Genomic DNA, 60,948 nt, shown 5'->3' with positions numbered 1-60,948 from the left:
TTCGACGAATTTCAGCCTAAATGTTCTTATAAACTGGGTTCTAATAAAAAAAAAACGTGTAGTTTTGCTCACCTGGATTCCAAAGATCAGGTTCCCAAGTACCTGGAAAATCTCTTTGAGTATTAGTAGTCAAGAGGGTCGCAAAATTTGTATAGGAGAGCATATTTTTATGACACTATGTATTCCAAAAAGAACGAAAATCTTAGCGGGAAGGTTATAGGTTACATTGCTTTGATTCAGTTTTTAATTCGTTTATCTTATTATGCCAATGCTTACTAACAATTCAGAAAATATTCTACAAATAAATGGTTACAAAAAAACAATAATGTTATGCAATTTGGACTTTGCCTGTGTATCAAATTCCAATATGATAGTTTATATTTTATCTGAAGATATCATTTGTTTGTAACGTAACTCTAATAAATGTGGTACGTTTCGAAAGTTCTTTCAATTTATTAGCTCCAACATAAGTACAGGCTGATCTAATACCACCTAAGATATCCAAAATTGTGCCTTTGACTTTTCCTCGGTATGGAATCTCCACCGTTTTACCTTCGGATGCACGATACTCTGCTACTCCTCCGGCGTGCTTCTTCATAGCAGTATCAGAGCTCATTCCATAGAATAATTTCATTTGGCGCCCATCACGTTCTACCAATTCACCGCCCGATTCGTCGTGTCCAGCAAACATGCCGCCCAACATAACAAAATCAGCGCCCGCCCCAAACGCCTTACATATATCACCAGGGTTAGTACAACCACCATCAGACACGATATGACCTTTCAAGCCGTGGGCGGCATCTGCGCATTCCAAAACCGCACTGAGTTGAGGATAGCCGACGCCAGTCTTCTTGCGCGTCGTGCAAACAGAGCCAGGGCCGATTCCGACCTTAACAATGTCGACACCGTCCAATATCAACTGCTCGACCATCTCTCCCGTCACTACGTTTCCAGCCATTAGGATATGCTCTGGAAATCTTTCACGTGTACGTTTTACCAAAGCCAAGAAATGCTCTGAGTAACCATTAGCAACATCCAAACAAATGGCGTTAATTTCTGGGATAGCTTCAATGATTTTACCAAGTTTTTCCTCATCTGCATCATTCATACCACTGGTTGCCACAATGTAAGGTAGAAGCTCCTTGTTGTTCTTGGCAAACTCGACCCACTCTTCTACAGAGTAATGCTTATGAATACAGCAAATTAATTTATGGGTTGCCAATTCAACCGCCATTTCGAAGGTTCCAACTGTATCCATATTTGCAGCGATAACGGGTATCATATCATCCGGAAATGTCCGTGAAGTATGTCTGTACATGTATTGACGGCTGATTTCCACATCTTTACGTGACCGGATGGTACTTCTTTTGGGTCGGATCAACACATCCTTGAAATCAAGTTTGGTTTCCGTTTCTATTCGTGGCATATTTATTGGATATGCTGTTCTGTTTGTTCACAGATATCTAAAATCAACAGTAAAAGAGTATGGTGAAATTCTGCGAAGGTCAAGTTTCCAAGTATCAAAAAGGCCTAAACACTATTCAGCACACCAAGCCCCGATAGAAAACGGACGTTATTAAATCAACATTTCAGATATCCTCTCTCTCCTCTACACATTCATGTTTATTCCTGTATAACTCTTTGCATCAATCTACCTGCTAAGCTGATTAAGATTTTGATTCACATACATCCTTTTAAAAATTGTGAAAAGGCGGAACGTTTCAAAGTTATTCAAAATTGCTTCTTTTATACATAATGCATGGATGTATATTATTTTTTGCATTGATCTATTCCTCAAATTCATAAAAGTTCAATACGTGTCAGGATGTTAATGAAAATTCTAACCTAATCTTAATCCTATCCTAGCAGCGAAGAAATAAAATCCACTCTTTTGCTTTGGATGTTATATAAAAAAACTGATTAATCTGCAGTCTGGTTGTGAATGATATACGTTGTGTGCGTGTGGGATTCAAATTGCTGACTGGCTAGCTTAATATTGAAATGAAATAAGTCAAACTTCGTCATTTTGAACCACACACCACCACAAGATCTTGTGTCTGATATTCCTGCTTTGTGAAAATCAAACTTGAAATGGTCAATTTCGTCTCAGTTTTGTAGTATAAATATCTTATATCAAAACCTTCGCTTTGTTATTCACCCTGTTTCAACCGACGTATGTGATTAAGCAACGTGAATATAAAGCACAGATCTGACAGATTTTCATCAGAAAACTGACACTAATCACTAAATATTTTAGAGCCTTTAAAACACTTTAAAACCTACAGTCACTATTTTTATATGTTTTCATAATTCGTGCTAGTATTTTACGTGAATAGTTTCATGGGACCTTTAAAATCAATTCAGTAATCTGACTTAAGTAAGTGTTTAAATACGAACGGTAAAAAAAAGCCCTCTTAGACTTTTAAAACGGTTTTATTCTTCTTTGAGACAACAATTTCATACATTTAAAAGAACGCCAATTCGGGGAAGGGGGGGACGGACGGGGACGTGCCACTAGAAAGTAGTCTCTGTCAGATATGAATGTTTGGTAAGTTAGGAACCCTGCCAGAACGAAAATTTGACGTAAAATTGAAACACTCTCTAATTTCCACCCTGACCCTAATATTTGTTCAAATAAACGAAAAGTCGACCGAATCTTTAGCAGAACTACTGACAATACCAGCACAGACGGTCAACTAGAAACACAAAAGTAAGAAAAAATGTGTAGATATCCAGGCTAGTATACAGTACAATATACAACAGCTTGCTATAGAATGTTCATCCTTCTTTTAAATTTGACTCAAATACATTGAACAACATTTTCCTTGTATTTCTACAACTTGAAATGTGAAACCCATGCATGTGACAAATGAAATGACTTCTATTGCTTCTCAATGCTGCAATCGCTCTTGTATTTATGATGAAAATAATGACCTTCTTTTGAATAGAGTTCAAGCAAAAAAGTTTATAAAGCTACTTCATTGTGCGCAATCCATCAGTTTTTCTGTAAGAACAAACACATTTACAAACTGATGACATTTTACGGTGTAATCATGTACACGTTTTTTTTTATAAGAATATGCAACATGCAAAATTTTGACGCCTTCGAATTTTCTTAACTTAAAGCCTATGAATGTTCCTAACATGTTCTTATTTTGCCATTTTTTTAGTATATTTTTGTCCATTTTCCTAAGAAATTAGGTGTTTTAGAGTCTGCGAAGCCTTAAAATGTTCTTAACTTGTTCTTAACATTTTGGCCATCCAAGCCTTATGCTCCCATAAAGTTTGTTCTTATGAAAAAACGTGTACAGTGTGTCGTGAAATGAATATATACAGGGTAAGTAAAAAAGAGAAAACCAATACAGTTTTTTTTTTCGTACTTTCTTCTTTCTTTGGCTACGCATTAATACAAAACACGCAAAATATTTTTTCTTGAGTCAACCACATATTTTTATCTCCTCCTACACCCTGTAAATTGCTGATATAAATAAAAATCCGGTGGTGGTAGTGTGATACACCCCCTTCTCAAAGACCTACCGGGGCTCCTTTCCACTGGAAAAACTGGCCAAAAGTTCGTCCCCAGTGGGAAAATGTACTCCAATTTTTGTCACCATTGAAAAAAATCAAATAAACCAATCCTCACTACAAGATATTATGCTATTTTCCCATTCCCACTTAACTTTCTGATTTAAAAACAACGGAACTTAAATCCCCAGCCATAAAAAACATGGGGATATTTATCCCCATCGAGGCTTTTATTTTTACCCCTACTGGCTGAAAGAATCCTACCAGGTCTTTGAGAAGGGGGTATGGTGGTGGAAGTCTTTTTCTATATATCCCACGCCAATTTTTACAATCAAGTCAAAAATTGTAAAAACAGACACAGTAGAACAGTAGATTGTGCGTTATATATACAGATTTAATGCTGTTGTTTCACCTGCTCACCAACTGATTCGATGATTTAAATGTACATGTTTTTGTATGTTAATGATTGCCATAGTAATTTTGTTCTCACTGAATAGTGAAAAGACCTGTAATTACGTCCTGTAAACCTCATTCAGCACTGGGTCATAGACCTTTTTATAAGAACAATTTTATAAGAATATTGAGGCTCAAAATTTGCAAAAAATAACAAAAATCGGAACAATGCCGAGCCTGGAATTTAGATTCCAATGAAGATTAAAGGCTCATACATACCCGTACCTCGGAGCTATAGTTTGCAAAATAAAAATTTAGACAAATACCGCTAAACTTGATATTAGTTTAGTTTGCCCTACTCACTGAAAATAGCACATAACAGTTTTATGACATTTTTGACTGTCTGCGGGTTTATATTTACCGTATGGCAAAGGATCATATTCAAAAACGTAATATTCGGAAAATTTCATTTCGAAAGGCAACTGCAATTTTAACATCCCTTTCTCACAGACCCGGTAGGATTTTTTCAGCCAGTTGGGGGGAAAACAGCGGACCAACACTCAATCGGATTTAATCCATGGTTTTTATGGTTGGAAATTTGAATTCCATTGTTTTCGAGCCAGAAAACTAAGTTGGGATCGTAAATATAGCACAATTTTTTGTAGCGAGGATTTGATTACCTTATTGGGGAAAAAATGTTGGGCGAAAGTGACGAAAATTTTGAAAGGGTGACGAAATTTTTCCCCGGCATTTTATCAACCGACTAAAACTTTTACCCGATATTTTTATCCCTGACCGAAACTTTTACCCAAAATTTTATACTCCAACCAAAAATTAAATCCAAATTTTTACACCCTCAATTACAGAAATTAGTACTTTAAACGACGAATTACAAGATCTTTTTTCGAGCAAGTGAATAAGGAAACCAATTCATTTGGACAATTCAGTCGGGTGGAAGTGACTAAATTGTAAATTTGGTCAGGGAAAAATGACGAATTTAAAATTTTGGTCGGGGAAAAGTGACGAAAATGCCTCTAGGTGAGGAAATTTTTCCCCGACTAAAAACCCCCACATTTTTTTGCACGATAAGGGGTGTATTTTAGAAAGGGATGTAATGCAATTTCTTATCTAAACCTCACTTCTCTAAAAATAATCTAAGTGTTAATATTAGGGTTTAATTTCTGCCTTGGGAGAGAGAGTCTGCTTTTCAGCAATTAACTTATTGCATACAACACCAAGACTGGGCTTTTACTTAATGTCTAACAGTAAGTATTAGTGACCTCAGCAAGCCTAGATTTTCCCTTTTCAGAAAAAAAAATGAAATTAAAATCGTATTAATAAATTCCATTTCTCATAACATATTCCTTTATCAAAAACGAAAAATATACACTTTTTTTCATGTTTTACGCTTTTCTCCTCAGATTTTGTATTTCTCCTATATTTCTAAATTTTCTGGGACGTTCGTAATTTTTATAAACATCTGCCTACTGTGTTTTTTATTCCCCTCACTTTTTCTCGTTTGAAAATGAAAGTTTATCTTTTATAACGGGATGAGTTTGTAACTCTGGGTGGATTTTATGAAAAGAACACATTTTGGACTTTTATCTTAACTCTCCTACAATGAAATATCTCAAACTTTTGATTGTGTTGTCGTCAGCATGTACTCAAAAGCATCATATCTAAGGCACACTGGCACGGAGGGGGGCACTCGATTTCTAAACGACGGCATGTGCCGCCAAAAATGGCTTTCAAAACCGGATCCTTACAGTGCAGCCCTTGAGCAGTGAAAATATACCCTTAAAGTCCACTTTTCTCACCCTTACAGTGTAGTTTGATTTCTTATTCCACTTATTTTTTTGAAGCCACCTAAAAATGAGCCTGAGATGTCGGCACAATGTGAAAAACAAATTAGAATGGGTTTGAGTCAAAACTATGAAGATACATCAAATTTTTACTGTCAGACTTGCGATTCAGCAGCTCCTAAACACACCTTTACAGTGTATCCAGCTAAAAGAAGACCATTGTAGTGCACTCTATCAAGATATCAAAAATACACCCTTACAGTGCGTTTCGAGGGTCTCGAGATAAACCGACTCTTAACTTAAGGGTGGCACATGCCGTGGGTCGGATCATATGAGTCTCCTCTCCCGCCAGGACACTGGTACACCTTATTTACGGGCATTTCAAAATCAAACAGGTTAAATTTCGAGATTATGATGTAATCTTCAAGTAATCTGCGGAGTATCATTAAACCAAATCAGCCAATCAGTATTCAGAAGTGAGAATTAGACAGTATCTAAATCTATGAAAGTAAATCGTAACTGAGGCGGTAAAAGTCTTGATCTGAGTTGGACAGGTATATTGTGGCGAGCTGCCCGCAGATCGATTCAGTAGTCGGGCTTGGTTAGACGATCCTATCGTCTACACATTATCACTGAAAAAGGAAAGAATTCAGGAAACGTGATAAATTTGAAAACGAGTTTAGTTCGGGGTGGAGTAAACAGTGGCGGAGGTGTTTATACAGTTTTGTTTTGTTCCAAAACTCTACCGCCACTTTTTTCCCGTAAACCGCCCTGACGCCTTAGCTCTACCCGCGTTTACTGACCTTTAAACGGACGATAGCATCGTCTAGGCTTGGTTTGGCGATTATTGTGTGGTCCCCGGTGTTGTTTTAACACGTTGTTCTCACGTCCCCCCCCCCAAATGACGACGACGCTTGTCAGGACGTCAGGACCCGGATCGTCGCAGCCGGCCCGCATTCGAAACTAACCGGATGATGCTGACCAGTATTGAGAATATTCGAATTTCGAAAAGCGCAATAGGGGTACAAAAACAAGAGAGAAAATTTTAGAAAAATCAGAAAAAATTGAAAAAGCCAGCAAAATTATGTAAATTAAAAAGCAGCAGGTCAAGTATTTTTTGTCATTAGTTTCAATTTCTATCCTATTTGTTCTCCCAATGACTTAAAGATTATAACGAATGCACATTTCTTGTTTATTTTTTTTGGTTTGTGTGTTCTGCCTTATTTTGATTGTCAGCAGAAGACCAACACTTTCAACCTGCTGAGCTGATCAGTTGGGTGTTTAAGATAAAAACGGCAATACACCGTTTAACAGTCTCGCCATCTCCACCGTAGAGGCGGTAGAGGAAAAGAAGTTATGATTAAACTGGATTAAAAAGAATTCTTTACCTACCATTTCTCTGCTGGGTTTTCTTATGAGAACTGAATGTTTACCTACCATTTTTTACGGTGGGGGAGAGTTAAGATTCCCGTGGTTGCCAAAATCAAAACAATGGATAATTGTTCATACGCGTAAAAAAAGTAAATAAATGAATGGCTCGCCTAGTTGGCCCCGGACCATTTGGCCTACTGTATGGCCCACCTTTTGGCTCGCTGATTTTGCTGAATAAGCAGTTTAAAAAAAAAGCGAGTAAGAGTCGTTCGTCGATATAAGGGGAAAATTACAAAATTTATAGACCCAATTTATAAAGTCTGGCTTTTATTACGCAGCCCTGGCAATTCAGCTTTTTTTGCCTCAGCATTTTTTTGCTGCGGCAAAATGCTCTTTATCAAATTTGCCGAGGCAAAACAAACAGCATTTTGGCGCGGCATTTTTTTGTTTATTGAATTTTGACTAGAGAAACTCCTATACAGCCTACCGTGAGAGGTCCTAAAGCCGACAGCCCAGCCTAATTCCGACCCCCCAAATAACTGTTATGAAAAAGAATTCTATGTTTACAAACATTCCCTCTCCAAGTTGAACGATAAACTATTGCTAGAACTCTCGAAACGAAACATCTAACAAGATAGCTGTAATGTCAAGATGTCAATTAATGTAATTAAAAAGTGCGAGTTGTAAAAATAATTACCTTTTATTCTGGATCAGTTGCTCATGTTTAAAACGATAACAGTTTTGTAATAAAAGTGACTTGTGCGGGAAAAATACGAAACAACTTGGACTGGTTTCCATCAAGAAACAAACAGACTATATAAATTGTAAAAATGGCGCGAAGTTGAAAAAAGGGTGAATGCGGTAGCACTAATTTGAATAACAAACATCGAATCAATGTGGCGGCGACTATCAACGCCCTCTTTACCACCTATAAGTCTGGATGTTTATTTACGGAAAGCCCGCAATCGGACAGCTCTTCATTTAAGTGTACTATTTGACGACATATATTATCTTTACTAGAATAGGAGCAAGGTGTCATGTAATACATAGTAATTGTAATATACGTCGTCTATTTGTATTCTTATCATGTAATATATAATATAGTGTAATATACGTCGTCTATATGTATCCTTACACAAAGTCCTAGCCCCGCAATCAAGCCAAGTGCCAGTGTAAAGTAATAGAAACCAGGCTTGATTACGTAACGTTTCAAAATGAGCACGCTCGTACACAGACCTCTTTTATATTTTCGTGTGCTTTGGTAAATCAAAACATCTCGTTACTTTTTATGATGCTGTTACTACTGTTGTCATTTATGACGTTGTGCATATTGCAATAAAAAAATATGTTTTGTTATGAGAAGCAATTATTGTTATTTGGTTCAATTGGTTCAATGTATCAAATCTCTCAGTTTAGTTGACACTTTGGTATCTTTGTTGCGTCACAGCGAAAGGTTTGTTTTTATTTTAGTTTGTATCTTTGAAAGACCCCATCGGCTTTAGGCTGGGCTGTCGGCTTTAGGACCTCTCACGGTATGTCATCCAACAAAGTACTAGACGTCTCCTATATGATCAGAAAACAAAGAACTTAAACGATTTGGCACTTTTGAAGTTTCTTTGATTTTATTAACATTTGTCAGAAAACTCGAAAATTTACCGCGGCAAAATTTTGCAGCGGCAAGCAAGGAATAATCAAATTTACGGCATCTTTTACCGCGGCATTTGCCTCGTGCTGCGGCCAATTGCCAGGACTGTTACGGCACAATGCTGATCAATTTCAGTCAAATCCGCCAAATCCGCCAAATTTTCTTTCCGCCAAAATTTCTTCCTTTAAGGTATATAATTTAAGCTCAAAAAGATTTGGAGAAAGCCTATTAATCAAGGTAACAGCTGCCTTCCTTCCAAAAAATGTTTTACGCACAGGCTGAATCGTTCATATGTTCACAGGGAAGGAGTCAGTAGTCATGTTTCACGCCCATGTAAAGATATTTTCTGAAACAAGCTAATCAAGCTAAAAGTCACAAGAAAATACTCAAAGACGGAGGTCGATAAAAATTGAATAATTTCGAACAGGTCTAGGAAATAGCAAATACACGAATGAGGTATGGAATGACCAATGGGACTTTAGTAATAGGGTACCAAAATTCATGCAAAGGACATGAAATCTTCTCTACCCTAGCACCAAAAGGTGGGCCATATAGTAGGCCAAATGGCTCTTTTTTTAAATTACACTGTGAATTTATAATAAAGGTAGAAAAGTATTAAGAACTTCAAAAGTAGACATTGGCTGATTAAGTAGCCTATTTGTAAATTCAGGTATAACTTGGAAACGAGATATAATGGTTTATCTGGCTATGATGAAAAGTTTCAATTCTATTTATAGATGCCACCTTTTGGGGGTAAACCAAAACTCTACTGTTGTCTTGGTAATTCGTTATTGATCTCTAACTGTAAAGATAATAGTCTTATAGACATAGATGTTTTTCGACTTCTGATAAGTCAAGATGGATATATTTCAGCCACTGATAATTGTAGATATTTTGTTTTTTTAATTTAGTAGAATTTGAAATGGCAAAGTTACTAAATACTCTTACTATACATACAAAAGATGTTAACTGTTGTGCTTTCTCTGCAAATAGTAAGACCCTTGCATCCGTATCTGGTGATAAAACAGTTCGATTATGGAATGCTGATTCAGCAACTGAACTCTCATATTCACCTTTAAGCCATCATACATACAGTGTAACATGTTGTGCTTTTTCGCCGTTTGGATCAATGCTTGCAACAGGTTCACAAGATTACACTCTGGCTATTTGGAATGCTGAAGATGGTGAACTGATCAAAACAATGCTTGGTCATAAAGGTGCTATTCGGTGTTGTACATTCTCTTCAAATTCTATGCTGTTGGCAACCGCGTCGAGTGATGAAACAATTGGAATTTGGAATTTGAAGAACTACTCATTATCCAGAGTATTGAAAGGGCCAGATTCTTCCTTAATGACTTGTAGATTCACACCGGATGATTTGTATCTTGTATCTGGGTCGGGGTATGGAGATGCGAGGATTTGGGATATAAGTACTGGACAATGTGAAGGGATGGTAGAGGGCCATGATAGTGGAACAAGTGGTTGTGGTATCACTGGATGTGATTTCTCCCTCAAGTTTGGATCAGCAGGTAATTACTAAGGAGATTACTCAATCATATAAATTTTTTTAAAGTAATCAGAAAAGTGAATAAGAGAAGAAGTTAAAACTCCTTGTGGATTTTACTTTTTTTATTGTACATAGTTTTCTATAAGAACTGGTGAAGATTTAGCTGGGAGACCCGTCTACTGTTTGTGTGATTTCGAAGTGTAACATAGTTAAAATGAATAATAATATAGAAGTAACAGAGTGGCCGGGTATTTTTGTAGATGCCAAATCTGGTCGCATAATTCTATTGGCTGTTAAACAATTGTTGAAATCACGTGATATTGTTGTTTTTTATTTGAAGTGCGCGACCCTGATTCTTATTTAATCTTATCACGGCTTTTTTGGCACAAAATTCAAACCAAATGTAAACAAATTCAAACTGGGTCAAAAATACCATACTCTCGTGGTGTAAGTTTGAATAGAGAATATGGATCTCCAGACTAGTGAAGATCATTCTTTTGGATATTTTGACAATTAAATTTTACTACTGAAATACAGACAGAAATGTATTATATATAGCAACTATACTGTTGATATTTCAGATACAGCACAAAGTCTTTCAAAAGTTGGTGAGTCCCCACGATTTCTTCTAGCAACATGCGGTGGCGATAACTTGATCAAATTATGGCATGTCTACACTGCTTCTGGTAGGCAAATACAACGTCCAGTCATTGATTAATTCCCCCTTTTTCCAACGTCTTAGTTCATATTGTCATTTTTTAGATATGACTGTTCTCCTGCAAAAATCATAATTATCCAGCCTAAATGAACAGTTGTTTTATGAAACGTGTGACTTTAATTTCATGTATTTTCTCACTCTCTACACCATAGCTTATTCAATGAAATGTAATTTTGAGTTCGTGGTCAGTTTGAAAGGACATGGTGGACATGTTTATGATTGCAAATTCTCTCAAGATGGAAAAATGTTGGCTTCATGGTATGATAGGATTAATAAATCTTTCCAATAGAAAATGTTTTAAATGTATAATTGTAAAAGTATTGGTCTTTTTTATGTTTGTTTTTTCATTTTATTTAGCACTTTCAGTACTTTCTACCTTTCCTTGATGTCTTGATCTTCGCCATATGATAACATCTTTTTTGTATTTTCGACAGCTACATAATTATTAAAATTTTAAAACGAATTCAATTCTTTTTTCAGCTCATCAGATAAGACTGTCATCTTATGGGACCCAGTAAGTACAAATACCATTTCATGATTGATAAACTTTTAAACGATCTAAAGGTCTACTTAGACTACACAATATATTGGTAATTCGTGATATGCACCATTGCAATGTCTTCCACCGACCTATTGACTAATTGGTTGCAAGTGATGTATTGACTGATTTTACGTCACTTACAACCAATCAGTAATTGGGTCCGTGATGTAGTGTTAGAAGACATTGCAACAGTATACACCATGAATATGGTTTGAGGAGTAAACGACTGGTGCTCTGTAATGAAGTGGGATTTTCTTTCTATATACTACAGTAACCTAAATATATTTGGAATATTTCAAATGTAGCTTGTGATATATTGTTGACAACTTTTCAATATATTGTGAGCACTTTACAGCATTATTAATTGCCAGTATGTCGCCTTACAATAGTAGTAATTTTAGCCGATTGGTAGTGTGAATGTTTCGCTCACAGACTTACACCACAATGGACTCTGTTCGAACCACAAGCACTTCCAGACAGTGTGTTAGAGAAAGGGACTCTCTTCCTTCACTCAAAGTAATTTATCCCTTCACTCTAATAGGCTTATAAAGGCACACACCTCTTTCCAAGAAAAACCCGAAGTCATGTTGCCATATTGTTTTATTTTTTGTATGTTTTAGGTTAAATATGAAATCATTGCAAAATTGACTGGCCATACAAGGTATGCTAAGATTTCAATTGTTTAGTCCATTTAATCTCAATCAGAAGTTTGAACTTCTAGCTGTAAAGCTAAGAAGTCTTTATATGAGCACGCATACTTACTCTTTTATTTTTTACTTATTTGAAGGCCAACTTCTGACAAAAGGAAGTAACTGCATTTTTCTTATTTCGAGATAATTGCATAAACGAGTTGACCTTATTCAAGATTAATGGTATCGTTTTAAGATCAAAACTTTTGCTGATTGTGAAAGACCAAACCCTAGAAAAGTATAATTTTTAAAAGGAAAGAGTTAAAAGGAGTTTAACATCTTGATTTTGGAAAAATCTACACACAAGTTTTACTCTACTCGAACTCTTTCAAGCTAAACATTTTAAAGTTACTTCTTTTTGTCAGATAATAAACTGCAAAATATTACAAGCAATTTTCATTTTCAGGCTATAAAAAGAAGTAAGTGACTTACTTCCTTTTGTCAGAAAATAAAATGAAACTTTAGTCAAACAAAAAATTTGATAAAAAGAAGTCTTTTACTAGAAATCAACTACTGGAAAACACAAGCTGGACTCTTAGTAGTTGAGTTTTGCAAAAATATGAATTTTCAAAAATTGATGGTTACTTCCTTTTGTCAGATCACGGTAGACTTTTTACCATGGAAAGCGCCCAATGTTTTAAGGGCAAAACAATACAAAATATATAAGTTCTACTCGATGTAGCACACAAAACTGTGTCATGTTATACATTTTCTGTTAGGCCAATTATTCTTGAGCCTGAAAATTTAAGAATCGCAATGAAAAAATTTGATGAAGAAGAAAACGAAGACTTTTGCGAAGAAGAGTATTTCAACTTTGAGGAGCTTAGTTTCGGCGAAGAAAAAACATTTTGAAAATTTTTTGTGGTAGATGGTGTATCTTTTATCGAAGTAAAATTATTTTTTCGGAAAATTTTTCTAAATGCTTATTTGCTTTAAAATCTTGAAAATAGTGCTTTTTGACAAATTTTCCATCCCAATTTTTCATAGAAAAACAGCCATAACTTTTGATGCATTAATTTAGAAAATTTTTCCGAAAAATTTAAAACAGTTCAATTCTTTGTGGACAGTTTGAAAAAACTTCAAAACAAAAAGGTTAATTACCCATTAAAACTTGGCACTTTTTATAGAAGAAGGTGATGCAGCATATTATTAACGTCATTTTTGCAATTAAATTATTAATTACTCTTAAGGGATTTGATTAAAAAGCAATTTATAAAGGCAATTCTTTGTTAAAAGTGTTAAAGAACCTTAAAGCATAACTTTTATGTTCAAATACTTAAATCAATTTTCCGACTATGTATGGTCAGAGCCCTTAGGAGGGCGGTCAATGTAATATCTCGTATAGTAAAGATTACATCATTAATAGCATAAATAGCGCTAATTATGCTCCAACCCTGACCCTAACTGGGAAGATCGATGTTCTTATAAAAATGTCTCTTATAAAACATTGATATTAATAAGAAGTGTTTCTTATAAAACATCAATATTCTTATAAAAAATGTTTCTTATAAGTTACCTTCCTATCCCCGACCGTTAGAAGTGACCACCCTTACGTCTTCTTTTCTAGTATTATATCGCTTATGGTATTAGTTTACGCATGCGCATTATATATGATGTAAAACATTTATATAACATTACGCAATGGTTTCTTCCAAATATGGTAATACGAGATTTCGCATTGAACTGACTGTTAAGTAGAGCGCGTTACATAAATAACAGAGCATTCTTCTTGTTTTGTTTTTATAGATACATCACTACAGTATGTTTTTCACCAGACGGGAAATATTTGGCATCAGGATCAAATGATAAGTCTGTTCAAATCTGGCAAATTGATGATATACGAAGGACTGAAAGCACTGGTGAGAACATTTCATGCATTGAAGATAGGGGATCGATTTTATCACGCTCCTTACCAAGTATGAGTATACCAAGTATGAGTATACTCGTAGTAGAGTAGAGCCGTCAAATTACCAGCAGTATTTCAAAGATCCATGACTTTTGATACAGAAACTTTTGCTTGCTTTTCTAATACATTCTGAAATTAATACCAAGAGGTCAAATTTCCGATTTCTGCAAAGGGCTCGGTAGTGAATGTGTAAACTGATATTTTTATTTTCTGAAGTTTTCAATTGAGTCTTGGAATAATTTCATTTTCACTTCATTGAATCTAAGGCAAGCAGTCAAACTACTTTTATCGATGTATAATGACTCCTACACTTTATCCAGGGCGTCAGAATCCAACCCATGCTATTGGTAATTCACCAGCGGATCAAGTGAGTCATTAGTCCCGAAGTTTTCAAATTTTGAAAATACTTTGGGCGTACAAACTTTCGCGAGCAGAAACTTTAGCGGTATTCGTGAATTTTTGCCTTTTTCGCGAAAGTAAATGCTTTTGAAAATTCTAAACAGGGCATTTCACGAAAGTTTATGCTCGAAATCTATAAAACCTCGAAATCGTAATAAATTTTTGGCATATTTTTATCCTTTAATGCTTTTTTACAGTCGAAGAGCAACCGTCTTAATCGAATTTAAGGAATATTTTTCACTTTTAAGGCAATTTTCATTCGAAAATTCTCATTTTTATTCAACGGTTCGCGAAAGTTTATGCTCGCGAAAAACATTTTTTCCTCGAATTCACAAAAGTAAATGTCGTAAATTTCGCGATTTTTCGACCTCGCGAAAGTTTCTGCCCGCGAAAGTTTGTACGCCTAAAGTATATACAAATAAAACAAAAATTCTGTCTATACAAAAGGGTATTAAAGATGATACTGCATTGTATATTGCTTTAGGTGTACAAAGCTTTCGCGAGCAGAAATATTTGGCGATTTTTGCGAGTTTTAGCTTTTTTGCAAAAGTTAATGCCTTTGAAAATTCTTTTTAGGGCCATTTGCGAAAGTTTATGCTTGCAAAAAATTCTTGACAAAATAGAAAATCTGTCGAACATCTAACTTAAACTAAAATGTAAGATTTATGACACTTTTTAGCTTGTTATAGCCTCATAAGTCAGAAGACAAAAGCTATAATAGCGAAACTTTGTACGCCTAATTTAATCTGTATGTCGTTTCATTTTACTTTGATCTTCTCATTCAGCCCAAACGAAAACTGATACGTAATTGGTCGATAGATGATGTTTGTGATTGGCTGAAAGAGTTGTCACTCGATCAATATTGTGAAGTGTTCCGCTACAATGCGATCGATGGGATCGAACTTGCACAACTCAATGATCACACCCTCTTGAATGCGTTGCAAATTGGTAAGAAATTATGATATCGTTTTTATCACCCTGAAATTGATTTAATTTTTTGCATGGATTAATTACCTTCTTTACCTAATTAGTTTTTGCGGATTTTAGTCCACACTCAATTTTTTCTGCCTTTTTTGTTTACTTAAGCAGTTTTGTGTGTTTTAAAATTCATAAGACTTTTCTATTTCAACTTGCTACTGTAAACAGACGTTTGAAATATTTTATGACACTTTTCATATTCGTATAAGTATTATCTTCTTTTTGACGGAGGTTTTGAAATCCACATTAATATACATTTCCCTATTAATGATTTTGGCATGCAAAAAGAAATCCTACAAAACATCTGCTGCAGTAAATAATATGAATTGGACGACCATTTTTTAACTTTTCTAATGATCAAAAAAATATTACAAGATTTCTGCTTCATTTTGATAACTTATAACTTATTCAAGTCAAGCCAGACATTACTTGTGTTCTTGTTTAGCTTCATTTTTTCTTCATTTTTCTATTTCGAAAGAGTTTTATTTGCTTTCTCATTTACTACTTTGTAAGAGAAAGTAGTCTTCATTAACTTTTCATCAACAAACATGCAACCTCCATCAAAACCCTTCACTCTTCAATCGTTTAAAGGGTTCTTACGCTGTTGTATATTGTTGGAAATGAAAATTCAAAGGTTTTATATTTCTAACTAGATATTCGATCATTCATGAGATCTCATTTGTAGTACAGAATACTACTATTCTGGGCACATTAGACATTTTTCATATGCAATAATTGTGTAGCTCCTGAATTAAAATATTTTCGTTGGTGTTGACGTGACAGTCAGTGAGATGGAAGTTTTAACCCCCATTGGAATACTCAACTTGTTCGTGATTCTCATCTCCGCATTTTTACACATAAGTGTATTAATCTGTATCTACAAAAAGAAGAACTCCTCATTCGATATTATCTTGGCTAACGCGTATATCAATAACGTTTTCGTTTTACTTATCATTGTTAGCTCTTTTGTGTTGTTTTTCATAAGCGTAGACTACCTCATGACTATTCTAGCTGATCTGACCGTCGTTTTACTGATGTTCAATCACAACCAAAGCACTATTCAAGTCTTCTTGGTCATACAGTTATATTTAGCAACTCGTTATCCACTGAAATTGAAAATTTGGATTACCAAACGGAAAACACATATTGGAATTGTCATCATCTATATCACCTTGTTGATTTTATATACTACAGCATTGTTGTGTTCAAGAATGAACCTAATTAAGCTTGAATCTATTTTGTTTGTGGCATCAATTGCCATGTGTGTTAACTTTTGCGTCAGTCTCTCCGCTTACGTCTACTTATGCACAATCTTCATTCACAAACATATTATTTTTGCCAAGAAAGAGAATAATGACCGTCGGATGGTGAAATATCGAAACACTTTTCTAATTATTGGAATGACTGTTGTTTTGAAAGTGATCAGCTATACACCAAGTGTCCTTTTTTATTTGAAGATCAATTTTGTAGTTGGTGAAGATTTCATTTTCCTTTTGAGCTTTATCGATCAAATTATTTCACCTTTGCTCTATGTTTTTTACTATCAATAGTCATCAATACAACTGTTTTGTTTGGTTTCTGAATGAATTGTTGTTGTTGTATATACCAATACCTAACAATATCTTCAATCTTAAACTTTTCCTGTGGAAGGAGGCTTTAGACGTGATTACGTGATGAAAATTAACATTGTAAACTATATAGTTGAACCCCATAACAATAACAGTAACAAATCTCTGGTCTTCTTGTTTCAAACTAGAGTTTTTTAAGGAAAAAAGGTATGATAAGAATTAATACATTTTATTAAGAAAATATTTGTTGAATGGATTAATTCGAGCCTATGAGAATTTTCTGAGCTTTTGAAAATGAAGATGAATATGAAGACTTTTAGGAAACATAATTGTCTGACCTTTAGTTAGATAATTTTGTATAATATGATGTCCAACTTCCATTATTTTACAAAAGCGTGTATAATTCGAAGTGAAATGATAGTCCTTTCCATTGCAAACTCTCTCTAATTCGAAAAAATTTCTCTAAACAGAAAAAAAGTTTTGATCCCTTTAAAGACGAGTACATCCTTTTTTATCAGCATTTCTTCTATAAGAATATCAGGTTGAAAATTGCCCAAATCGTAAAAATACCCTAAAGAATACCATCTAGGGTGAGTTTCACATATTTTAATAAGAATACACTCATTTTATGTTTTGGTTATGTTAAAGTTTTTTATTAGACTGGAATTGAATTTTTGAGGCAGAAATATAATTTTAGCTCTCAATATGACCTCAAAGTCTCAAACTCTCAAATTGATCATTTCTCATGTTTGTATAAAAGTCAAGTCTAAAAAAGTAAGAATACTTTAAGAATATTTCACTCTCAATTTTGTTACTTTCTTAAGAATACTTGATTCTCATCCAAAGTACATATTTCTATAAAAAAAGGGTCAACATTACTTTGCAAACAAAAGCCTCTTTCAGCAGTATCAATTTATTTTCTTTTTTTAGGACCATTGGGCCACCGTAATAAGATAACACGAGAATTGAACGAATTGAAGCGCATTGAAAGTGAAGGGAACATACCTGATGAATTTTTGTGCCCCATCACAAGAGAACTAATGGCTGATCCTGTACTTGTTGCTGGTAGGTCAGATAAGATTTTCTTTATCTACGTCCAAATAAGTCTTATTACAAGACTGGAAAAGGGTCGTTTATGGGGTTTTATTAACCATCCAATTTTTCAGAAATATAGGCCAAACCCCGAAATTACATGTGGCATTACAGGCTTGGGAAATAGACACTTCAGGTTGAATTTTCATGAACGAATTTCAGAACATTGTAAAAAATATAAACTTTATAAACCCTCACTACTTAACTTCTCGCTTTCAGATGGTTTCACGTACGAGAGATCGTCCATTGCATCTTGGTTCGACTCTGGTAATATTACCAGTCCAATGACAAATAAACCGTTGCCTAGCAACCAACTCGTTCCCAATCGTTCACTCAAGAATGCTATCATGAGATACTTTGGACCTGTTCCACTAATACCATGAGATATTTCGAAACGAGGTTGGAGTTTGAGAGGAGATTTCGCACTTTATTTTGCTAACAAACGGATCATTGATTACATTTACCAAGATGTAATACAAGCTCAGAGATAAGCCCAATGAAAGCCAACAATGACAAATATATGCAACATTTCAGTAGTGCAGTACTTAACTGTCAAGCGTTTTAGCCCGGGCTACTACCCTTACCGATCGACGTGTGTGTTCCGCTGAAGTTGAAAAAAAACCGGGTGTTTTAGCTTCTATTGCTATTCGTATATTCATGACTTGTACTCGAGAGTATGGAGAGTACGGAAGTTACGAAAGATTTATGGATATGAATTGATATTTCTTGTACTTAAAATCGTACCATCGCTTAATTCAAGACTGATTATTTATCATCGAACCGATGTTTTGTATAGAGGAACTTTTAATGAACAAAATGACAGATGTTTAAAAGTGATTCAACTTCAGAAATAATATGTAAATTATTTTAGTGTTCAAAATTTAAAAATCTTGTAATATACTATATAAATATGAAATATCAGATTGAAAAATGTAAATATACAAAATAAATTATCATTTTCAATAAATTAAAATATAAAATTAAACTGCAGCAAAACTTTATGGTGCGTAACATATAAAAATAATGTCTGTTCCCTTCTCGCAGGGAATTTCTTGGAAAAGTCTGCAATATAAATATTTTGTTAAGGATTGAACAAGCCCTCCATTTTTAATTGTGAGGTTATTCTACAGGACATTGACATTCCCACAAAAAAAAAATGTTTCGTGTCAATGTCTTTTAGTTGAAAATGCTTCAAGTATAAGTAGAACATCAATAAATACTATTTACAAAATAGTGATAAGCGATAATTAAGAGCTGGGAAGGTCGAAAAACCTCTTTTTACGTCAATGTACCGAATTTTTTGTACGATCAGATAAATCCATGTAAACACAAAACATTTCAGTTCGGTTTGTTCATTGTAGCATTTTTCCATATAACAGAGCTTTGACAAATCATCTGGAAAGGCTTACTGTAGAGTGATTCCCGACGGGAGATATTTTAATTTTGAAATCCGTGAAAGGCATTGGGCCCAGTTAAGCTCTATGACCACCCAAAAAGCGTCCTAAAAATCTTATATAAACAAGACAAAAAGTCTGCTATGATGACTCTCATTGAGATATAAATAAAAAGAATCTTCATCGATTGGGATAAGCTGGAGTTTTTACAAGATGCTTAACTGATTGGTTATTTTTTAACAAAAGGGATGACGCGTTCTTTGGAAAAGTAATAAAATCGTTTGTCTCAACATTTAACGACCAACAGAGTCATCAAAGAACTTGTAAAAACTCCAGCTTGACCCCATCGATTGGGATTTGACTAAGATTGGAATTCAGGGAATTCAGTTGATTAAAAGCTACAGGTTAAAAAATTGCAAGTTATCATGCCAAAACATTTTGTATTAATCAATCATGAATCTTCTGCGTAGGCTCTTGATTCTTTTCTCAACTTGTTCAAGCGATCAGCTAAATATCTTTTCAATTGCTCCAATAGAAATAACACCAGCTGAATTAGCAAAACAGCGAACGCAAAAATCAAAACAACAAAACCTGCATGTCCAGGGTGGTCGATAAAATTGATATTGTCATATACCACGTGACCTGTTGACACGGTGTACACGATGTACGTAACGAAATACACGATCACCGTGACGAGAGGGTACACGAAATGTAAAATATGAATTGGAATATCATTAAAAATCACTTCAAGTAAAAACCAGAAAAGTATAATTACACTTCCGTCAATTTGTATATATGACGTCAAATTCAGTAAAATTGGGATGTCGTAATTATGAAGCATACTCCAGTAAGCGATTGCTATTACGACGCTCAAGTTTCCCGATACGTTAAAAATGCAATACGTCATTTTATAGAAAATCGGTAATTGATATCCGACGCTGATGACGTCATCGTCAATATCTATTACGTCATCGTCGTCACTATCACTCGCATCGCTGTCGTAGTTGAAAATAATCTCTTTCCCATCCAGTAAAATGATCGGTATTGCATTACCTGTACGCTGAGCAGGTTCCGTCAGCTCCCCGTCCTCATGCTCGCGCGGTGAAATACTAATGACCGAATAAGAAGAAATCGATTGTCGTCTCTCACTGAACAATTCTTTTAGACCGATACCAATCACCAGTACAAAATAAAGCGTTGAGAGAATATAGTTCCATGTTGTGATATGTAGTAACCACATTCTTGAAGCTTCATAAGAATAGATGGAAAGACCCATAAACACAATGCTGTAGATTGAAATGAAGACACGAAGTCCTAACAACAGGTAAGGATGAATGTGACGCCACTGAAAAATAGAAAATCAAATCAGAAATATATTACTACCTATCTTAGCTTCACTGCACGAAGTTTAAACATGAGTCCAATTAAAGCACGAGTAACGGGAAACAAAGTTGTTTTCAAATCTACCCTATGGGCACGAAACGTCTTATGGACATTCAATTGACGGCTTTATGACCTTTGGACGTCCTAGAAACGTACATTAGACGTCCAAAAGACGTTTGTGCCAATCGGGTAGAGGCTTATTCGGAAAAATAACTCGAAAAATTGACACTACAAAATATACATTGACTGAAAACTCTACAAGACTGAGTAAGTGAAATTTGAAAATTTAAATTGGTAAAATATTTTAAAAATGAATTTGAAAAATGAAAACGTAAAACTGAAAAATATTGTTTAAAACTTACTATTGAGAGATAGAAGACTTTGCTGGATCGAGTGTTCAAATATAAGATGGAAAAAGAAATTTCTCTTGCAAGTTTCAATTTCATCTTCACTCAAGCTATAAAGAAAACTTTTAATCATATATAAAAATGGAAAATCAAAATCAAAAGAAGTTAATTGAACATAGAGTTGATGATTTTGTTATCAAGTCCAACTTCTGACCATCACTGAATGAGAAGTACGTTAATTAATGATTAGCTTTTGATTGCCAATTAGTGAGGTCGTTAGCCTACCAACCCTATCAATCAATTCATTATGAAAACGACAAGTTCAACAAAACATACTGACAGTTATTTCTTCCGTACTCTTACAAAAAGCTTGTTCAATTTTTTTTTCTCAAAATGAGCAAGTTTTATATAGCTGACTGTGATCTGCTTTTCCCGAATGTTATAAAAGCAAAACAATTAAAAGGATTTCCCCTGAACCACTGCTGTGATATAAAAAAAAAATTCAAATTACTAACAATTTTAAGTATAGCAAAACGAGATTGTTTTAAAAACTAGAAATAATTTTTTTTTTTTCAAAAGATAATTGTTTGAAACCCCTGTTAGGATGTTTTAAATAAGTTTTATTTTGACTGATAGTGTTTTTATTGACAATAACCTGAAATTTCTTGACAAAATTACTTCTTATAGAAAATTTAAATCAAGGCGATTAAGAACCATGACCTTTTTAATATACATTACAACATTGACATAAAAGTAACAAAATATTTTCATAAAATTTATTTTTACAAAAATATAGTGTGCCAGAATTGTGAGAAATTCATTGATAAGTCAACATGATAGCATTCATTTAAATTAACTTTTATCCAATTGACAATTTATAAAGTTGGCTATAAAAAAATTTAGAGCATTATGCGAGATCTCTAGACTTAATCCAACATGAAAAAAAATCTAAGTTGATGTTAGAGTATTTCGCTTGCTATTGAGTCTTCTATATTTTCTGCAATGATAAAAATATAAATTAGAAAAAAATATGAATTGAATAGAAAATCTCTGAGAAAAGGTCTGTATGTAATCAGATCGGATTAACGTTCGCGAGATTAATTTTCGCCATTTCGTGAATTTTAGCAATTTTCGCGAAATTAAAACTCGCGAAAACGCGTGAGATTCCTGACTCGTGAAATTAAATCCACTGTTTGGTGTTTGGTGTGTACGATTTAAAAGCGTAAAATTTTATAAAAATAATACAAAACCTGTGTAAAAAAATAATCGTGATTTAGAATTTACTAACTTGCAATATTTACATTATAATCTCTTCAAATTTAATTTTGAAATATACAATTTACAAATAGTTTTTCAACAAACACAGAACAAAGGAACTCCAAAATAGACAGCAAAGATTGCTACATGTTTTTGTAAAAAACTAAACAAAAACATTTACAAAATAGCGAGATTAAGAACATTTTAAGAACATTTTAAATACGTCCGAAGGCTCAAAAAACTTTAGATGTTTTTTATAAAAAACTTCTACTGTATTTGATAATAAATCTCAGGTAGAGAGTCAATCAAGCAAGGATGTCACTACCCTTCTTATTATTGGTACAATATTTTATCTGATTGGTGTTTGTTTCGATATAGTGAAAACTATTTCCATGACAACCACTTTCAAAATTAAAAAGAGAATGGATTTCAAAATTCTCACCAAATTATACAAGACTGTTGTTGAATTGTTGAATTTCTTCCGTTCGGTTGAATCACGAAAAGAATCCCCTCAACAAGCCACGATTAGGCCTGAAAATTAAAAATCATAGTGAAAATGAAATTTTGATTTGAAAGGTCCAAAAAATTGGTCGCTGCTGGTCGCTGTATAAATTTCTCCTCTCAAACCTACTCCAAACTAATTGACTTTATTAGCGAACTATTTACACAACAACATTTATCTAATGTTATATGGGTGTGAGAGGGTGGTAATAATAACGAAGTAGGATCAGCTTACCTGTACTCGTTGATCAGTTTTTTGATTTCGTCATCATCAGCCGCCTCTGCGGGCGTCAAATCCGAACTATTCTTTTTCAATCGGCAACCTTCAATATTGAAGCTCAATAAATATTTGACGATTTCTTTTTGGTTATTCATAGCTGCTAGGTGAAGTAGTGTATTCTTATCTTCATCAACATAATCCAAAAGTGATTTATCGTGTTCGATCAGCAATTTCAAAACATCTAACCGGCCGTCACATAGCGGGTAATAAACACACGATTCCTCTTTATATACTCGAATGAAATACCCGGAACGAAGCAAACCTCGAATCGAGTTTAAAGGGATGTTATTTTTGGAACAAGCTTTAAAGAACAATTGCGATTTCTCGTCTGTTCTTAATAGCGGTGCTTTGTTTTTGATTTCTTTGTCAAAGGCAACCCAATTCTCATTCCTCAGCAAGCCAAAGAGCACTATGGGAAAAATCAAATAGAACATCTTTAAATTTTGGGAATCTTGGCTTCCTCGTGAATTGATATAGATCAATAAAAGTAACGATTATAGTACGATAATCAGCCATTGTTAGTGAAATGGTTCAGAGGTCGTGTATGTTCACTACTGCACATGTCCAGCTCAAAACTAGAGTGACATGATGTAAGAACCAGTCAATGCACTTTCCCACAAAATATCAGACGACCTGATGTATTCACCACTGTATAAGTTCGTCCTTTTTTATGTTTGGATGAACTGAAAAACACTTTTAATGCATTTTTAGAACTTACTTTTTAAAGTGGCTCCTTGCGAGCTGAAAAAGAAGCAAAAGATTTCATTTCAATAAAATAAACAAAGATAAACGTTAGAGGTGATCTCGCAGTCCTTAAAAAATCTATATGAAAAGTTTACACTTAGGCGATGTTACAAGACGCGATTCATCCACTCAAAAAAAGAGTTTACCTGTCCACTGACTCCAAAACGGGAACTGCAGTTACTGAAATCTTCTTCACAACACCAACAGCTGCTTCTGGCCGTGGCCGTGGCTGTGGCTGTGGTTGTGGTTGTGGTGGTGGTGGAGCTTGTGGTGGAGGTTGTGGACGTCTTATCGAAGTCTTTCTCATTTGTTCCTGATTTCTTTGATGTTTTAGCAAAACATCATTTAAGTTCCGTGCCCTGGCTTGAAGCAATTTTTCTTTGTTAGCAAGTTGGTCAGTCAAATCCTTGTTCTCATTTTTCAACACACCAATCTCACTTTCAAGAGTTTCGTTTTGATGTCTCCAAGCCACATTTTCGCTTTGTAATTCTTTGAATTTGGTAACGAACGTATTAAGCATTTGAGCATGCGATGGACTGTTAATATGTGATGACAATTGGCAACGAGGAATCTGTTTAAAAAAAATTATCAACACGACAGTGAACACCTTTTTATTTAATACAATACGGTTCAGCAATACGGACTCGGTTGAGGGAAATTTCCCCACCGGTAAAATTAAATCCCTGTCAAATCATACAATTCTGCCATCCTCTAATTTAAGTGCCTGCCAAAAATCGCATTTTGGCTGACCGCCAAATAAAGTACATGCCAAAATTAATAAACTTAAGATATTCTGTCAAAGGGACCTTTTATCATCATAGTGTGCAGGGGGGTCAAGGTCCCACCTAAAATTTCAGGTCCCAGCACTTGAGAAACTCCCACCTGATAGTTAACTTTCCAAGTCCCACCTAAAATAGGGATTTTATTTAATAAAAATTTTTTAATTACCAAATTTCGATGTGCTGACCTCCCCTTCAATTTTTACTTGTTCACGGATAGGAAATGTAAAGCAATTCAATTCAACAACAACAAACTGTGATATGAATTTAAGTTTTTAATGCAGAGTTCTTTATCAATCCTTCATTTATAATCTAAGTCTTGTAACCTAAGGTTAACAAGAATCAAAAACTCAACAAAAATATTAAAACCTATATATGTTTTGGAATATTTTTAAAGAATTCTTAAAATCATGAAGGTAAACTTTATAGAAAAAAAATGAAACAAAAACAACTTTTTTGCATATTTGATTGGCAAACAGTTGGCACTTCGGGCAGTTTGGAATGAAAATTCCAATAAAAAGTTAGGGGAATTTTCAATGAAAAACAGATTACAGGATTCAAAGACAAATATGTAAAAATCTAAAATTTAAAATAATTTTTCTTTCAAGATTTCCATAAGAGTCCCACCAAAAGATTTCTAGTCCCACCTCAACCTATTTCCCCCACCTGAAAGTCCAAAATTTCAGACTCCCACCTGGCTGTTTTGGACCCAAAAATCCAAACCCCCCCCCCTGCAGAGTGGGGGGGTGCACACTATGATCATGCTACGGAGTGTACCCGGGGGGGGGGGCACTCGATCTGAAAACGACCATACGTTCGGCCCAAAAAATTTGGCTTCTAAAATCGGACCCTTACAGTGCAGTGAATTTCCATCAAAAATCAGTGCACTTTTTAAAAATTTCTCGCTCGTAAGGGCGAAAATTTTGCAATTTTCCAAGAAAATGTGGAATTTTTCCTCCAAAATTGACCAATTTTGTGCCAATTTTACCAAAAAATTGGCGTTTTATCACAATTTCCTACCCTTACAGTGCAGTTCAGTGCAGTTTTGTAATTTCCTACCGTTACAGTGCACTAGCTGAACTATGAAAAACCTACCCTTAAGGGCCGAACGTCTGGTAGGTCACTTACCTTGAGTGCCCCCCCCCCCAGGGGAGTGTATCACTTACTTTGACATTACAACCAACTTCTCGATAAGGACAAGCAACTTCCCGATTGCCACACTCTTCATCAGTATGTTTCGTCACCTTCAAAAAACGTTAAAACTGATCAATCTCCACCATAGTGGCCGTGTTTTTTTATATCAAATAGTCAAATTAATAGGAAAACGCTGTTCCATAGACTGGAGTCGTTTATAATGGATATAGAATCTATATATTAATACGCTAAAACGTGTGTGTTTACAATGTTTTGTAAAAAGTTTCGAAAATCTAACCCTACAAAGCCTCCTCTTCGTGGCGTTGAACCATCATCTTTATGCACCTTATGCAGATTTCCTACCACAAGACTAACTTTTCGACACCAAAGTACTATTTTCTATACAGGGGCTTGGAGCTGGAGGGGCTAAAATCAACCTTCTTCCTAAAGATAATTTTTCATTTTGAAGAATTCTTATTCAGATGCTCTTTAAAACTTTCTGTTTACAATAGCGGCTCCCTATCACTTTCAAAACTTTTCAAAGTCTATCAAAGTCACCCTCGAATGGCTAGCCACGATGGCTAAAAAGATCTAAAATATAATTCTTCTAAGCCATTTACTTAATCGTGGTTAAAAATTGCAATGCAATGATTTTTTTAGATGAAAAGTGATTCGCTGGATTGGGACACGCAGCGTGCGACGCTGCGCACATCTGAGAATGCAGAATAAGTTAGCCTCTTTCGATAGCTATCTACCCGAAAGTAAAGAAACATAAAATGCATACTTCTAATGGTGGGATATTTTGTCCACATTTCAAAGGACAGGGAATCTTGCACGTTTTTGCATGTTTCTGAAATGTAAAGAAAAGATGAATCAATATGTAATATATTGTACTTCTCGGTCAAGAGAACCTATAGATATTTTATCTGCAAAAAAGTTAATCATCAAAAAGCAAAGAAAAAAACCCTTATCACCTTATCACCTCAGTGGTTTTTCCAAGCACTCAAATGCCTCCGTTAGACGGAGGCATTAAACTCAATTCAAATTGAGTTTCAGAAACTCAATTTGAAAGAAAATTTTCAGAAAAGAAGTAAAAGATCAAATTTCACCATAATAAAATACTTTCTCACTCTTTCTTCCCCTTATTTAAGCCCATTAAAAGGAATAAAATGAATAAAACTTGTAGTAAAAGTTATTCAGTTATCACAGCTGCAGTTGATTCTTTTAATTGAGTTTTATATACTACCCTCCTTCTATATCTACAGTTAGGAACATTTGGCGAGTTCCTGTACGCGACCGCGATCTAAAAAATCATAACAACACTCATTAAAAAATGACGTTCGTGTGTCTTTTCGCACTTTTTTTAGCCTAGACGATGTAGCAAACATAGTAAATATAAGCACAATGTGCTTTTAATTGGCTGAAGTTTTTTTTTGCGTCGGAATTTTTTTTTCAAACTTTCAGCAATGATTGACCAAACTGTTACAATGAAAATTATCCAGCGCATTTTTTATCTTCTTATCTTCTTAATATTCAATGAAGCACTCAAAGTTTACTGAATTTAAGCACATAAGATATTCTTATAATTATTGATATTCACTAAAACACCGTTCATTGCCTGCTGCAGTGGAGTGTATGACGTAACTCGCGCGGCAACTAACTCGCTTTTTCTTGGAAGATCATATTGGGCGTTTTGGCGTTACCTTCCTCGAAGCTAGCGGGCGCCCCTGTCTTTCCGCAACTCTTTCCACCATTTTAGATGGCCATAATAATAGATCCAAAAGGGCGCCATAATCTTGGAAGATAATTTGTTTTGGTCTCCAGCTTTGGGAAGTAGCAATGTTTTTGGTTGTTTTTTATGGAAAATAGTAAGAAACTTAAGTTTAGAAGTGTATCATTTAGTTTTGCTGGCTTGAAGAATGGCAGGATCCTGGATGGTTTCCCTAACTGATCTACAATAAAGAAGAATATTTTTAATTGAGTTATTATATACTACCCTCCATCTTTATCTACAATAAAGGAGAAGATTTTTAATTGAGTTATTTTCTAATCTGAAAGTTTCTTATCGTTTTTCATTTGTACATATCTATATTTTTCATTGGTACGTTCAAGTAAAGTAGTGTTCTGGTTTAGAGGCACCACTTCCTTTTTTGGCATTTCTTTTTTGGCATTTCTTTTATCCCCCATTTTGCTAAAATTAGCTCTAGATATATATAATTTGTTGTTTTATTTTTTATTTTTTTAAAAGATGAAATTAGTTCATCATCCTCCTCACTTAGAGCTGGATAGTGAGACCTTTTGAGTTTCTTTTGAAAAACTTTTTTGAAGGTAAAGAACTTAGTTCTATAATGCTAAAAGTGCAAAATACATAGAAAATACATCCACTTCTTCTTCTTTATTTTTGTAACTTTTTTCTAGAGTTGAGAGGACTTTTTTTCAGTAATTCATTCATTTTGTTCATCGCTAAATTCTAGAAATTCATTCACTTTTAACCGTTTTAAAGTGCCAGTTAAGGCCAAATTATGCTCAGCTTTAGGGGGCTTTGCCCCCTGAACCCTCACCAGGGCTAGCCCTGGACCCACTGGGGGGCTCAAGGCGCCCCCCACACCCCCAGCCTCTATTATCCAGCCTTTGGCTGGATATCACGGCTTACGCCTTTGATGAAAACTCAATTTGCAAGTACAAACGGAGGCATTGCTTAGTGCTTGGAAAAACCCCTGCACCTTACAAAGAATAAGCTTCCGATCAAATGTAATTGAAGGCACCGTTTCAGAATAAAGTAATGTGTTGAGAAGAATTTGAGAGAAGGATTTAGTGTTAAAAGGCTCTTTCTCTTTATCCACATCGAAACTGTCTTACATCGATAAGCTTTCGTTTGACATTTTTGTTGCAGTGTTGGCATGGTGAAACATGGTATCCACAAGTTGCCAAATGTTGATCAAGATCTTTTCTCTTCACTTCTTCCTTACAAACATGGTTGGTGCATTTCACTTTCTCCTCTGGACAAACCTTTTGGTGACTTTCCTAAAATTTAAATGGAACCATTGCAAAAAATTGATTTCCTGTAATTGTACACCACACACACAAATTTCACTAATTTTCCAAAAAGAAGCGTAAGAAACTCTTTTTCCACAAAGAAACTAAAATACTGTATTCAGGGCCATGAATCTTTCATTAGGAACTTTCTCAATTCGATAAGCCACCAGACATCATACATTTGAGCTTAACCCATTCAGTACTGTGGGAAATTGAGATTTAAGGAATTTTTCAAAGACACGGTACGTCAACTTCAAACGCAATTCTCTCGGCTTTGGCTAGAAAGCAACAAATTGTTCACGTTTGACTTTATTTACAACGCAATCCTTGAAGTCGTTTATTTGAATAAGGTCCTTAATCAAAATTACCGGCAACCAATAAAATCAATCCTAGATGAAATGACGAAAATTTAGCTTGCCAGTACTGAAAGAGTTTGAGTAGACGTCACTTCTCTTACCAAGAACTGATTGATAGTCCCAACCCACGAGCATTCGTCATCATTACGACAAACAATTTGAACGGTGTCTGTGATCGTATTGTCCGTTGATTGGATTTGTATCACCTGACAAAAGAAACAAAAGAGAATAGATTAATCATACTGGAAATTGTTAAAACTAGATAGACTTTTTCCAACAGTTTCTAAATTCTGAGTGACTGACCAAGTTAGAAAAGTTATTATTTTCAAAGTAACTTATCACTGTTTCAACATTCTAGCAACTTTTTACAGCAGCTAATTGGCTGATCAACCTCGGCCAAATAATTCTCTGGTTACCTTTTCTTCAATGTATTGTTGATTACATAATGGGCATCTAAAACGGGAAAAAATGATATTTTAGACGAAGAACAATTGTGACTGGGTAGCTTAGTCGGTAGAGCATTTGCCTGATAATCCAAGGGTTGTGGGTTCGATCCCCGGTCACCGCCAACTCAGCGAATGAGTAGCTTAGATCAGGTAATCTGATCCTAGCGGTAAAAATAAGTAGTTAACATGACATCCTGACTAGCAAAAGGTCTATGTGATGTTATAATTGAAAGAAACTTAACAACAAAGTAAAATATAAATACTTTAAAGAATATAGAAATTAAGTATTTAGCTTAAAATCCGAGACAAAAACTTGCCAAACAACACTAAAGAAACACATGCCTTAACTAACTTACTTTCTACCATTTCGTTTCTGTAATTGCAGGCGACAAGAATTTCCAATCAATTTTGTACAACATGGCAACTGGACAGCCTCTCGAATCATACCAAAACAAACGCAGCATATGTAATCTGCAATCTTTTTATCCTCCACCATATCAAAATCATAACACTTTTGGTAGTTCTCGTCATCATTGTTTTCTTGATTTCCACCGGAACTTTCTTCTTCTAATGATGAGCAACAAGGCTCTTCTAAATGGTAAAAAAATGTGTTGAATTTTCGAGTAAATAATACCATCATATCTCAGTAATTTCCAAATGTGCAAACTTGACAGAATGAAATAACCTATGTTGAATGTATCGAGTTTCAGGAAGGGCATTATAAAGGATGGAGGTTAAACCATTTTGTCAATGTTGTCATTCCTTTTGGAAATATTTTGCCGGAAGCTGGGCAATGAGTTTTAAAAAGATATAAAATTATCGATTGAGAAATATTCCTTTTAGTATGAAATTAAAATTTTGTAATTTACCAATATTACAGGCAGATGAGACAGGAGAACAGCTAAAGCCTTGGTCATCAGGAGGAAGTAAAACACATTTCAGCTTCTTGTAGGTGTTTGTTTTGGTAGATTTATTCAAATAATTCTCAATTTCATACGAATTCAATTGGGGTATATCAATGTGGTTTGAAACCAACAGAAACTTCTGATCTTGGTATTTGTCTGAATGAATCTGACTTGGATCATCAGGTTTGAGCAGTTGAATTGTAACTCTCTGCGTGTTGAAGGGAAAAACATATCCAACGTTTGGTAGGATTCTAAACTTTGATGAATCAGTACTTTTCAGTTTGAAAACAGTCAATTGTGAAGTTTTGTTTGTTAACTCCAATGTGATAGATACATAGTCATTAAATGGTCCTTGAAAGTATAACTCTCTGAAATCAGTGAGATTTGCTGAGATTGGTGCAGCACTGCAAGCCATTTTTTAAATAAACTACCCTATAATGTAGTAAAATATAATTATCAAGATAATACGCAAATCTTGTTTTGGTCTCAATTAATCTATGTTCTGTGTCTTTTTAAAAAAGAATTGGAAATTTAAATACTGTTGTGTAATTATTTAATGAGATTTATATATATTGGCAAGATATAATTAGACCTCAAAATCAGTTAATACATTTTAATACTAAGTGAAAGGCAGTGGTGGTCCTTTTCAAATTTATCAAAAATCAGTTAGCACTCATAGTGTTTCAGCAAATATTTTGACATCAAAATGATAAAAGTCTTATTTGAATTACTACTATCCATAACTGGTCAAAATTTCAAGTTAATAGCTCTTTCCAATCATGAGATACATATCAGAAAATATATCATTTAATATAGGAGAGAATCAGAAAAAACAAACCCTTTTTAAGGCAGTTTTGGCCCAAATCCCCCCAGATATCTTTTCGAAAATCGGACTCCGTGACTGTTTGGGCATTACCATTTGGCATAATTAAGCAAAAAAAATAGAAAAAAATAATGAGCCAATCCCAAAAAGCTGGTAACAGACAAACATACAAATAGAAGAACATTATCAGTTAGTTAGGTGATGTAAATTACAAATAACTTTTGGCATATAACAAAAGCATTTCTACTTTTTTTTGTCAATAGTTGCAAATCATGTGGTATACTAACAAATTGTTGAATCTGTGGTACTTTAAATCTCAGGGGACGGAGCTAATATTTTTCCTGTCCTATACCATTGCTGACGCTATGAATGAGCCTACCTAAAAATGAGCATTTTAACGGATTTATCCCTAATTTGCCAATAATCATTCAATAGGTGTTTTTTTCCTCCCAGTCAGGAAGGTCCTAACAACAACATTGAGAGTTCTGGGGGGCTAATTAGGAAACTGTAAAATACCCCCTCACTATTGTTTTGGTTAATAAGTTATAGATTTTTCTATTGAATTTATTATCTCTTACATTCTATCAAAATGTAGGCTAAAATGGCAGATTTCTACCCTTAAAATTCCAGGTGGGCAACATTTATTTAATTTTTCAATTTGGACCCCCAATTTTTTTTAACCCCGCATTTTTATGATGTACATGAATTCTTTCTTCTCTTCCTCAGTTGGTTGACGTCCCATGTTGATACGTAAAAAAACTAGTAATAATACTACCAGAAATGACAGTAGCTTTTTTTGCTGGGACCTGAACCTTTATATTTCAACTGGGACCTGAACCTTACTGAAAAGTGGGGGGACCTAAATCGTAGGGAGGACCTAAATTTGTTGGGGGGACCTAGAACCCCATTCGGAGCCATGGTCAACCAGGGGTTTTTCCAAGCACTAAGCAATGCCTCCGTTTGTACTTGCAAATTGAGTTTTCATCAAAGGCGTAAGCCGTGATATCCAGCCAAAGGCTGGATAATAGAGGCTGGGGGTGTGGGGGGCGCCTTGAGCCCCCAGTGGGTCCAGGGCTAGCCCTGGTGAGGGTTCAGGGGGCAAAGCCCCCTAAAGCTGAGCATAATTTGGCCTTAACTGGCACTTTAAAACGGTTAAAAGTGAATGAATTTCTAGAATTTAGCGATGAACAAAATGAATGAATTACTGAAAAAAAGTCCTCTCAACTCTAGAAAAAAGTTACAAAAATAAAGAAGAAGAAGTGGATGTATTTTCTATGTATTTTGCACTTTTAGCATTATAGAACTAAGTTCTTTACCTTCAAAAAAGTTTTTCAAAAGAAACTCAAAAGGTCTCACTATCCAGCTCTAAGTGAGGAGGATGATGAACTAATTTCATCTTTTAAAAAAATAAAAAATAAAACAACAAATTATATATATCTAGAGCTAATTTTAGCAAAATGGGGGATAAAAGAAATGCCAAAAAAGAAATGCCAAAAAAGGAAGTGGTGCCTCTAAACCAGAACACTACTTTACTTGAACGTACCAATGAAAAATATAGATATGTACAAATGAAAAACGATAAGAAACTTTCAGATTAGAAAATAACTCAATTAAAATCTTCCCTTTATTGTAGATAAAGATGGAGGGTAGTATATAATAACTCAATTAAAAATATTCTTCTTTATTGTAGATCAGTTAGGGAAACCATCCAGGATCCTGCCATTCTTCAAGCCAGCAAAACTAAATGATACACTTCTAAACTTAAGTTTCTTACTATTTTCCATAAAAAACAACCAAAAACATTGCTACTTCCCAAAGCTGGAGACCAAAACAAATTATCTTCCAAGATTATGGCGCCCTTTTGGATCTATTATTATGGCCATCTAAAATGGTGGAAAGAGTTGCGGAAAGACAGGGGCGCCCGCTAGCTTCGAGGAAGGTAACGCCAAAACGCCCAATATGATCTTCCAAGAAAAAGCGAGTTAGTTGCCGCGCGAGTTACGTCATACACTCCACTGCAGCAGGCAATGAACGGTGTTTTAGTGAATATCAATAATTATAAGAATATCTTATGTGCTTAAATTCAGTAAACTTTGAGTGCTTCATTGAATATTAAGAAGATAAGAAGATAAAAAATGCGCTGGATAATTTTCATTGTAACAGTTTGGTCAATCATTGCTGAAAGTTTGAAAAAAAAATTCCGACGCAAAAAAAAACTTCAGCCAATTAAAAGCACATTGTGCTTATATTTACTATGTTTGCTACATCGTCTAGGCTAAAAAAAGTGCGAAAAGACACGAACGTCATTTTTTAATGAGTGTTGTTATGATTTTTTAGATCGCGGTCGCGTACAGGAACTCGCCAAATGTTCCTAACTGTAGATATAGAAGGAGGGTAGTATATAAAACTCAATTAAAAGAATCAACTGCAGCTGTGATAACTGAATAACTTTTACTACAAGTTTTATTCATTTTATTCCTTTTAATGGGCTTAAATAAGGGGAAGAAAGAGTGAGAAAGTATTTTATTATGGTGAAATTTGATCTTTTACTTCTTTTCTGAAAATTTTCTTTCAAATTGAGTTTCTGAAACTCAATTTGAATTGAGTTTAATGCCTCCGTCTAACGGAGGCATTTGAGTGCTTGGAAAAACCACTGGGTCAACTGCTCTAACTTGGGACTATCTGACAAAACATGGGAAGGCAATTCTGCCACCATTTCACTGAACCTCCAAAGTCATTTGATTTGAGTTAATGAACGGCGTATTAAAAAATGCACAATTTCTCTTTGCACAGAGAAGGCTTTTAAATTGAAATATGAAAAATATCTGTAGTGGAACACATGCGAATGTCTGAAACAAAGAAGACCAAATTAGTGGCAATACAATGGAGCGTTTTATGTCACTCGTGTGATTGATAAGTTACACACTCATTATTTGTTAATCCCATTGGGCAATAGGCGGTTAGGCGACAGGCGCTCTCTATATTCTCCAATTGGTGTCTGGTCATTTTGAATGAAAACAAAAAAGTTAAAAAGGGCGCGCTATCAGTGAAAGTTATCGTAACCATGTTATGACAGAATGATTGAAAAACTTGGTGGAGTTATCAAAACAAATTTGTTGAGATTTAAGAGATTTAAGAGTAAGTGTAAATACAGGCCAGATATCAACAGTCCCATGTTTCGACCAATTGTCCCAAGTTAGAGCAGTTGACGGTATTATGCTATTTTTATTTAAACTTGGGGTCCAGGAACTGTTGAAATGGCGATCGCGTGCTACAAACTAATCAAACTTTTTACTGGCCAAACTAGCTAATTGAACTCCTGTGTACTCCTGTTAGTTGCTCCAAAAATTGTGAGTGTTCGATTAGGCTCGATTAATTTTTTTGATTGAACTTTAATCATTCAATGGAGTTCGATTAGTTCCATTGTTCGCTTGATTGGGTCTGGTATACCTTGAAGTCGGGTAACTAGTATCAGTGGAGGAAACTTGCATAGCCATCAAATATGACTGACCAATCAAAGCAAAGCAGCAAAATTTCAAAACAAATGAACGAACTATGACGCAGTTCCCCTCGCAGCTCTAACTCTACCATTTTTGTTTTGATTTAATTTTGTACTACAATGACCAGCCAGGTCATTCATTTGAGGGCTATGCATGTTAGCCTCCACTGATGCAAGTTACCCGATCTCACGGTATACATACAGTACAGTACGGGGGGTACAAGAACAAGAAGAGAAGACTGCAACCACGACCCTCGACATGGCCCGAGAATTCTCGGGCCAAAACTTTTATTGGAATTCGCGTAAAGCCCGAGTATGGCCCGAGAATTCGGGCCACACGCGGGCCACGCACGGGCCACACTCGGGCCAATTTTTGAAAACATGATTTAAACAGGCGTGTAATTTCAGGACTGAATTTTTTTAACATTTTCTTTGAGAAAAACTTGGTTTCTCTTATATAATTATATTAAATATATGAATGTTGTAAATTCATATAAATATTAAATGTCTTATTTGGTATGAAAACATTGTTATAAATATACTTAGGGTGGAAATATTTGCTAGTAAACTGGTCCTGGTTTTAAACTGAACGTTGTCCACGGGAAGCTCGTAAAAGTTGTTTTGAGCGATATAAACAAAACAGACAAATCTAATTTTGTACTACGGTATTTTGTTTGACTGGACATGCTGAATCAATTTAACATTTAACGGAAAGAGTTATATCTGATCACCCAAAGTTACCTTCATTTTTTTATTTTTCATTTTTTTATTTTTTTATCCACGGATCGCTGATAGTCACCTTTCCGGGGGTTTTGTTGTTTTGAATTGATTAACTAACAGTTAGGTAGGGTCAGGGTTGCTAGTAACGGCTTGTCACTGCGCCAGGTGCATACTCGGCGCCTTGGACCCCGCAGGGTTGCTAGTAACGGCTCGAATTTCAGTCAGGTTTAGGTACTTTTACCCATATTATAATAACATTACCCCCGTCTTTTGCCAGTTCGGTATAATATGTTATGAATTGCGTGATTTTGCTGTGCGGCGATGGCTCAACTGATAGAGCGCTGGCTTCCGAATCAGAAGGTCTTTCTTTGGTGGTGGTTCGAATCCCACTCGGTGCGAAAATTAGGTTGGTCGAAATTGATGGACAAATGATTGACAGGTATGAAAACTCAGTCAGAAATGAGAAACTAAGTCTCAGAAACTCAGACAGTCAGAAAAGAGAAAGACAGGATCAGAGATAAGAAAATAAAATAAAAACATGAAGGTACTTTGGGCGATCCGATGTAACTCTTTCCACATTTAACATGGCCCGAACATGGCCCGAATGACTCGGGTCATGTTCGGGCCAAAAGAATTGATAGGGTCTCTTGGCCCGAACATGGCCCGAAGAGGCCCGAGAATTCTCGGGCCATGTCGAGGGTCGTCTGCAACCATGCCATGGGTTGCCATAAAACTTTCACAAGCAAACCTTGAACAAATCACGAAAAAATTTGGATAGAAAAATACATTCATTAGATTATTTGATTCCCTTGATTAAAAAATATATAATTCTTTACCTTAATCTTTAGAATAGACCTTTTTTCAAAGAGGACGTCCTGTTGAATAATTATGTAGTCCAGCCATAAAAACAAAGATAGTATGTATGCATTTGTATTGTAATAATTATGCATGGTTTTATCATTGTTTTTCTGCTGGACTACATAATTATTCAACAGGGTGGCCTCTTTGAAAAAAGGTCTATATATACCACCCTTTCTTTCTAGAGTTTACACTTTCACTACTTGGTACTACTTTCACTTTCCGTTACTCGGCTACCATTTTGGTCAAACGGGAAAAGCCCCATTTAAATCAAATACAGTGAGCTAAGTTCGGAAATTCCCGAGTGACACCATTTTCGAGGTAAACGTCAAAAACTTTCGAAATCGCCTGCCTACACTTAGTCTAGCAAGCTAGACGACTAATTCAGACATATCAGAAATAAAGCAAAAAAGTAAATTTTAGTCGTCTAGAAACCTTTGTGCACTAACTCCAAACAAAAAAAAAGTGTCAATATCGCAATTAAAATTTTTTCCCGCTCAAAAAAAGTTCTTGAAAATAAAATGTGTGTGGATTTGTGCGTTAAAAATGTTTCATTTGAGTTGATTTTATTTTGAGAGTTTGTTGTTGCTTGATAAATTGTTTTTTCGCTACGCAAGTTTCTGCGTAGCTAGGCCCGGTATCTATAAGGCTGGAACACCGGATTCTTCCAGTCGTTTATACAAACTAAATCCCGTATCATTATTTGTGTTTATTATTAGTATTACATGCATTATGACTCCAACGACTCCAGTCTAGCCTACACTTAAATTCAATCGTCAAGGTGACGAAAATGCCCGGGGGGCACTGGGTTTGCGGGACTGACGGTATGTGCGGGCCAAAAATTGGCTTTTAAAATTGCACCCTTACAGTGCAGCAAAAATCAGTGAAAGTCATACCCTTAGAGTGCATTTTCCCCCAAATTTTCGATCTCTTTCGTGCAAAAAATGGTCAAAATTCTAGCATTTTTGGTCAAAATATCTAGGTTTTTCAAGAATTTTCTGAAATTTTCTGAAATTTCTACCCTTACAGTGCATCTCTAGTTTTCCCGACCCTTACAGTGCATTTTAAATGCACTTGGAAAAGGTACCCTTAGGACCCGCACATACCCGTCGGTCCTTTTGCCCAGCTGCCCCCCCCCCCCCCGGGCGAAAATGTTCTTGTTCTCTAATCCTCGAGAAGTTTTTATTCGCATTATTTCAATACAACATGCTCCATCCGACCAACTCAAGAAAAAAGTGTGTGTCCCATGGTTTCTTTTGTGTTTCATGAGACAAAAAGGGAAATATCCACAAGTTGCCCCTAGGACAAAAGGGAGATTTCACTTTTATTGGTAGAAAGAAAAATGGGGTGGAGACACGAGAAAGCGTTTCAGGTTGGTGGGCACCAACGAAAGAAACTTCTCGTGCCCCCAGGCCTTTATACTTGTAATTCCATGAAGAGATTTATGAACAGTATTATACTGTAGCCGAAAGAAAAATAAATACAATGGACTCTCACATCGAAAGTTAATAAAAAATGCCATTTTTGGATACTACTTATTCAGGGTTATCCAGCTGTGGGGATGATTTTACGCCGAAAAGATCCACTTCGATAGAAAATAGTGCTTTGGCTGAAACGTGTTCAGGTAGGAAATCCTACCTAGGTCACGTGACATTACAATAAAATTTCAGCGGTCTTGACCAATCAGTAAAAGACAAAAGCAACAATTATTTTACGATCACTTTGTGATTGAAGAAACTCAATGCACGCCATCTACTTTTTAGGCGTACAAACTTTCGCGAAAGTAAATGTCTTTTAAAATTCTAGGAAGGGCCATTCGCGAAAGTTTATGCTCGCCAAAAATTCTTGACAAAATAGAAAATCTGTCAAACTTCAAGCATTGAATAAAATGCAACTTTTATGGCACCTTTTAACCTGCTTAAAGACTAAATAAGCCAAAGGACAAATGTTTCAAGCCAATCCAAGAAGTATTTGTCCCTCTAAGTCATTTTCTCATGCGAAAATTCTCTATTTTACGTCTTGATTTGCGAAAGTTGAGTATATTTTTTCCGTAAGATTTGAAAAAGTAAATGTCGTGAATTTCGCGATTTTTTCATCCTCGCGAAAGTTTATACGCCTAAAGTATCCCTTAGAAACATTCCAAAATGAGAAATAGCATGTATCATTGAATGAAGGTTCCCTAGTAATGTGTTTTAGATGGTGTTTGCTAGTAGTAGTTCTTTACTGATTGTTTTGAGGCATTTAAAGGGACATAAAAGTACTGGCGAAACTTGTAAACTGTATGCAGCGGATACAAAATCAAAACAAATGTCACATGTCAAAATAAAAAATAAAACCAAATATGGCTAACTTTGATTGTTCAATTGTTTTACAAGTTTGTTTTGGACACGTGATTTTAATTGTTCTCTTTAATGACACGTGGTTCGCACAATGTTTACATTTTACGACTTTATGTCCTTAAAATATTTTGAAGATGCAGACGAAGACTTTTTCTCACCAGTCCAAAGTTCTCTTTACTGAAACTTCGATTTTACTTTTCTCCTTCAAGAGCAATTTTTCTAATGTACAAACTGTCAATTTAGTACACCTGTGGGTGTTTGTTTACTCATACAAACAGAAAATGGCAGAACTCGGAAGCTATCAAAGCAATTACTGCACACAGCCCAAAGTCGATCGACGCTGAGATGCCTAAAAAGGGGAAGACTTGAAGGATTTTTAAATGATTCTGAATACCTTTAAAATAGCGGATAATAAAAATAATTAAAGTCGAATTGACATAGAAATAGCAGTTTGTTAATATTCATTGACAAAATTCGAGATGTACATAAAGATAAGAAATAACGATAAAGCTGTGGTGAATGAGAATTTAAATCTTGTTGAAAGCAGCGATATCCATGGATTGGACACGCTCTTCGTCTTCCGTAATTTTCTCTTCTAACCAGTCCGTCGAAATCTGGAAAAGGAAAACATTTTTCATGATGTATGAAACAGCATAAACCGAAATAGAAAGGTGGAACAGCATTATCAGTAAATCCTCATATTTGCAGAATATTTTCACGAATATCAAAGAATGTGTGTGATTTATAATAATCATTGGATTATCTGAACAGAATTCAAAACTGGTTAGACAAAGTAAAAAGACCTGACAGTAACTAAAACTTCGCCCTGGTTCTCATATTTGCAGAATATTTTCACAGATATATCAAATAAGTAAATGTGTGAGTATATGTAGTAATCATTGAACAGGACGATACACGTTTTTCTTTTATAAGCATAACGTTTATAAGCATACTAATACTTGGATTTGGTGAAAAATAAGCATATCATAAGAATATCAGTGAGCTTTGGTAGTGGGTCAGTAGTCATGGGCTGTTTATTTGGGAAGATTCATTCTCTTTTCCATTTTAAATGAATCAAAGAGCTAAGAATAACCGAGCCTGTTTTCCAAAAGAACATGCTTATAAACAAAACAAGCAGGATTAGTGTAACATAAAAAGGCTGAAGTCTAAAGAAATACAATGGGAGCATTATTGTTCAATCCTCATATTTGCAGAATATTTTCACATGTTTCAAATAAGTAAGTGTGTGAGTTTCATCTAATCATCGGAATGAGCAAGGAAAACAACATCTCAACCTAAAACAAACTTCATTTACTGACCTTATCGTCTACGATGACGGCGTTGATCTGAAGTTTCTTGATTCCGTATCCGACAGGTATGAGTTTGCCTAAAGAGAAAAGTGAAGAATAATAATGATTCACCACAGATAGAACTTACATCAAATAAGAACATAACGTAAGTTTTAAACATGTTGCAGAATAAAAAGCCTATTTATGCTTATAAACCCTCCAATAATAAACCTAATTTTGAATAGGGGAAGCATCTTTGGTACCTTAAGGGAAGAAATTTTCACGGAAGAAATTTTCACGGAATTTAATTTCACGAATTTTGATGAAAATTATGAAAAACACTTTCTCTGTAAAAAAAATTCTTTTGAAATTTCTCAATCGCAAAATTAAATTCCGTGAAACTTTTGAATTCAGCTCATTCGCGAAATTAACTTCCGCGAAATTTGCCATTTTGAAACTCTCTTACGCGAAATTAAATTCCGCAAAAATTTCTTCCCTTAAGGTAGATGAAGATTGTCAAGTGACATTGACCTTTTGACCTGTGGTAGATGTTGGGAATTTTGGCTGGAAGCTTTTGTCATGAATACTTAATACTTTCTAATTAAACAGTAACCTAAGGATGATTTAGGCAAATTTGTGTTACATGGAGTAGCCTCGTAAATTTTGAGGGAAATAGTTTGTAATATTTCACAAAAAGATACAAATTCACATTTCAATTCAATAGGGTGCAGTTGTGTAACGGCTAAGCCTTAAGGCCAAGTTCAGTGTCTTTCCATCATTTTTGGCATCCCCTCACATGTTTTCTGTATTTTTCTGTTTTCAGTGTTCACCATTTTGGATTCTATTCTATCATGTTGATCAATTCAAATTGGGCATTTTTCCAATTGGGCATTTTTCCAATTTTAGGTTTTGGTCAGTAATTTATATATTTTTCTCATTTAAGGTGATGCAAAGGGTTAAGAAATAAGTTATTGGAAATCTTCAAGAACAATTAACGTTTATAATTACATATCAAGAAGAAAAAGATACTCACTTGCACCCCACAAAAGCCCTTCGGCTTCGATCTTTCGAACTTCTGCTTCTAGAGCTTTCATGTCTAAAAACATACAAAATTCATACATTAAGCAAGTTTTTTGTGTTTAAAGCAATTAAAAAAAAATTGAAAATTAAAACACAAAACAATTATTCCTAGGAAAAAACATCTAATAAAATCAAATTTTATTAGCTAATATTTTCATAAAATACTGTATGGGTTACTTACCAGTTTCATCATCCCATGGTTTGACGTCGATTAAAAGACTTGATTTAGCGATTACAGTTTCTAAATGGAAAATTATAATTTGAATCAATTTAAGGCATATACCAAAAGCTGTACGTAAAAATAAAGAACAGCCGCATAAAAAACAACTCAAAAGTGGAATGGAAATTTAGCATGATGGTTTGCCATGTTCAGTAAACTTACTCTTGTTGGCTTTTTTGGCAGCATATTTGGCAAGTCGTTCTTCTCTGACTTTCTTTTCTTCTTCAGTCTATGAATTGATTTGGGAATAATGATAGTTTCAGTAAGTAAGAATTGAAGTACTCTTGGGTTTCTTGGTTTATTCAAAGCTAAAATTTTGAATTATAATATCAGCTAGAGGTAGAAATTTAACAGTTAAAGACTGTTGAGTTCCTTAGTTCATTTAAAGCTTTGGAACTTTTTTCCCATAAACTGATTTTTACCATCCAAAGAAATATCAAGAAGATGACAAGAATGCTTTATAACGCAGATCAAGCTTTCAACACTAAAATAATGGTAAATATACAAAAATTTATCTGGTTACATCATCCAGAAAGAAAATTCAAAAACCACTCAAAACCATACCTCTTCTTCTTCGTCAGAGTCAGACCCAAACAAATCCAATTCATCATCGTCGTCTTTCTTAGCTTGTGCAGCTCCTCTCACACCATGATCACCAGTAGCGCTTGCAAAGCTAAATATAACAAGCTAGATGCTGAATGGACCTACCTGATGATGAAAGTTAGATAGCAATGCAAGGAGAAAAATGAAAAAAAATCAGTCAGAAAACATAGCGTTTAGCGAAAATGCATAACGCAAGAAATTCATCATTGATTGATGGTAGGGGGAGAGGGAAGGGTTGTAGGGAAAAAATAATAGAAAGTTCTGGTCGCAAAAATCAGTTTTATTGACAATTGAATCATGCTTGATGGTGAGCATTGTTATCAATAATGTTTTTGTGTGAAAAACATAGAAATATAAGGAAAAAATCCAATGAAAATATGCAAAAACGGAGATTTCCGGAATTTTCAACCGGAAAAAATTTTTTCTCAAAAATCGAACTCGGCCATGTTTTGAGCATTGCGAATACGCATCTTTCAACAAAAAATCAGAAAAAAATGAAAATGAAAATTCGAGAAAATGTCAAAAAACCGGTTTTTCCGGCATATTTCTGACATTTTCGGCCGGAAAAAAATGTTTTTCGAAAATCGGGCTCCGTCACATTTTGATATTATCATATGGCGCCAGTGTGCAAAATTTCATGAAAAAATATAAAGTAAAGCTCAAGAAATTCAAGAAATACCGTTTTTCCGGCGAAAATAGGCTGTTCCGGCGATTTTTAGAAAGTTCCGGCTTCAAAAATCACTTTTATTGACAATTAAGCCATGCTTGATGGTGGGCATTGCTACAAATAATGTTTTTGTGTGAAAAAACAACGAAATATAAGGAAAAAGTCCAATGAAAATCTGCAAAAACGACGATTTCCGGGATATTTCCGGCATTTTCAGCCGGAATAGAATTTTTCTCAAAAATCGGACTAATCCATGTTTTAGGCATTGCTATTACGCATCTTTGTGCAAAAAATCAGAAAAAACTAATGATGAAATCTCGAGAAAATGCCAAAAAACCGGTTTTTCCGGCATATTTCCGGCATTTTCGGCCGGAAATGAATTTTTTTCGAAAATCGGGCTCCGTCACATTTTGGGCATTACCATTTTGCATCTTTGTGCCAAAAATTAGGAAAAACTAATGAGCCAATCCCGAGAAAAGCTAGTAACGAACGAACGAACGAACAGAGGTTAATTTATAGGACCTCCACCGGGGTAGGTCCAAAAAAGGTAAAGAAAGTTTATTTTCTCTCATATGGAATAGATAAGATGAACATTCCTTGATTTAAGAAGCCAAAAAACAGTATGCAGGGCCTGAAATAATGGTCGGACATCGGACATAGTCTGACCCAATCAATGAAATGTCCGACCAAAATAGATTCCACCATCAAAATATTGTTATATATTTCAGGCCCTGCTATGAAAGAAAAATTGTCCTTGAAAGTTCGTTATTGGTCCCATCAAAAGCTTGTATCTATTTTAACTAAAAATTACCTTTTCTTTTCATCACAAGAGTAAGAGCGAATGTGATTGTACCATCTCAAAGCATGGGCAAACTCTGTTCCAGGGGCTGAAGCAAGAGCAGCAAAGACAGTGACATCAGCTTGGGAAGGAATGTATCTGAGATAAAAAAAGCATGGATAATCACGTTATGATACACAGAAGTAACAAGTAATTTGAAAACAAGAACCAAAACTTTATAAATCATGCAGTGGTGTCTAATGTCTTGATGTTTAAAACTGGTATAACTTTTTAAACTGATGACATATTTTGACAAAATCACATATTTCAATTTGTTATGAATCTACAATCAGTGCCATAATATATCGGCACTTTTAGCTAATTTACCATTTTTTGAAAATTGAAGTTCGAGCGAGAATGTCAATTTCAGGCCTTCAACTTGATTTCATTGATTATTTCGATCTTAGAGGGATTTATTGGTTTCTAGGCTATATTTCAAGCCCTACTAAACCATTTTTGAACTTTTGGATTCTCAGATCCTAAGGTCCTAAGTCTTAAGTCTAGCGTTAAAACTCAGAGTTAAAACTCTGCCCTTCAAACCTACTTTAGAGCACTTGCAAATCGATTGTGGTTTTAAAACACCCCGGTGAATTTCCCTTTTGTGCCAAGTATTTTGTCACTGATTGTCGAGGTGACATCAGTCTTTTAAATGCAGCCATTTTTACAAAACTTTTAATTCCTGGCTTTCTTTAATATATATAACAAGTAGTTATTGAGTTAAGTGTCTCAAAATCTCTCATCTCAGAGCAAATTTCGACCTCTTCACATGACAGGTTTTTACTTTAAAGGCTTTGGCTCTGTAAGAGAATCTGCACAGGTTAGTGTTTTGATCTTTTTCATCCAGATTTGGAATAAATATTAATTGAGCTTTTGCACACGCTGACTGGCTAAAAAGAATCAGGCAAAACAATCGCACTAATTCAACTGTCAATTGTACATAAAAAAAAAAAGTTACCCGACTTCACAGTAGCTAATAAAGCTAAGGCTCAGGATATATAGTTGGACAGAAATACTTATTTCTTCACATATATATAGTCTAGAAGTATAAAACCTTGAACTACTCAAAATGGAAACACTAAAGACAAAACTCACAAAACAAAAAGACAATACAAATTACAACAAAAATCTAGAATGAACATTCACAGTACAGAAAATCGATCAGGTTGGAGTTGAAAAGAAAAATGTAATGACATGGAAGTCCGTCAATGTAAAACTAGTGATCTAAAATGACTATAAGGAAGAAAGCAGCTCAATATGAGTTAAGATGGAAAGAAGTATATATATATCTTCAACCCTTTTAGCCTCACGTCGTCCGTCCTCTGTTCCAAGTATTATTATTACTTTTTAACTACAAGGAAATAAAATCATTTATTACCCTTCAATATAACTCTTATCGGCTAAAAAGCAATTTAATTCTTTGACACCAGCAGCACTTTTAAGGTCTCCAAACATGTTGATTGTGATGTGTAGATTTCTGTCTTTAAAAGCTTCAGCACCCTTTTGAAAGTAGAAGTGAAAAGATTGATATTTCGGTGAGAAACCAAAAATACCACGAGTGCCTCTAAAATGGTCACACGGCTTAGAAAAACCCTCTTACGGGAGCCATGAAAATAAGAAAAACTGTGTGACCATTCATAAAAAATATTCAAAATAAAGATTTCTAGCTGCTCGCCAGCGCTAGAAAGAACGAAAGAACGAAAAAATAAAACGAGAACAAGAGCCGTGAGAACGTGGAGGAAACCGAGGCCAAATTTAATAACTGTCATCACATTACCCTGGGTACCAGAGGTCAAGTTTTCATCAGATAAAATATTGATATTTATTTGAGCTGTGATACTCAACGTCATATAGTGTATGCTCCAATTCAAGTCCATATAATGCGCATGCGTAATTTGCCATACTTTCGCCAGGGAGGATAACCATTAATACATAAGTCTAAAACTTTAGGATACTTTTGCTGTTGTTGGAACCAAAAAGACTTGATTATTTACTATGCTCTGCCTGGCTCCGTCAGTATGTTTCAGATTGTCGTGTTAGAACAAGTTTTGAATTCAACATGATCATAAACTACTCGTAACAACCCTCAGAACACCGAAGTCAGCACTCGTTATATAACTCGGAAACCTAAGAAAAAGAAAATAACTCGATTTCGATTTATTTATGAATGATGAACTGATACAGCATAATTTTGTTTGAAAATCTAGAAGAAAAAAAATTTAAATTTAACGACGAAATTACTTCGATCAATGAAATGGATGCTGAAGTTATTCACCGTCTTAAGGAAGCCTTGGATAGTCACATTCCTTAAACTTAATCGGAATCATAACAGTCTTCCCTGGCGTAATGATCCTGAATTGAGAGATCTACTCGAAAAACATAAAGCCCATCTGAGCGACGATTCAACGAACATCATAAAGGCTTTGTCTCGAAGAATCTTAAACCACCATAAAACTTTGAAGAATGAATTCTTTAAAGCTGAAGCTACACAAATTAACCACTACGCTGTTAACCGTCAAGTTACTAAGCTATTCAAAAAACCCAAAGCTCAATCACCTCCATCATCTTGTCCACCAGAAAAACTTACCAAACATTTTACAAATCATTTTAATCCACCCATTCCAAAAGAGAATGAGCTCCCGCGGCCAGAATTATCAACGGATGTCCCTGAATTTGTCATCAATCTTAAAAGAATTATAAGGGTCGGATACAGGAGGTAGGCTATCTTATTTATGGAGAGTAATTAGTTTCCATATAAGGTAATACGATAATAAAGTGCACTCTCCTCCATTGGTTATAGCCTCCCTCTGTATCCGAGCCTGATCATCCCGTCAATAACCATTTAGTAACGGTATCCCAGACCACGAAGAAGTCGTCAAAAAAGTCTACTTAACCTAAAGAATTGTAAAGCATCCAATGACATCCAGAAATTCTGAAGGTCGATGTTCTGAAACAAGCGAAAAACTCCTCCCATTTCATGAACTTTTTTATGAAACTTATTGAACAAGTATGAAAGGAAAAACTGTCCCTGAAAGTTGGAGAAACGGTAAAATTGAAGCCCTGTGGAAAGGCAAAGGATGAAGAAGTGACCCAACAATGTATCGTGGGCTTAACATAGGATCCATTGTCAATATAATTCTATTATATCGAGACTTCAGCCGTGGTATAATCATATCAACTCTCTGATAATCAATGTGGGTTTCGCCAAAACCGGGTACCAATGATGCTACAATTGTAACTAAGCGATTTCAACAAATTGTAAAGGATCAAACGACCACAGTTTTTCTACTTTTTGTCGACTTATCAGCCACGGGTTCGTTTATATTACCCGATCCTTGCTTTGGAAATCAATACGTCTTCGGCTTCCATAATGAACTTGATATTTTTTTCAAAAACGACGATCGACATCGAGGGAAAAACCGTTCCGATCATTGTCGGTGTTCACCAAAGAGGACCTAAATTACCTCCTTTGTTTGATTTATACATAGGCTTTGTAATGCGTATTTTCATGACTCGTGCAGCGGAAGAATCGATACAATTTTTCAGCTTCAAATATAGAAGTCTACTCGTACCGAGCGTTCTCAACCTGATCCTAATTCAGGAACATGTGAACTTGATTGGGCCGGCTATGCTGACGACATCGTCTTGTACCTCGTCTCACTTGCCTCGCTCCAATCTTAGTAGTAAGTGGTAAAATGTAAACATTGCGCAATCCACGTGTCATTAAAGAGAACAATTAAAATCACGTGTCCAAAACAAACTTGTAAAACAATTGAAACAATCAAAATCAGCCATATTTGTTTACATTTTTTATTTCGTTGACATATGATATTCGTTTTACAATGAAGTGAATACAGTCGCTCTCATGTTGTCTTTCTGACTAGCCACCAGAACCAATGGATCCGGCGAGACTCGAACTCATAACCATGCCATTCGCGGGCATATGCTCTACCTTTGAGCTACGGGTCCATTTGGAACTCGATGAAGCAATTGCCACTTGGTAGAGCTGGAAATGAATTGATGGTTGTGAGTCCGAGTCTCGCTACTCTGTACCAGAGTGCATCTCACGTTTATCGCTTCGTAGTACAATGAATTTTGAAATTAGTCGTAGATATCGGATCTCTGTGTCTGTGTTCAGACAAGAGTGTCGCCGGATCCGTCGGTTTTCAAACGATTCTGGTGGCTGGTCAGAAAGACAACATGAGAGCGACTGTATTCACTTCATTGTAAAACATAAGGGCAAAAATTCATGAAATTAGTTTTGATTTTGTATCCCGCTGCATACGGTTTGTTTACAAAGTTTGTCAGTAATACTTTTATGTCCCTTTAAAAGACTCTTTTTTCATGCGATTTCGACTGAAAGTTAACCCTAAGAATACCGAGACCATGACTACTAATCGAAAATACATTTACGAGGAGGATGTCTATCAAATTATTGTTATTACCCTTGATGAAAAGCCTATCAAAAATGTTGAAATATTTCGCTATCTTGGATGTCAAATTGTCCATAATAAAAATACCACAGGAGACTTGGAGGTAAACATTCGTATGGAGACTGCAAAGAATAAAGTAGCATCGATATGAAACGTGCTTCTCAATTATGATATTCACTTACAAACCCGACTGAATTTTCTTCGTGTTTACGTTCGTTCCTTCATTTGCCAAAGTTATGAGTTTTATCTTTGAGTCAAAATAATCGAATCGATGCTACCTGGAGATCATTTCGGCTCTTGTTAGACGACTAATACACTCTTCTCGAGATGCATAAATTTATTGTTGTCCTCGTTTTCAAACAGATTTCGTTGCTATGAAATTATACATTTAAACCAATTTAAATTCCCAAAAGGCAAACATTAACTCTAAATGTCTCACGAGGTGTAAACAACACAATTATCATTGTGAATATGTAATTTTATAGCAATGAAATCTGTTTGAAAACGAGGACAACAATAAATTTATTGCATCTCGAGAAGAGTGTATTCAGACATAGTAGAAATGAAGCAAAAAGTAATGGAGGGAACAAATTTTATACAAACTATAAATTCCGTAACAATAAGCGTAATGTCATATAACACCTATACTACTGTGTTACACGCATTATAAACGAGTTTAGCATATATGAGGCATTTTCGGCCGGAAAAAATTTTTTCTCCAAAATCGGAATCGGCCATGTTTTGAGCTAATACGCATCTTTTTGCAAAAAATCAGAAAATGCCAAAAAACGGGTTTTCCGGCAAACTTTCGGCATTTTTGGCCATAGAAGAGTGATTTTTGCTTTTCAAAAGAATTTGCCGGTGTCTTTTTGCTTTTTCCTGGTACAGGCTAAAAGCATATATGACAACAAGCGAAAATGATTTGAATTATGATATGACTTAATTGTCATGCTCATACATGTACCTTTAAATTTACCAGCCATAAGACGATTATGTTAATGGATATGGAGACAAATCATGAAGGATAAATTAAATAGAACAGAAAATTATAGCGGGAAAAATAATTTGATGAACAACCCCTTCTTACAAATCCGCTGGGACCCGTCTTCCCACTGGAAAATATTTTATGTATATATTATACTCAAAATATTGTCCCGGTGGAAAAGGATCCTCCAATTTTTGTCCCCGCCGAAAGTAATCAAATAAACCATAAATAAACCAATCTTCACTGAACAATTCTATGGTATTCTTCCCGCATCCCCACTGAATTTTTTGACAAAATAATTGAAATATCTAGCCATAATAATTATGGGAAAATCAATCCCCATCGAGTTTCTGACTGACTGAAAAAATCCTACTAGGTCTGTGAGAAGGGGGTGTAATCAAAGATAAAGTCGTACTAAGAGCCACTTATGTACCATATTTTGATTACACTGATTGACGTGATACCTTTTGTGAGCATTATCAGAGCCGTATAAAAAGTGGCACTAAGGGACTGAGTGCTATGAGAACATTAAAAAGCGAACTATGGGACTGGGTTCCAGTTTGAAAAATCCATAAGCTGAATCTCAGTATTTGATTTTTGAAATACATTCTCAATCTTAGGACACATCGAAGAGGAGGAGGTTAATAATTTATTTGTCCTCGCAAGATTGCAGTTATTCAAGGGCAAAAATGTTCATTCATATATATTCACATTTGTGCCAAAATTGCAGTTATTCAAGGGCAAAAATGTATTTTCGTTTCAAGACTACAGACACCATAATAAACTGTACATTATACAATACAAGAGATTTCGCATGGTATTGCTGAGTGTAAGACAAGTAAGTGTGGAAAACTTCTCCTTTCTTTCCCCGTTGCAAAGACTCCTAAACGCGCACAAATAGGTTGATGAACTAATTCGTGAAAAAAGGTTTTGATTAGATTTTCATCCTTGCGTTATGTAAATGAGAGATTCGTATGGTATACAACAAATCACGTAAGCTTTTGTGAGCAAACACAAACAACCTCAAAAATGACAAAAAATGATGGATATCTTAAATCAGCAAAAAAGAAAACAATACCACGATGCAATAAAAAGAGAGACGCATCGCCAAACCTTTAATGATGTCAAGATTTTCAATTACGTCATTTAATTGATTGGTATTTATAATGAGATGTGACTGAATGATTGAAAGTTTTTATTTTAGAAGGCTGCCAAAGAGGTTAAATCGTTAAATGTTGAAGGTTTGGTTTTCTAACAGAGTAAAGAAGACATCTTGTATGTAGAATCGTTAGTTTTGTTGAGTTTGTTGTCGATGGTAGTATTGAGGTTTTCGGGAGAAATAATTAGACTTCTCTGTCACCAGTTAAATTTATGAAAATTTCTTAGAATACTGTAGGACCCGTTAAAATCAAAGGAGGAGAAATTTAGCAATAAGAAATTTTCATTTTCTGTAAATAATATTGATGAATTTCCACAATTTCAATTTTCTTTCGGCTCTTTTTACTTGTAAAAAGTTTTCGTTCGGTTTTATTCTCTGGACAAGAAGACTGGGTCTATATATGTTAAGTTGAGGGTGAAACGAGGAGTTTTCAATCAAACTGTCAAGTAAAACATGAATACAATTGACTTTTTGATTCGATCTGCAAGGGATAGTGAACCTTCTTATCGGATAAGAAAAAGATTCGAAATACAGGAGTATTTAACACCAGTTTCCAGCTGAAGATGCCGATGATTTAGTTCGAATTTAAGAAAGATTTGAATTAACAGAAGTTCGAGTTAGAGACAGTTGTCTGTTTTTTACTCGGTATCGTGTTGTATTGACCTAGAGCGGAAAATAACGGAACTATTTTCACACCTTTCAAAAAAATTTACGCAAATTTAACAAGTCGCTAATCGGTTAAACACCGTTAAATATTTGACTTCCAGTGGATTTGAACTATTACAATAATCTAATGGTAACATAGGAGACATGCATTTATCATTCCGTGGTCGTCACTAAAAGACGAAGATGGATGGATTCAAAATTTTGATTGATTGAGTGTCTACAAAGTTTTGTGTAAGAGCAGAGATTTGGGAAAAGAGGATAAGAATTGCGCTATTCAGCTATAGAAATATAGGCTAGGGAACCTTTTGTTCTATTGAAATATCTGCGCCCGATCGATTGTTTTAGTTCTGAACCAATCGGAGCGCTTGATTATACTATGCGCACAAGACTAGAAGTCCAAACAAAAAATGGCAGCCGTGGTTGATATCGAAAGTGAAATAAAAATATTTTTAATATCGGGTATTTTGGTATTTTTTTATAAGCATTTTTCATTTTGGACAGGGCGGATACAGTGTTAGTCGAGCCAAAAACTTTCAGTTTTAGCCAAAATACTTTCCTCAAGGAATGCTCGAACCAATGTCACAGATTATATTGTAGAAATAGAAATAATTACTAGTGAAAAAGAATTTAAAATTCATTGCATTCAAATACAAAACGAAGCTGGTAAAACTAATATAGTTTTTCGTTACTTCTCGGGCTAAAGTGTTTTGACAATCATATAAAAAGAGCTAGCTAGGTTGAATATTAAAACAATGAAGGAGAAGGGAAAGAAAAAACAGGACTAAAACAATAGCAATTCATGATATCAATGACAAGAAATCAAAAATATCATGAATTTTTTTGTAAGAACTTTTTGAAGTTTACACAACAAAGCGAAAAATAATAGCAATATAATACAAAACAGTAGCATACATTAAAAACAAAAATTATATAAAAATCTTTATTTGGTCGCGTTTGTTGTAATAACAAAAAATAATAATAAACTGGTTAAATTTCTGGATTAATTTTTTGATTCTTGTTATGTCAATTTTATTTGTCTTATTGCTTCCAAAAAGTTACTTAAATAATTGCAAGAAAATTAATTACAATAAAAAAACTTTGACTTGATCCTTCCTCACTAAAAGCACCTTGGAAAATAAACATATATTGTGAAACAGTATATGAAAAATCGGTCACTCTTGGATTTAGGGGGGGGCTCACTAATTCCAATAGAGGTGTGGTTTAAGATAAAAAGCAATTTACCCTTTCAAATAAAATTTTAGAGAAACAAAGTATGAATATAACCAGACTGTTCATCAATGCTCAAGAAAAGAGTATTTCATAAGATGAATAATTATATAATGTGATGTATGAAAATAGTCCAGTGTCCACTTCCAATTCCAAACTGGAATTTCTATTTGAAGCATTTTTTATATCTATATGGTTGGTTCATATCAATTATCTTGTAATTGTAGTCTAGCCCCATTCTGGTGTCTTGTTTGGGACTATTTGCGTAATCAAGCAGGAAATCCTGGTGAAACAGGGATAAAAAGACCTTAATCCAACTGCAAACAAACCATGACATCAGATTCCATTGTTGTTTCCTTTGAGTTTAAACATGCTTTTCACCTGTCCATCTTATTAGCAGAATTTATTGGTGTTTGCAAAGATATTGAACCTTGTACGTGAGAAATTCAGACAAATTTTAAACCAATTCTCAATGTATACCAACCACGTGAAGGTACAAAATAATTCATGGATCTAGGTTACTGGGGCAGTATGATGGTAACTAACCTGAAAGTATATAATAATGAAAATGGGAATTAGGATTTTTGCAGCAAGCTCTCATGAACAAATACAGAACACAAACAACAAATCTTAATTCCACCGACCACAGACAAAAACCGGTGAAATAAATCTTATATAACTGGAAATTAATCTATTAACCGGTCAGAGCCAATCTATTAACCGGTCAGAGCCAATCTATTAACCTGTCAGAGCCAATCTAAACCGGTCAGAGCCAATCTACTAACCGGTCAAAGCCAATCTATTAACCGGTCAGAGCTAATCTATTAACCGGTCAGAGCCAATCTATTAACCTGTCAGAGCCAATCTACTAACCGGTCAAAGCCAATCTACTAACCGGTCAAAGCCAATCTATTAACCGGTCAGAGCTAATCTATTAACCGGTCAGAGCCAATCTAAACCGGTCAGAGCCAATCTAATCTACTAACCGGTCAGAGCCAATCTACTAACCGGTCAGAGCAAATCTACTAACCGATCAGAGCCAAACCGGTCAGAGTCATAGTTTCATAAATTTACATAAGTATTAATATTAGAACTTTGGTTGCAATTTTCTGTTACATACAAAAACTTGAAATTTCAACCCCAAAAAAATGTTTTTCCTCAGTAGGAGCTAAAAAGTCATCAAGGATAATTTAGCGTACTTACCAAATCTAAAATCCATTGTCCATTGCCATCAAGCAAGTTTTGCTAGGATAACATTATTTTTTCATCTAAACTGTAGGAAAAAAAAACAACATTTTTAGTAGATTTTGCCCATCTGCCCATCTTCAATCAAAATGCTAAGAAAGTTTGAAGATTTGCCATGTAAAACTAAGCTATAAGTTGTCATTTAATCAACCTTACTGCTACCCATAAAAATTATGTTTGCAACACAAAAAAAATTAATTTTATTCAACTTAACAAACAAAAAATACACTTTTTAATATAATTTTTCAGCTATCTTTGAAGGATGTGCCAAAAAGATCTAGAAGGTGCCAATAAAAACCAAAGCTAGGCTAGTCACCTACAACCTTTTTCCAACCCAAACCACTTTATTTTGACTCTGAAAGACTTTCCAGTAAGGCAAACTAGCTAAAAATAAAAAGGTCCCATTTCACATCCAATTTTAGCATGCCTGCTTCCGCCATCTTTTTCTCAAAAAATAAAGCATGCAACAGCAGATTTTTTTGTCAGTGAAAACCCCAAAAGATCGTTATTAGCTTTTCATTTGTTTATATCAGTAGGAAACCCCTCCAAAGGAGTAAATTCAGACAGTTTTTCTTGAACTGTTATAATACTGCACATAACGCCATTTTTTTCGCAGTACCTTCTTGGCCAAGTTGTTCCCTAGCCTAGCGACATCAGACGACGCCGAATTCAATGGTCAACAATGAGAAAACAGCGAGCGGCAGCGGCGATTCTTATCCTCTTTTCCCAAATCTCTGGTAAGAGTTATCAGAAAAAAAACCATTCTGTTGAGAAAGAAAATTTTTTCATAGATAGACAAGAGTAATTGGGGAATAATTGTATCTAGAAATGATTGTTTGAGATCGTAAAGTCGTTTACGTAATTCAGGTTGCCAGGCATTTTTATGTGGTTGTAAAGGAATTCAGAAAAAATTATTGTGGTGTCAAGTTGCTATTTTTCTTGATACGGTCATAACGAGGCACTATTGTCCAAAGACCTTTTCTAAAAGCAGGCAGTTATTAGTAACTCAGGAACGAACGTCAGTTTGGGTAAGATTCCTCTGATTTTTCCGAAATATTTTTGCGGTGTTTCCAGGACAGCCGGCTGAAGATGAGGTATGGAAAATAACTTTTCGAGATTTCGCTAGCGAGTAGCAGTGGATTCTTTATTCGGGAATTGAAATGTGACGGAAACGACGATGTAAGGTAATAAGATCTTGCTTGACCATGAAATTAATGTAAATTGTGATTAATGAATTGATTTTATTCACCCAGATGTATTTTGATTCAATCAAATCAATCCTTGTAAATAAATTTTATAGAATCTAAATGGTGGAAATCAATTAATTGTGCCTCATTTCCGATGTTAATTGAATAAGGGCTTGACTGTTGCGGTTAGGATCTCACGCAAAAACTGTATAAAAGAGAAAGTTCAATAGTTAGGATCTAGGGAGAAAATTATGTTGTTTTTCTTATTAAAAACCAAAGCTATTTTAAAGATGTTGTTGTTTTAGCCAAAATAATTTTTGACAGAAAAAAATACTAGACATATGACATATTTCCACTTAGCTGCTCAAAGAGTTGGGTGGAAAGCGATGTTTGTTGATAGTTGAAAGGTATGCTGGATGTTTTGAAATTATGTCTGAAATTGTATATTTGAAGGCTCTTTGGTTTGTAGAGTGGAATATAGAATCTTATAGCTTTTGTTGTTTATGGTGATGATTTGAGCTTGACCATGTATTCTCTATTGCGTTGCACAAGTATTCTGTTGCGATGTTTTGCTTTGATGAAAGATAGCTTTTAATAGTTTACTTGGCTTTGGTTTCACTGAGCACTCTGCAACATCGATCACAAACAAAACTATTCTGAAATTATATGAAGATGCTGAAATGCAAAAGAAGACAATTTGTGCTATGTAAATGGGCTTTTCCAGAAATAGTCCGTGCCCTGTTGAGGATATGGGATATCCAGGGGTTAACGATTTTTTGTTCAAAAGTGGATATCCAGGGGGTTAAATATCTACAAGGGAGCGGATATCCAGGGAGTAAAGTGTCTTTTCAAGTAAAAAATACGATATCCAGGGGGTTGAGCAAATTTTAAAAGTGGAAAAATCAATAGTGGGAGTAAAATTTTTTTCTGGAAAAGCCCAATGATATGGAAATCAACGTTTGGTCACTATGCTGGACGATTTGAGAACTCTTATCTCTCCTTAGATATCCCTCTTTTTTATAATCAACGCAAATATACCTTTTTAGAAAAGTAAATTTTAGTTAAAAAAAGTATCGCGCGAAGATGAAACTTTCTTTTGAATCAACAATATTACTGCTGTTTCTCGTGTTGGCTTATTTTCATCCAAGTTCAGGTAAGTGAGCTTTTGTTACAACATCTTGAAGACTATTGGCTTCAGAACAAGTTGAATTTGAATATATCATATATTATTATTAATACTTCTATATGAGAAGGACCTATATAGTAAAGCAAACCAAAAAAGGTTACAGGGTGTAGTCTATCGGACAACGATTCAATTTGCACCTAAGTTTATGGAAAAAATCTCTGAAAGAAACTCCAACTAAAGTTCCAGAATTTTCGGAAAATTTACGAGGTTTTCCTAAGTTCTTTCCAAAAAGACACCCTTCTAGGTACCAATGAGATCAGCTATTACGATTTTCGTGTACTTTTGTGAGCCAGGCTTTGACCTATGATAGTGAGAAAGTTACCATACATGATACATCTCCGCATCGTGCCTTGCTTCAAAGGACAGTGTTAAATGCATTTTTCACCTCTTATTTTTCACGCACGGTTTAGTTATTTTTCCGTGGTGAAATTCCTTTAAAGTCCTTTGAAGTTTAAAAATATGTTGTGTATTTAAAGATTTGCACCAAGCTTCCGGAATTCCTTTAATCCATTCTTTTGGTCTAAAGGTACTAATCCGCAAAATGACTAACGAGAAATGCAAATTATCAATACGTCAGTGAAGTCAAATATAGGCTTTTATTTGTCAACATTAAGCTTCCTATATTTGTTTCGTTTTCGTCATGCATTAGCATGCTTTAATGAAAATAGAAAACAAGCTCATAGTCTAACTATAATCTCGCAACAGAAAAATAAACGGACGTTAGAAATGCTACATTAAGGTTAAACAGACTTTAAACCTGGAAACGTAAAATTGTCAAATGTACCGAATCACGAAATGGAAATTTGCTGATTTGAGCAGAAGGAAACAAGGTAGAGAAAAAGAATTCCAAAAAGTCGAATTTCTAAGAATGTCTACTGTATGAAAGACAAAAAATGAAACGAAACCCATTTCAGCAATATCCGGTAATTTAATTCAATAGACATGACAGAAATGACATCACGTAAAAACTGTAATCTTTGTCTTTTCTCGTTAACACAAGTCTTGGCAAGTGTAACAAAATAAAGTTTTTATCTTACTATCAGCTGTTCATGCGGAATACACGAGTTGCTAAATCCTCTTAAACTTAAAACACCCTTGTTCATGTTGAATATAAATGTTGCTGTTTAATTTTTCCCTTCCCCCCCCCCAAAAAAAAAAACTAAACAATTAAAACACTCTTAGCATAATTTTTCCGGTCAGCAATTTGAGCAAGATAATCAATAACAAGTCGCGTAATGACATTCTACCTTTATATCATCAAAGGCCAGAACATTTCGTGTTTTAGAGCTGATAAAGTTTCCCTTTCTCATGAAAGTTACTCCAATTAGCAGAATTCTTAAACAAGTTGACGACGAAAAATATTTCGTACAACTGGATGGAGTTCTGGAAAAAAGATAGGGAAAGTCTGAGACAAACACGTCTAACAAAAGTTTACCTAAAGAATATCATATAATATCAATATAATAGCCGCATTCTTTTTCACCGTTCAACATACAATAAGAATAGTCACTAGGAAGAGCCATTACTATAATGAAGAAGCCTCGTGTGGTAACTTAGCAATAACACCAATCTCTTTTTCTATCCTAGCAAAGAATCCATGCACTGCGCACAGTGATTGTGGATCATGTTTCAGAGCTAACGGAGATTGCGCGTTCTGCAAAGACGAGGTAAGCAAAAATAGTTCCAATTGAATTTGACTTTTGTTTGAGTCTTCTAAGGTTTATATATAAATTACAGTAAGCGTTTAAGTCAATAACAAATATAAATGATAGATATCTTTTCCCGCGGGTAGATTTCCGTCTGAAAAACCATATCACGAAGTCTTGGAAGAAATATTGACCCGGTGGGAACCTTTCCACTTCAAAAGTTGACCAAAGAATCTTCCCAGGTGGGAAGAAATACACTATGGAAAAACTTTTAGCAATTGAAGGTTAAATGGAATAAAGTGTATTTCAAAACCGTTTCAGCTTTCAATTAAACATTTTCCGCTCCAGTCAGGAAAATATTTAGCCGGGGTTCTGAGAAAGGGGTATCAATTGACCCGGATTCGCTTTGAGGTAAACCTTTTATTTAATTTTTAGGATTTCTCATCGAGTGGTGTGAGATTGGACAGGTGTAATTATGCAAATGTTCTGAAAGAGTTGGGATGTAAGAGCTTGATGAATGTTCAAGGAGAACACAAAGTAAGTAGTCTGAATCGCAGACCTTTGCAAAACCGCAAGTAGTTTAGTACAAGGCTTTACTCATACAATTCTGACCCTTTGTCTATTTGAAATGAGGCTAACTCTGACCACGATATCACGTATTTTTTTGTCTTCGATCAAGATCTCGTTGGATAATCATGCATTCCTTTGAAAAAAGTCCAAATCATGCACCACGGCTCAAAAATAACGATCACGTTTTGACCTCTGATCACGCAACCACGAAGAAAAATTCCCAAATCACGTAATCACGCTAGAAAAAAGTCTTCGGGGGCCTCTGAAATCCTAATATAATTAATCTGTAAGATCGCCTAGTTCGTCATGGACGGCTGCAACACATCTACTTACCAAACCTGTTGCAAAATAATGTTTTATATGGAACTGGGTTCCAGTCTCTGGGTTCCAGACAAGTGAATGCAAACGTCACATGTCCCCAAGTTTCAGGATCAATATTTCATCGAGGCTCTAAGATTCAAAAGGTCATTCGATGACCTGGGTTGATAGAGATTGATTGCACATAATAAAATAATATTTTATCGAAATTGAATGTTTACTTTTCTTTATCCCTTCAGTTTGAGAAAGAAGAGAACTTCACTTTCTTTCGCCAAGTGAGCCCACAAAAGATCACACTCAACCTTCGACCAGGTAAATTGTCCATCTGTCCGCTCTCCATATGTGCTTTTGGGACGCTCTTAGATCAAGTTTTCGAACAAAGAAGATGTGACATTAACACCGAAATCGTTTTTTAAAAGGTTCTGATAATATTGTGGTGAAACAAAACGCCGCGTCATGTTTCCATTCCTTCCTAGCCATTGATAACCAAAATGTAAGAATGTAAGATCATTCTCAACCATCTCTTTCAAGCACAAACAAACAAGTTCAAGATCAAGGTGAAGCCTGCCAAAGGATTTCCAGTGGATTTATATTATCTTATGGACATGTCCAAATCTATGGAAAATGATCTGAATGAACTCAACAAACTTGGAATCAAAATCGGTAACATTTACTCATTGACATTTCGCTCCAAAAGGCGGGCATCATGCTTCATCACATTATCAAAGTTGGCTCAAAACATCAGATTGGGCTATCCCAGAAAAAATTTGTACCCCCTATGTTGAAACTTTTAGCTAATTCTTAGCAAAAAAAGGTATACTGCAACATGTCTCATATTTAAACATACGAAGAAATAATATCTGTTCGATTATAATCCAAGCTAAATATAACATCCTCAATAATATTTATCCAACGAAGCTGCTATATACTATTCAAACTTAAAAACCTATTCAAAATTCTCGTTTAGCCGATGAAATTGGTGAAATCACACCTAAATACCGATTGGCGTTCGGATCGTTTGTCGATAAAACGGTCGCTCCATTCATTCAACCAGCTCAGTTGTAAGTAGCAATGGTGTCTGTTTTTTTCTAAAACCGGCAAAACTCTCTATGACTGTATCTTAAACTACAAAAGGCTCATTTCGACTTTATATTTTCAAAGACTCGGGTAAAAGAAATTCTCTAAAATATATAAAGGGAAAGGCAATCTCATACCTTCTCATTCTTAAATTTACTGATGGACGCTATACAATCGTATATCTTTTACGCTAATCAGAATTATAGAAAAGCAAACTAAGGGACTAGGTTCGAGTTCGAGGGAGAGAACGAAAAGAAAGACTTTATAAAAAACTTCGTTAACTAAATTTTGATTTTGATTCCCCTTTTTTCCAGAAACAAGCCATGTATGCTTGAAGATAATGTGACACCATGCAAGCCCACGTTTGGATACAATCATATCTTTGACTTCAATGACAATAAAACGAGTTTCCAGGTAAAATGATTAGTAAGCTAACGCAGTTGCAAACGAACTGACTGAGCATTATCGAGAAAATGTGTACCTTTTACAAGAGGCAGACGAAGGAAATACGAAACGTAATATTGCAACCACTAACAGTGACGTCTCTTACTCTGGAGGTCTCGGGTGGAAAATGAAAAAGTTCAAAAAATTAAAAAGGGGGCATTTTATACACACCCAGGACCAGGAGACACAGTAAGCCAAGACCTAATGAAATAACATTGGTAAAAATTTTTTGTAGGGATAGAATAAGAATCTTTCATTTAGTAATGAAAACCTTCCTCCAATCCCTAGGAACGAATCAACCAACAAAACATTTCGGGAAATTTGGATACGCCCGAAGGTGGATTTGACGCCCTGATGCAAGTAGCTTCATGTAATTCAACACTAAATTGGGAGCCAGTGGATCGAGCTCACCGGATTGTAATCTTCGTTACAGATGCTACCCCTCATATCGCAGGCGATGGAAAGGTTTGTTTTTGATCTTATATAATCTTGCAAAGAGTTCTACAAAGAAGGCTCAGATTTTGATGGGAGTTTTTTTTCATTTTAAGGTTATAATTTTTACATAGGTGTTCCCGTTTCATATCAGACACATATTTCATATCAGGACAGTGTCTGCCTATTGTTATATTATGGTGATATAAGCAAAAAAATGTTTTTCTTTTCATCTTTCTGACCAATCTTGCTCCACATTTGTGTCGGCAATTCAATGCGAAAAAGCTTGTGAATTAAAATTGATGAGTAAGCAAACGATATCACTCTTAATTTAAAAACAAAACATTGCACCTGTGAAGATGAAAAAATTTCTGCTATGCGTTTTCAAATGAACCAAACCAATAAGTCTATTTACTCACATCATATACAATGGGAATGAGTGATCCCAACATTTTTTCATTTTCTCGTCGACAGTTGGGAGGAATCATCCAACCAAACGATGGATTGTGTCATCTTCAAATATCCACCAATGATCAATCGACAAAAGAATACACCCAATCTAATAAACAGGTAGCGAAAAAAATACCTGGTACCTAGACTACCATAGTGAACTTTGGTGCAATGGGTGGTGTACCTTGCAAGGAATCACAATCACTTTACCTTTTATTAAAAACACCAATATCTCGCATGACCATTCTATGGGTTTTAATAATTCGCAGATTGTAAAAGAGGCTCGTAATCTTT

General features: G+C 35.0%; 6 protein-coding genes across 6 annotated transcripts in view; 2 read left to right on the top strand and 4 right to left on the bottom strand.

Annotated features, from left to right (window-relative positions):
* Positions 1 to 230: 230 nt before the first annotated feature.
* Positions 231 to 1,492, bottom strand: LOC136808860 (GMP reductase 1-like). Its single transcript, XM_067065421.1, has one exon. It carries the CDS (start codon positions 1,424 to 1,426, stop codon positions 383 to 385), a length of 1,044 nt encoding a protein of 347 aa, XP_066921522.1. The 5' UTR covers positions 1,427 to 1,492; the 3' UTR covers positions 231 to 382.
* An 8,159-nt stretch (positions 1,493 to 9,651) lies between these two features.
* LOC136808858 (WD repeat, SAM and U-box domain-containing protein 1-like) lies at positions 9,652 to 18,888 on the top strand. Its single transcript, XM_067065419.1, has 10 exons — positions 9,652 to 10,265; positions 10,825 to 10,929; positions 11,114 to 11,219; positions 11,442 to 11,475; positions 12,123 to 12,163; positions 13,938 to 14,050; positions 14,418 to 14,464; positions 15,282 to 15,444; positions 17,973 to 18,107; positions 18,354 to 18,888. The coding sequence occupies exons 1-10, from the start codon at positions 9,659 to 9,661 to the stop codon at positions 18,515 to 18,517; spliced, it is 1,515 nt and encodes a 504-aa protein (XP_066921520.1). The 5' UTR covers positions 9,652 to 9,658; the 3' UTR covers positions 18,518 to 18,888.
* A 1,021-nt stretch (positions 18,889 to 19,909) lies between these two features.
* Positions 19,910 to 21,364, bottom strand: LOC136808859 (uncharacterized). Its single transcript, XM_067065420.1, has 2 exons — positions 21,274 to 21,364; positions 19,910 to 20,873 (listed from the first exon to the last, which is right to left on the bottom strand). The coding sequence occupies exons 1-2, from the start codon at positions 21,355 to 21,357 to the stop codon at positions 19,980 to 19,982; spliced, it is 978 nt and encodes a 325-aa protein (XP_066921521.1). The 5' UTR covers positions 21,358 to 21,364; the 3' UTR covers positions 19,910 to 19,979.
* A 743-nt stretch (positions 21,365 to 22,107) lies between these two features.
* On the bottom strand, positions 22,108 to 31,130 carry LOC136808857 (uncharacterized). Its single transcript, XM_067065418.1, has 11 exons — positions 30,661 to 31,130; positions 30,148 to 30,382; positions 29,762 to 29,798; positions 29,447 to 29,551; positions 28,813 to 28,977; positions 26,738 to 26,803; positions 25,986 to 26,063; positions 24,187 to 24,611; positions 24,015 to 24,037; positions 23,252 to 23,705; positions 22,108 to 23,046 (listed from the first exon to the last, which is right to left on the bottom strand). Exons 1-11 carry the CDS (start codon positions 31,109 to 31,111, stop codon positions 23,010 to 23,012), a joined length of 2,076 nt encoding a protein of 691 aa, XP_066921519.1. The 5' UTR covers positions 31,112 to 31,130; the 3' UTR covers positions 22,108 to 23,009.
* Positions 31,131 to 39,367: 8,237 nt separating this feature from the next.
* LOC136808856 (elongation factor 1-beta-like) lies at positions 39,368 to 45,162 on the bottom strand. The gene is made up of 8 exons (XM_067065416.1): positions 45,008 to 45,162; positions 43,606 to 43,731; positions 42,089 to 42,197; positions 41,687 to 41,753; positions 41,486 to 41,545; positions 41,258 to 41,320; positions 40,255 to 40,322; positions 39,368 to 39,549 (listed from the first exon to the last, which is right to left on the bottom strand). Exons 1-8 carry the CDS (start codon positions 45,082 to 45,084, stop codon positions 39,463 to 39,465), a joined length of 657 nt encoding a protein of 218 aa, XP_066921517.1. The 5' UTR covers positions 45,085 to 45,162; the 3' UTR covers positions 39,368 to 39,462.
* A 10,413-nt stretch (positions 45,163 to 55,575) lies between these two features.
* Positions 55,576 to 60,948, top strand: part of LOC136808855 (integrin beta-1-like) — a 12,768-nt gene continuing 7,395 nt past the window's right edge. Inside the window, exons 1-9 of the mRNA XM_067065415.1 lie at positions 55,576 to 55,684; positions 57,305 to 57,384; positions 57,799 to 57,900; positions 58,491 to 58,563; positions 58,783 to 58,914; positions 59,219 to 59,312; positions 59,643 to 59,742; positions 60,061 to 60,237; positions 60,679 to 60,774. Coding sequence (XP_066921516.1) covers positions 55,615 to 55,684; positions 57,305 to 57,384; positions 57,799 to 57,900; positions 58,491 to 58,563; positions 58,783 to 58,914; positions 59,219 to 59,312; positions 59,643 to 59,742; positions 60,061 to 60,237; positions 60,679 to 60,774 — 924 coding nt within the window. The 5' untranslated portion in view covers positions 55,576 to 55,614. The remainder of the gene's footprint in view (positions 55,685 to 57,304; positions 57,385 to 57,798; positions 57,901 to 58,490; positions 58,564 to 58,782; positions 58,915 to 59,218; positions 59,313 to 59,642; positions 59,743 to 60,060; positions 60,238 to 60,678; positions 60,775 to 60,948) is intronic.

Source organism: Clytia hemisphaerica, unplaced genomic scaffold, assembly GCF_902728285.1.
Source record: "Clytia hemisphaerica strain Z4C2 unplaced genomic scaffold, Clytia hemisphaerica genome assembly, whole genome shotgun sequence".
NCBI lineage: Eukaryota > Metazoa > Cnidaria > Hydrozoa > Leptothecata > Clytiidae > Clytia > Clytia hemisphaerica.
This window is presented reverse-complemented; position numbering and strand designations above follow the sequence as displayed.

What these genes read in the sequence shown, in the direction of transcription:
- LOC136808860 (XM_067065421.1), bottom strand. Translation starts at nt 1,426, where the DNA reads ATGCCACGAATAGAAACGGAAACCAAACTTGATTTCAAGGATGTGTTG.
- LOC136808858 (XM_067065419.1), top strand. Translation starts at nt 9,659, where the DNA reads ATGGCAAAGTTACTAAATACTCTTACTATACATACAAAAGATGTTAAC. An exon ending in GGAAAAATGTTGGCTTCATG is followed by an intron (nt 11,220 to 11,441) that starts GTATGATAGGAT and finishes TTCTTTTTTCAG; the next exon opens with CTCATCAGATAAGACTGTCA. An exon ending in GTAATTCACCAGCGGATCAA is followed by an intron (nt 14,465 to 15,281) that starts GTGAGTCATTAG and finishes CTTCTCATTCAG; the next exon opens with CCCAAACGAAAACTGATACG.
- LOC136808859 (XM_067065420.1), bottom strand. Translation starts at nt 21,357, where the DNA reads ATGAAATTGAAACTTGCAAGAGAAATTTCTTTTTCCATCTTATATTTG. An exon ending in AAGTCTTCTATCTCTCAATA is followed by an intron (nt 20,874 to 21,273) that starts GTAAGTTTTAAA and finishes TCTATTTTTCAG; the next exon opens with TGGCGTCACATTCATCCTTA.
- LOC136808857 (XM_067065418.1), bottom strand. Translation starts at nt 31,111, where the DNA reads ATGGCTTGCAGTGCTGCACCAATCTCAGCAAATCTCACTGATTTCAGA. An exon ending in CAGAAACGAAATGGTAGAAA is followed by an intron (nt 29,799 to 30,147) that starts GTAAGTTAGTTA and finishes TTCCCGTTTTAG; the next exon opens with ATGCCCATTATGTAATCAAC. An exon ending in AAAATATCCCACCATTAGAA is followed by an intron (nt 26,064 to 26,737) that starts GTATGCATTTTA and finishes CGTTTTTTGAAG; the next exon opens with GTGACGAAACATACTGATGA.
- LOC136808856 (XM_067065416.1), bottom strand. Translation starts at nt 45,084, where the DNA reads ATGTTTGGAGACCTTAAAAGTGCTGCTGGTGTCAAAGAATTAAATTGC. An exon ending in TCTTGTGATGAAAAGAAAAG is followed by an intron (nt 42,198 to 43,605) that starts GTAATTTTTAGT and finishes TGTTATATTTAG; the next exon opens with CTTTGCAAGCGCTACTGGTG. An exon ending in ACCATGGGATGATGAAACTG is followed by an intron (nt 41,321 to 41,485) that starts GTAAGTAACCCA and finishes GTATGTTTTTAG; the next exon opens with ACATGAAAGCTCTAGAAGCA.